Below are 72,089 nucleotides of genomic sequence, written 5' to 3'. Positions count from 1 at the left end.
TGTTTGTCCATATCAGAGGTGTTTTGCATTATCCTGTGAGCTTGAGGACTTGGCTGCTAGCTGACTAATTGCTCTATATAGCACCTACTCCAGATAAAACTTAAAGGGATTTATTTAATGCTCTTCTTGGCAGTGATGTATTAGATACTGCAGCCTAGATGGAGGATTTAGCTTTTGTTTTCCTAGCGTTTTCTACTAAATATACTCTGACAATGTGTCTGTTTTGATCAGGGACACTGTCAATTATTCCTCTCTCATCCTGACTTTCTCTATGATGACGGGTATAAAGACATTTGTTGGCTTTAACCTATCTCTGTTGGGCGAGATATCTTGGCTACTCTCAACAGGGCTGTGTCCAAGGCAGGCTGGCCCCCTGTGAACTCCCAGGCTGCTGAATCGGTCACACCTGGGCCTTTCACAGCCTCCCTCTGCCACACAAACAAGGCAATAATTTGCTTTCTTCAGATTTGCTCCCTGTAATACTCACCTACTTCCCCAAGTCCTCACACACTGTTCCTCATTCCACAGGATCCACTCATGGGTCTTGTTCATTCTTGGTCTCTGTTCATTCAAAATATTGCTTTTTCACTGGTTGACTGACACTCCGCTCTCCCTGGTTTTGGTCTTGTGTTCTCTGTGCCACCCTAGGCATGAACCTTGCAAAGGCTCCATGGAAACTGATGCATTGGCTTTCGAAAAAGGATTTTTTAAAATCTACCCCCACCCCCAGCAGAAGGAATTATTCTAAATTAAGATCAGCTGCCCAGCAGCTAGAAAGAGAAAGGCTATGAGACTGGACACATTGCAGCTCTTAGTGGTGTATAGGGAGTAACAGAAAAGTTGAACATAACATTTAAGTGCCATGGTGAAGCACTGTTGAAAATAAGGTGAGGGGTCAGTGCTGTGGCACAGCAGGTTAACGCCTTGGCATGAGGCACCGGCATCCCTTATGGGCGCTGGTTTGAGACCCAGCTGCTCCACTTGCGATCCAGCTCTCTGCTATGGCCTGGGAATGCAGTAGAAGATGGCCCAAGTGTTTGGGTCTCTGCACCCACGTGGGAGACCTGGAGGAAACTCCTGGCTCCTGGCTTTGGATCAGCACAGCTCTGGCTATTGCAGCCAATTGAGGATTGAACCATCGGATGGAAGATCTCTCTCTCTCTCTCTCTCTCTGCCTCTCCTCTCTCTGTGTAATTCTGACTTTCAAATAAATAAATAAATAAATAAATAAATAAATCTTAAAAAAAAATAAGGTGAAAGAGTGTGAAGTCACCCAAGAGAGTGCAGCCAGGAGAAGGAGAAGGAAAGAACACTTTGAGACAGAGTAGGCAACACAGGCTGCAAGTCCTGGGATTTAGCCTACAGAGGACAGGCACCTGAGACAGAACATGGGCGTTCCAGACCTGCTTTCTCACTCTTACTGTGATCCACAATCCCGTGTGCCTCAGTTTCCTCATCTGTCAAGGGGGGGGGCCCAGAACTCTTGGGCTTATAGGGTTACTGTGCATTGTGGAAGAGCTAAAATGTACACAGTATCATAGCACGAATGGCATGGAATGCATGCTGAATTCTTCCTGATGCTGCGATTTACTTCTCTTTGTGCTTGATAGGGCAGATAAAGTCTGTTTGAAACAATGCCTGAGTGAAGTCTTCATCCTCGTTCTGGAGGCCACCACCGCTCCTCCCCTGTGCCAGTGATGAGAGTTATGGGCATGACCTCCAGGAAGAAATAAGGCAGCTCCTGGCTGAGGACATTCCTGAGACTGAGCAGGAATGGAGAAAGTCAAAAGTGCCTCCCCCACCCCCACTCCAGCAGCCAGCCTCAGAATTCACTTGTGGGAAGACCCAGCTTCTGCAGAGCTGAATTAACAACATTGAGTGGAGATGGTCTCAGTTTATGGTCACAGGTCCTTTGGGAAGAAAAAGTGAGGAAATTGGTCTTAAAAATAGGTCAACATCTCACACACAAGGGAAGTTCTTGGGAAAGAAAATTAAAAGGTAAGTGTGTGGGAACAGACGCTCAGCCTAGTGGTTAAGATGCCTGTGTCCCAGATGGAAGTGTCTGGGTTCAGTTCCTGACTCCGGCTCCTGCCTCCAGCTTCCTGTCAATGCAGACCTTTCGAGGCAGCGGTGATGGCTTTAGTGACTGAATTCTGCCACCCAAGTAAGGACATGGATTGAAGTCCTGGCTCCCAGCTTTGTCCCCAAAGCACTTGAGGCTGTTGAGGGCATTTGCGGAGTGAACCAGTATATGGGAGCTCTCTCTCTCTTTCTCTTCACCCCACCCCCATTTCTCAAATAAATAAAAAAAAATTTTAAAGGCTGGCGCCTCAGCTCACTAGGCTAATCCTCCACCTGCAGCGCCAGCACCCCGGGTTCTAATCCTGGTCAGGGCGTTGGATTCTGTCCAGGTTGCTCCTCTTCCAGGCCAGCTCTCTGCTGTGGCCCGGGAGTGCAGTGGAGGATGGCCCAAGTGCTTGGGCTCTGCACCCGCATGGAAGACCAGGAGGAAGCACCTGGCTCCTGCTTCAGATCAGCGCAGTGTGCCGGCTGTAGCAGCCATTTGGGGGGTGAACCAACGGAAAAAGGAAGACCTTTCTCTCTGTCTCTCTCTCTGTCTAACTCTGTCTGTTCAAAAAAAAAAAAAAAAAAAAAGAAAGAAAATTTAAAAGGGATATGTTTTTTACGGTGCATCATTTTTTGAATTTCATGACTAGTTTTTCATGGACTTTTGGAAGTGCCATTGTATTCTTGGATTTGGGAGGAAAACTAAAAGGTGCCTGATGGGTGGACACCCAGCACCCGACCCCTTCTTGACTGGAGCAGGTGGCCCCTGATTCGGAATGTAGCACCTTACTGGACGCCTGTGCTGCCACATCCTACAGTGCCCAACCATCCTATGGAGGCCTCCACCTCTGCCTTCCCTTCCATGAACCCATCCTGCCTCTGCCCCTGTGACTCTGCCCTTGGCTGCATGGCAGTCTGCCAGATGTTTGCCTTTCTCTTAAACATGTCTGGGTCTCTTCGTTAGTTTCTGTTCAGGCACATTCAAGTTTTTCTAATTTAATTTTTCAGTCACATATTTGTTTATTTTGAGCTACTTGTAGATTCATATGAAGTTGTAAGAAATAATATGGATGGCATGGCACTGTGTCCTAGTACCTGTAGTGCTGGCATTTCATACGGGTGCCATTTTGAGTCTCGGCTGCTCCACTTCCAATCCTGCTCCCTGCTAATGTGCCTGGGAAAGCAGCACAAGATGATCCAAGTGCTTGGGCCCCTGCACCCACATGGGAGAGCTGGAAGAAGCTTCTGGCTCCTGGCTCCCATCTGGCCCAGCCCTAGCCATTGTGGTTATTTATTTGGGGAATAAACCAGCAAATGGAAGATTTCTCTCTCTCTGCCTCTGCCTCTCTCCCTCTCTGTAACTCTGCATTCAAATAAATAAATCAATCTTTAAAAAAATAAAAAAAGCGTAAAATGGAGAGATACCATGTGTCTTTTACACCATTTCCCAAGGTGGTAATAATACCACAGCCAAGGTATTGATACAAATATAGTGAGGCCAGAACAGTTCCTTCACCACAAGGATGCCTTATGTTACTCTTTTATATACTTCTCTCCTGCCCCCAATATGCTCCTTACCCGGCAAATGTTTTTTATTTTATAGTTTTGTCATTTCAAGAGCTCTTTATAAATGAACTCGGACAGTGTCTAATCTTTTGGGGTTTGCGTTTGTCACTTTGCATAATTCTCTGACACTTCTAAGTTCAGGTAAGTATCAGAAGGGTATTGCTTCTTATTGCTGAGTAGTATTTATTCTATAAAGTTGGTGCTTGTTTTTTTTACCCCTTAAAAGATATCTGGCCTGTTTTTTTTTTTTCTGGTTTGGGCATATTAATAATAAAACTGCTATGAACATATATGTACAGGTTTTTGTGCGAACCTAGTTTTTATTTCTCTGTGATAAATGTCCAAGAGTGTAGTGGCTAGGTTGTCTGGTAGTCACATGTTAAATTTTAAAAGAAACTGCCAATAATAATGTATTTTATTTCCCAACACTAGTGATCCAGTTCATCCACACCCTTGCCAGTATTTGTAGTGTTAGTTTTCTATTCTAGCCATTCTGATTAGTATGTAGTAATAACTTATTGTGGTTTTAATTGAGATAAGTTTCTAGTGGCTACTGATGTTAAACACCTTTTCATTTGCCATTTGTATATTTTCTTTTTTGAAATGTCTCTGGGTTTTTTGTCCATGTTCTAGTTGAATTTACTCCCTTATTTTTGCATCTTGAGAGTCCTTTCTGCATTTTAGAAATGAATTCTTTGTCAGATATGTGGTCTATAGATATTTCTTCCCATCCTGTACCTTGTATTTCATTCTCTTAGCAGTCTTTAGCTGAGCAAGAGTTTCTAATTTTGATTAAGTACAATATATCTCATTTTCCTTTCAGGAATTATGCTTTTGGTGATAAGTCTAAGAACTCTTTGCCTAGCCCTGGGTCAAAAAAATGTTCTAGTATGTTTTATCTAAATGTTTTATAGTCTTGTGTGTTATGTACAGTTCACTTTGATGTGAAAATTTACAAGATGTAAAAAACTTAGGGCAAGTTTCTATTCTTTTTTTCTCTTCCTTTTATTTTTATCTCTCTCTCTCTCTCTCTCTTTTTTTTTTTTTACCTAGGATAGCAAATTGTTCCAGAACCATTTTTTGAAAAAGCTGTCTTTCCTTCATTGAATTATTTGTGCACTTTTGTAAAAACTCATGTGGGTATATTTTTGTAGGTCTGTTTTCTGTCTTATTGATTTATGTGACTATCTTTCCATCAATACCAATGTAGTCTTGAGCATACAGCTCTCTTGCAATTGGATTGACTGTTTCCTCTCCATCACTTAAAAAAACATTATTTTAGGTAGTGTATGGTGTCTTCACTTTCCTGTATAAGTCCTAAAATAATCATATGTATTTCAAAGGTCTTACTAGGAATTTGATAGGAATTATCCAAGCCTGTATATCAACTTGGAGAGAATGGACATCTTGGCTAAGCTGAATCTTCTGATTCATGAACATAGTAGGTTTTACCATCTGTTTTAGATTCTTTCTTTTTTCTTTTTTTTTTTCTTTTTGACAGGCAGAGTGGACAGTGAGAGAGAGAGACAGAGAGAAAGGTCTTCCTTTTTGCTGTTGGTTCACCCTCCAATGGCCGCCGTGGCCGGTGTGCCGCACTGATCCGATGGCAGGAGCCAGGTGCTTCTCCTGGTCTCCCATGCGGGTGCAGGGCCCAAGCACTTGGGCCATCCTCCACTGCACTCCCTGGCCACAGCAGAGAGCTGGCCTGGAAGAGGGGCAACTGGGACAGAATCTGGCGCCCCGACTGGGACTAGAACCTGGTGTGCCGGCGCCGCAAGGCGGAGAATTAGCCTAGTGAGCCACGGCGCCGGCCTAGTTTTGGATTCTTTCATTTATACTGTGTGATTTCCAACATTCAAGTTCTGCGCATATTTTGCTAGATTTATACCCAACCCAAATAGAGTATTTTATTTTGTGATTGTAAATCGTATTTTTATTTTTAGTGCTTATGTATTCATTATATATATATATGTGACACATATAATTGTTTTTTGTAAGTTATGCTGCCTTGCTCAATTCATGCAACAGTTTTAGGAGTTTTTTGGTAGATTACTTGGAATTTTCTATATAGATAATTATGTCATTTGCAAATAGCGTTCTCTCTCCATTTTTGAACTGTATGCCTTTTATTTACTTTTCTTGCCCTACTTCACTATGGAACTATATTCACTATATTCAATGAGTACTGATGATGGAAAACCTTATCTTCTCCCCAGCCTTAGGTAAAAGGCATTCTGTCTGCCACTATTCAGTATATTAGCTATAGAAATTTTGGTATATGCTCTTTATCAAGTTCTCTATTTTTTTTTAAGATTTATTTTATTTATTTTAAAGAGAGAGAGAACATGGGAGACGGGGAGAGGGAGAGAGAGAGAGAGAGAGAGAGAGAGAGAGAGAGAATCTTCCATCTGCTGGTTCACTCCACAAATGCCCTAGATGGTAGGGGCTGGGCCCCAGAGCCAGAAGCCAGGAGCTCCATCTGGTCTCCCAGTTGGGTGCAGAGGCCCTAGTACTTGGGCCGTCTTCTGCTGCTTTCTCAGGCACATTAGCTGGGAGTCAAATCAGAAGTGGAACAGCTGGGACTCAAATGGGCACTCATGGGATGCTGGCATCTCAGGCAGTGGCTTAAACCACTGAACCACAACACCAGCCCCTATTTCTATTTTTTTAAAATATGTTTTTAGCACTGTGGATCATTGAAGCATGTTCATCATTGCTGCTTTAAAATATTTTTCAGATAATTCTGATATCCCTGCCATCTTGGTGTTGGCATTTATTCCTTGTCTGGTTTCATTTAGTTTACAGTATTCTAAGTTCATAGCATGATGAGTGATTTTAAAAGTTGAAACCTGGGGGCCGGTGCTGTGGTATAGCAGGTAAAGCCACCTCCTGCAGTGCTGTCATCCCATATGGGTACCCGTTCAAGCCCTGGCAGCTCCGTTTCTGATCCAGCTCTCTTCCATGGCCTGGGAAGGCAGTAGATGATGGCTCAAGTCCTTGGGCCCCTGCACCCATGTGGGAGACCAAAAGAAGCTCCTGGCTCCTGGCTTCTTCAGATTGGTGCAGCTCCAGCCTTACAGCCATCTGGGGAATGAACTAGTGGATGGAAGACCTCTCTCTCTGCTTCTGCCTCTGCCTCTCTGTAACTCTGCCTTTCAAATGAATAAATCTTTAAAAAAAAAAAGGTGAAGGCTGGACTCTAACTCTTATTTTAATCTTTTAAAGGGTCTGTTTAAAATTAAGCAGGAGAGGCTACTGCCTTGTTATTCTCTGGTGGAGGTAGAAATCTGGGTTTCCCATGGATTCTCTGTGGACATCTGAAGTAGGGGGGTCCCTGTTACTGCCAAGTGAGGTGGAAGACCATTTGTCCCTCACTTGGGGTACACAGTGGCAGTGGCTTTGTCACTTTCCTTGGCAGTGGCAAAAGTCCAGAATTTCTACTAGGCCTCTATCACAAGCCCACTGTGGAGGGAGAGGTGCCTGTTTATTCTGAGAGTGGCCACTATGGCAGGCGCGTTGCTGCCTGCGCGCTGCACTGATCCGAAGCCAGGAGCCAGGTGCTTCTCCTGGTCTCCCATGTGGGTACAGGGTCCAAGCACCTGGGCCATCCTCCACTGCCTTCCCGGGCCACAGCAGAGAGCTGGCCAGGAAGAGAAGCAACCGGGACAGAACCAGCGCCCCGACCGGGACTAGAACCCGGGGTGCAGGCGCCGCAGGCGGAGGATTAGCCTAGTGAGCAGCGGTGCCGGCCCCTTGATGAGTCTTGTACTGACAGGTGGGGATGAAAGTCCCAACTCCTACTCAGGCTTCTCTGAGGGATGCCGGGAAGCCTCATTACAGCTTTGAGGATGGAATTCTAGGCTCCCTGCTTAATTTTTGCTGGTGTAGGTGAGGTCAGGGTCATGGTGTTCCTGTGACTAAAATAGAGTGAGTATTGTCTAAAAGTTTTCTCTTTTGCTTGGCTTCCCATGTCCTGGCCCTTTGCCCAGATAGAGCAGTCTTTGTGTGTGTGTGTGTGTGTGTGTGTGTGCTCACACATGCCTGTTAATGTTTCTGGGTCATTAGCTTCTTTAGTACCAAGTCCATGGTAGATAAAGGTATTTTAAAAGTTCATGGAAGAAACAGAATTAAAATGTAAGTTGATTTTGGTACAACAAATTCTTGAAATCAATGCATAGATTTTGCATAAAATGCATCTTCTGCAAACTTTTTGAAGACTCCTTGTATGCTTACATTTCAAAATTTTTGCACCAAAGCGAACACCTTTTAATTCCATTTTTCACCAACTTTTTGAAGTATCCTTGTATGAAGCAAAACGAAAACCAGGGCTCTCACCATTGTTAATCATTCCTCAGTCCCCAGTTCTCGAGCTGACCTGCTTTCTTCTCTTCACTTTTTAAGTCTTCTCATTTTTGTTTCTTAGGTGCTGCTCTAGATTTTTTGTTGTACTTAATGGGACAGTAAGAAGAAAGGATGTCTATTTCATGTCTCAGAGCAGAAGTCTCCAATTCACTTTTGAACGGAGGCATCATTAGTGATCTGACCAGAACACATTCTATCTTCATTGGGTGCTCAGATGGAGTTGAATGCCCTTAACCTTATTTTAAAAAAACTTTCCTTTTATCTATATTATGAAATATATCTAAACAGTTCTACTTGGGTGGAGTCAAGTGAACAGAAAAATATAAGGCAGAAAGATGTTTATTAGATGTATTTGCTCACTTTTCTTGATTTCTGAAGTACTTAGTAAGTTGAAAGGTTCAGCCTTGGTCCCTTCTCTTATAAGGTTACAGGTGAGGCAGGACAGAGGGGACGGCCATGGTGGACAGTGAGGAAAATGATAGAGAAGCAGGACCATCACCCAACACTGGAATTAGTGTTAATATTTAAACATTATTTCTTCCATTCTTTTGGTTCATTTTCATGGTTACCTTCTACAATCAAATTTATATCCTGTGTTTCTGCTCAATATTATATCATAAATATTCTTGTATGTAATTTAACATTCTTTGTAAACCTTTTAAATTGCTATATAGTGTGTAAATTATTGAATTTAACCATTCCTATAATACTTAAGCCTGATTTCATCTTTTGACTTATAAATAACTCATCAGTAAACATCTTTTGGTCTAAATTTTTTTTCTTGCTTTTTGACTAAAAAGTCTTAACTATAATAAGAACGTATCTTTAGAATATATTCTTATAAGTGAGAACATTGGGTCAAAGGGACATGAATTTTACTCATCTGTAAAATGGTAATAAAAACACGCAGTCAAAAGCAGTAGAAGATGGCCCAAGTCCTTGGCCCCTGCCCCTACGTAGGAGGCCCAGAAGAAGCTCCTGGCTCCTGGCTTCAGATCGGCACAGCTCCAGCCATTGCAGCCAGTTGGGAAGTGAACCAGTGGATGCCTCTCTCCCTCTCTCACTCTCTCTTTCTCTCTCTGTGTGTATAACTCTGACTTTCAAATAATAAATAAATAAATCTTTGGGGGGAAAAAAAAGCACACAGTCTCATCCACAGCCCATGAAGTGTACATGCTTCATGAGAGAAGCACATTGAAAAAAACAACACTACATTTTCCTTTCTTGCAAATCCTCCTGTATGGATTTGAACCTTCACTCTACAAATTCTAAGAGGGAAGGGACTCCTTCTATTTTATCTGCCATTGTATTGCTGATGTCCAACAGCTAGTAGATATTTGCTAAATAGGTGAGTTGACCACCACAAAGATGAACACGACTGCTTGATTTGTGTAGCATTTCAATGGATATTGTGGGGGAATGAGGATAACCACGAGCAGATATGGACTGTGATGAGAAATGCTTTCTCTTGACCCCCTCATCTTATAATTCCCAATGCTGGGCTTTACCTGGTTCACCTGCTTTTCTTTCTGGGTCTTGCTCTGTGATGCCCCTGTTCTGTCTGTTGGCCCCAACACTTAGAGTCCCACTGGGCCCAGTTGGAGCTTTTCTTTCATCAGCCTGTTCCACAGGAGAGACTAAGTGCATGACCCTTTCCCTAACCCAGCCACACATACCACTTCCTTTAGGAGAGCCATTTTTGTCACTGTCAGAGTTGGACTAGAACTGTCAAAATATTCAAAACCACCTTGAGTCACAGTTCTATTTTCCCTGCATTGTTATGGAAATATCATTACTTTTTCATCAAAACTGAAAATAACAGCAAACAACAACCCTGAGACCGAGGTGAGGTTGGGCAAGAGTCAGCTATGTCCCAGAGATGGAAGCATCCAACTTTCCCAGACCAGAACTACTTCAGGGCTGAGGACAGCAGCACATTCGGGCACCCACCCTCCTCCCTGCCTCTCCCTCCCACCCAGTTCTCCACTCCCTTCTCCAACCCCCATTCCTGTGCCTCCTCCTCATCCCTACCCTCCACAAAACTCAGTTGGGTATTCCCATGGCCATAGCAGTAGGGCCATCCAACATGAGCCCAGATGGCTCCCTTTAGGATAGCGCTGTGATGCCTCATTACCCATGTTATGTACTATTATGTGCATCACATGCTAAGCAGTATCTACTGTGCTGGGGTGATGGATTGGGTAGTTGCTGTCTTTCTGAACAGTTACTCAGGCTTGCCATCTGGCGAATCTGATAGCCAGGTGGTGAACCTAAATAACCTCACTTTGATGGGGGTAGAAGGGACCCCATTTGGCTTTGTTTTTGCCATCTGCAGCCTTCTTCTCTTGGAGGGAGATGTCCTGAGTACCACACTCATGATATTTCTTAATCAAGGAGCTATTTGTTATCAGAAATACTACCACTTCACTTATGCAGAATTCTGCTCTTCAGTGGCTTCACCTATTTGAAATATACTCAGGAACCAGAGGCAAGCCAGAACACACTGTATGTGGCCAGGATGGCAAGGAAGCCCCTATAGGAAAGCTCACGTGCCTTCCTTATAGGAAAGCTTCCTTGAACTTTGAGAAAACATTCACTTTTATTTTACACTCAGGGATAACTGTAGGGCTCATTTTATTTCTTCTAATTAATTAATTTGAAAGGGAGAAAGAGAGAGAGAGAGAGAGAGAGAGAGAGAGAGAGAGAGAGAAATCCAGCTCTCTTCTGTGGCCTGGGAAAGCAGTAGAAGATGGCCAAAGTCCTTGGCCCCTGCACCCACATGAGAGACCTGGAGGACGCTCCTGGCTTCAGATTGGCCCAGCTCTAGCCATTGTGTCCATTTGGGGAGTGAGCCAGTGGATGGAAGACCTCTCTCTCTCGCCTACTCTCTCTGTGTCTCTCTGTAACTCTGCCTTTCAAATAAATAAATAAATAATAAAAAAAAACAAAAAAACTTTTATGAAAGACCTTTTTGTTATCATATCATAGGTTCATTGAAGAAAATTTGAAAAAACATATAAGCAAAAAGAAGAAAATAAAGCATGGCTGTTACCCCCACATCTAAGACACAACCAAAGCTAACATTTTGTTGACGGTCTTGCTCTCCCTTCATGTGTGTCAGCATATTTATAACCAGTTGTCTATCATCTGCCTGCCTGTCCACCTATGAACCAGAGGAGCTCTCCAGAGGAAGTTGTATCACATCACTTTGTAACTTGCATTTACCTCACTTAAAGCACAAGTAAGGTTCTTCTCATCGTAATGAGTACCCCTCCCTCAGCATCATTTTAGTGACTGCGTTGTATTCCATGATATGGGTAGTCATTCCATGATACGGGGTTGTAGTAATTTAGTGGGTATTTATGAAATCACATATTGCACAGCAATAAAATAAAAAATTTTGATCATTATAAGCCAGTAGGTTTTGCTGACTTCTGTGCTAACTGCCACCAGACAATGTCACTGCTGTGGTGACGGAGATGAAAGCTGCATTGCTGGGCCTTTGTGCTTGCCCGAGTTATACTGGTTGTTGGTGAAGGGCTCCAGAATATGCTGCCATACAATATTCCACCATGGTGTCAGGATTATTTTGAACTGAAGACAATTGAGAGTCAGTGGATAGGGAAGTTCTCTGTCCTCCTGTCTTCTGTCTGAAAGCTGAGCATAAACTCTGCTCCCCCCACCTCCTGATCGCTGGAAATGGAGAGCTGGCATGTGGGTGAGTCTGAATAAACGGACCTTACAAAAATGCCCTTTATGGCCGATGCCACGGCTCACCAGGCTAATCCTCTACCTGCGGCGCCAGCACCCCGGGGTTCTAGTCCCGGTCGGGGCGTCGGATTCTGTCTCGGTTGCTCCTCTTCCAGTCCAGCTCTCTGCTGTGGCCCGGGAAGGCAGTCAAGGATGGCCCAAGTGCTTGGGCCTTGCACCCGCATGGGAGACCAGGAGGAAGCACCTGGCTCCTGGCTTCAGTTCGCCACAGAGCTGGCTGTAGCGGCCATTTTGGGGGTGAACCAACAGAAAAGGAAGACCTTTCTCTCTGTCTCTCTCTCTCTCACTAACTATGCCTGTCAAAAAAAAATGCCCTTTATTTTCCATTAGTTTCCTCCATGTGTTTTGTACTTCTTAGGTCATTTACCCACAACTTATTCCCCCACCCAGAGTTCTAACTCCTTTCCTTTGTCTAGTCATGTTGCCACAGTTGATTGTTGCAATGGTATATAGGTCCCTGAGTCTAACCAAGTCATTGGAGTTTTTGCTGCTTTTCTGTGAAGCCTGTATTCATGTCAAATTAAAAAATTAATGAAATTGTATTCCTTTCCTCCTGTTAATCTATGTTTTGTCAATTTAATTCCCAGCAGCCCTCCCTTCCTCTTCCCCTTCTTTTCTGGACTTCAAATATGATTAAGTATTAAATGCCAACTGTTGGTTCTTTTAGGTGAGGATCATTGCTTTTTAAATTTGAATACAAGTCACTTGGGGATATTAAAATGTGAATTTTAACTCATTACATCTGGGTCTAAGAATCAGCATTTCTTCTTTTTAAGTTTTAATTATTAACTAATGAATTTGAAAGGCAGAGTGACAGAGAGAGGGTAAAACAGAGAGAGAAAGCGATCTTTCGTTTGCTGGCTCACTTCCTAAATGTCTGCGACAGGGGGAGCTGTGCCAGGCCAAAACCGGGGGAGCCAGGAATTCCATCATGGTCTCCCATGTGGATGGTAGGGTCTCAAGTACTCAGGCGATCATCTGTGGCCTCTCCAGCCCTTTCGCAGGAAGCTGTTTCAGAATTGGAGGGAGGACTCAATCACACTCAGTCCCAGATGCCCTAATATGGAATGTGGATTAATGCACTGTGCCGTGATGCCAACTCCAAGAGTCAGCTGCCAGGTGAGGCTGATGCCTCTGGCTTGAGACCCGTATTGAGTGCTGAGGGTTTACAGTGGGCATCAGAGTCACCTGGTGGGTTGATAAACCACAGATTGGTGGGATCTGGTATCAGGGTGTCTGGACTGGGGCCCTAGAATTTGCATTTAACAAGCGATGCTGATGCTGCTGGCTCAGGGGGAACGCTTGGAGAACCACTAGCTTCAAGGACAATCACTGGAGCCAGGAAGATTAGCTGTGTAGGTTCAGTCTCCCTTTGACACTGTGTAACCTTGGCAAGGTGCTTAACCTCTGCACCTTTGCACCATTGCTTCCTTCCCCGTGAATCAGGGACAGTAACACCACCTACACCACAGGGCTTTTGTGAGGCACTATATGTGCATCTCTATAATGCTACCACCATCTGCCACTTCTTTCAGTCATGCTGAGAATTCCCATTTACTGTTTTTCAGAAAAATCTTCTGTGGAGTGAGTATTCCTCTCCTCAGGCATACCAGAAGAGTTTCTTCTTTGACTTGTGCCCTCTAAGGCAAAAAGTCATCAGATCTGTTGTTCCAGCCCACCATTATTCCTCATTAAGTACAGGAATGCTGGGCGCCAGTGCCTTTAACCTGGATGCTCAGGGAATCATTATAAATAAGGAATGCAGCCAGTCCTAACGAGAACAACATCATCCTAGGTTGCAGCAGCGAGACTCCCTCAGCTTCCTGTGTGTGCATGTGTTTGAGAACTGCTCTCTGAAAGCTCAAAACCTGTCCTGGATGGGTCGGATTAGAAAGAGCCATGCCCAGGAGCCCTGGTGGCACTCAGGCTGAGTGCTTTAATCTCGTGCAAGGCTCAAAGTCCAGGGAGGAAGCAAGCAGACCCCTGCAGTCAGGCTTTTTGCCTGCCTAGGGAGGCTGGGGAGGGAGCTCAGCGGGCTGGGGAGCATTCCAGGCAGAACAGCCAGCCAAGCCCGGAAATGAGAGGCAGTGCGGTGTGTGCGCATACCCGGAGGGATGCAGCCTGGCTGATATGGGGACTAGGAGACAAGGCCAGGCTTTGGGTGGGGCAGGGTCACACAAGGCCAGGGTAGCTGCTGGGCTATTCCGACAGTTCACGGAGAGATGGCAGCTGTATCAGTTGGGGCACTTTTGATCTCAGTGAGTGGGGTCCTAGGTTGTGGATCAAAGCAGAGCAGAGCAGTTTTTCCATGAATCAGGCAGAGCCTACAAATGGACTATGGCAGAGGCAGAGCACAGCAAGCTCCGAGACCCTTGCTCCGATTTGATCTGTGGGTTCAATCCTTGCTCTCTGGTGGAAGGAAAAGCCAGCGAGACTATGATGGTGGTTATAGGTTTGGGCTAAGAGGGTGGGGCCTCCTCCCTCCTGGACACAGGCACGTGACTACTTGGAAACGTTTACTGAGTTCTGGAGGGTGACCACTACAGAAACAGCAATGAGATCAACACCTAACACCACTTTAGAAGTTGAGGAAGTGAATGACAGTGAATGACCAGATAAACAGTTTTTCCATATAACATGAAGAAGTGCTTCCCTAGCAGTATGGCTTTTCAACATCAAATAACACATTTAATGGGAATCACAATATAAGGAAATGTCACCTGCCATGATCTCACTGTTTTCTCTGCCTCCTCTTCTCTTCCAGCTTTTTTTCGATGCTCACAATTGTCCACAGTTTTCGAGATTATAAACAACATTTTGTGTGCCATATTATGTAATGAATAATTTCCATTCTGCCTTGTCATCTGCTTAACTATATTTATCAGTATGCCTTCCTTCAAATTAAGTATGCTATACTTTACCTAGCACATAATTAAGGGCTGATTTTAAGTTTGAGACTGTGGAGTGAGACAGAGTCTTAGGAAATCATTGAGTCCAAGGCAGATGAACTTAGCCTTCCTCAAGGTCACAGAGCTGGTTAATTTCAGACCAGGGGCTAGAAGTCATTCACTTTTTTTCCCAAACTATGTTTAAATTACTCACTTGATGTTAGATAGTGGTGCCTGGGTTTCATCTCACTTTAGATCTTCTCCCACCACATTGCATGACCTAATTAACATTTGTTAGATAGGAGCCATTTCTTATTTTTCTTAACAGAAAGCGTTTTCAGCTCACTGTCATGAAAATAGAGGTTGTGGAGCTGAAATGAGTAAGAGCAATTTAAAATGAGGCTGGTTTCGTGACTGGTAGATAAGTCAGCCTGGAAAGCCATTTATGTTTCCCAGGTTTGGCTCACTTTTTCAATGCCCTTTGCAAACTCCACAGGGATTTTAAGCTTTAAGTCTGGTTATAAGCTTATGCAAGCTGTTAGTCACCTTTTTAGATGAAAAGCACCACAGGCTTATGATTGAAAATGTTCCATGCTTCACTATGGATTCCTTTTGAGTAATTCTGCTATAGTATGATTTTGAGGGAGAAATGATTGAGCAGATACATTTCAAAACACATTTGCATTTGAAAACGGGGGTTTATCAGCTCAAAGAACTATTCTTGAAAGGTACACATGCAGGGCAAATTTAGAACAAGCAGAACAATTTAGATATGATAGCTATGAATTGCTCAAAAACTTAAAATAGTGGGGGCACTTGATCACACAGAATCCCAGACATGGATTGAATCATGAGTATCTGGTGTTTTACTTTGGCAAAAATATTGGAAAAGGATATCTTGTCACTGCTGTATTTCTATAGATCATTCCAAAACATTCTAGACATACATTAACACACTTGTAGACACACATTTGACCAGAAACAAACTAGTGAAGTGTCCTAACCTTTTGCTGTAATGAAGAGAATGGAATCTGGTGTCAGATTGTGTTCATTGGTACATTGGTTCTAACACTTAGGAGATACATGAACTTGGTGGGATCTCAGCTTCCTCATCTGCTGTAATGGTTTGGATAATAGCTTGGTTGTCCCCTAAAAGCCATGTATTGGACCAAAAGTCTTATGTTAATGGTTAATGGATTAAAGGTGGAAACTTGAGGCCGGCGCCGTGGCTCACTAGGCTAATTCTCCCCCTGTGGCGCTGGCACCCTGGGTTCTAGTCCTGGTTGGGATGCTAGATTCTGTCCCGGTTGCCCCTCTTCCAGTCCAGCTCTCTGCTGTGGCCCGGGAGTGCAGTGGAGGATGGCCCAGGTGCTTGGGCCCTGCACCCACATGGGAGATCAGGAGGAGGCACCTGGCTCCTGGCTTCGTGATCGGCGCAGCGTGCCAGCCATAGCAGCCATTTTGGGGGTGAACCAACGGAAGGAAGACTTTAATCTCTGTCTCTCTCTCTCTCATTGTCTAACTCTGCCTGGCAAAAAATTAAAAAAAAAAAAAAAAGAAAAAAGGTGGAAACTTGATATAATTATAGTGTCTAAGAGGTGGGCCCAGTCAGGGCCCAGGTCTTCAGGTTATTGGGTAGGTGAGTTCTCAGAAGGTAATTCTTGAGATAGTGTTGAGGTCGGCACCACGGCTCACTTGGCTAATCCTCCACCTCTGGTGCCGGCACCCCGGGTTCTAGTCCTGGTAGCTCCTCTTCTAGTCCAGCTCTCTGCTGTGGCCTGGGAAGGCAGTGGAGTCTCCATCTCTCTCTTTCTCATTGTCTAACTCTGCCTGTCAAAAAAAAAAAGTGTTGGTTATTGAAGCTAAGTTGGTTATTGAAGCTCAGGTGTTTTCTCTCTGTTGCCTGTTGGTCATTTGAACTTTCCCTCCATATGCATTGTTCTCCCTCATCAGACACCAAGCGAGTGGTGTACCTGACTAATGATGGACTGTGAACCTTCCCAACTGCAAGCTGAAAGAGACTTTCTTCCTGTCTAAGAAGCTCCTCTCGGGTTTTCATTGTGGTGATGAAGATCTGACTGATACATCTGCACAATGGTGAATTGTCGTGTTATATCACAGAACACAGCACCTCTGAAACGCTAGAGAACACCTGGGATCACCTGGCATCCTCGTAAAATGTAAGATCTCGTTCAGCAGCTTGTTCTGATGAGCTCTGAGTGGCACCTGCGGCAGCTGGTCTCCGGTCACCCTTGGAGAAGTGGGGATACAAACTGCTTGTTCCGTGAGAAACATTTAATCAACAATGTTAACTATTATTGTTGTTCCTCAGAATTCTCCTTCTCTCCCTTCTTAACTCACTGCCATCTCTTCTGTCCAACCAATCACCTTCCTTCTTTCTTTCTTTCTTTCTTTCTTTCTTTCTTTCTTTCTTTCTTTCTTTCTTTCTTTCTTTCTTTTTCTTTCTCTCTCTCTCTCTCTCTTCCTCACTTTCTCGCTTTCTTTCTCTCTCGCTTTCTCTTTCTGCTTTCTTTCTCTCTTTCTTTCTCTTTCTTTCTTTCTTTCTTTCTTTCTTTCAAGTTTATTTATTTATTTGAAAAGCAGAGTTACAGAGAGGCAGAGGTGGAGAGAGAGGTCTTCTATATGCTGTTTCACTCCCCAAATGGCCACAAGGGCCAGAGCTGGGCTGATCTGAAGCCAGGAGCCAGGAGCTTCTTTCAGGTCTCCATCACGGGTGCAGAGACCAAAGCACTTGGGCCATCTTCTACTGCTTTCCCAGGCCATAGCAGAGAGCTGGATGGGAAGCAGAGCAGCCAGGTCTTGAACCAGTGCCCATCTGGGATGCTGACACTGCAGGCGGTGGCTTTACCCTCTACACCACAGGGCTGGCCCCACCTTCTCTCTTTCCTTCTGCTTTGGAGAAGTCTTCGAGACCCTCTGTTCTAGTTACACTTTGTCAAGATCTTGATTGCCTGCATGTGCACATACAGCGTGTGTATGTGTGAGGGAGAAGGTGGAGATGCTGAGATGTCCACATTCAGATTTGGAAAGGGCAGTCCCCTCTTTACCATGCCACGGCACCGTGATTCACACTTCCCAGTGAAAAGGAACTCCATCTTTCCTGGGTTCAAAAGGCCTTTGAAGCAATGAGTCAATTTAGAGTTCAGGCTCCCCTGTGGGAGCTTTCAGACTCTGACCTCCCTCTTCTATTCCCCAGGCCTTGAAGCAAAGGATGTTTCTGCATCCTCGTGGCTTTAGGGAGAGCATCTTGGTCAGAGCTCTGTGCTTCTCTGTCGGCTGCCTCTGACCTCCAGCTGGAGTCTCTGATGCCCTGACCTCTGTCCTCGTGCATCTGCTACTGACACAGCCATGATGGCGTCACTCAGAATTTCCCCCCTTGTTGACTTCACTCCATCTCGGACATCAATGGCCTTATACTTGTAGATCCTCTGAGCACAAAACACATCTGCTGGGGCCAGTACCGTGGCATAGCGGGTAAAGCTGCAGCCTGCAGTGCTGGCATAACACATGGGCACTGGTTCAAGTCCTGGTGGCTCCACATCCAATCCAGCTCCCTGCTAATGGGCCTGGAAAAAGCAGCAGAAGATGGTTCAGGTACCTGGACCCCTGGACCCACATGGGAGATGCAGAAGTCCTGGCTCCTAGCTTTGGTCTGGCCCAGCTCTGGCTGTTGTGACCATTTAGGGAGTGAACCAGTGGATGGAAGATCTCTCTCTCTCTCTCTCTCTCTCTTTCACCCTCTCTTTCTCTCTGTAACCTGTCTTTCAAATAAATTTTAAAAATCTTTTTAAAAAAGGAAAAAGAAAGTGCTGCTCTCTTTTTTTTTTAGTTTTTTTTTTTTTTAAAGATTTTTAGTGAGAAAAATGTATAGGGGAGTGAGGGCTTTATCTAAGGGAGAAAGAAAAGTCTAGAAATTAAGTTGGGGTCCGTACCAAGTGGAGAGCAGGCCAGGAGCCACGTGCAGCAAGCATTTGGTTATGAGCAGCTACAAGCAGCTTATCATGGGTAGTGAAGAGAGCACAGGCAAACCAAAGGCCCCATGCCCCAAAGACGCAGGGCAACAAGGGGATCAAGGGCAAATGCTGCTCTTAATTCAAAAAAAAATTTTCTATCTGGTTACTTGACCTCTCATAGTGACCACCCCAGGTAGATCTCTTACCCTCAACTTTGCATTCTTCTATCTTCCCTCAGGTGCACATGGAAACTTCCAGACACTTCCAGATCACATGTGAGCAGAGACATTCATGGCACCTACTCTAGCTCGCTCCCTTCCCAAACATGCCACGTGGTCATTTCACCCATGTGGCTGCCTTGTGTTGGCAGAGGTAGCATGAGTTAGACCCCTGCTGGAATTACCAGTAGGAAGTGCTGTGGTTCCTTCTTGGGTTTTTCCTAAATCCTACCCAGATTTTCTGTGCATCCCCACTCCCTGCGCTGAGCTGAGGCTCAGAGGCAGGAGGGATCCCAGGAGCTGCTGCTTCCCAGATTCCTGCTTTTCGCATCCCCCACCTACTCCCAGGAAAGGCGTCTGCCTTCTTCTCTGTGGGAACCGCTTTATTATGCCTTTCTCTTCCTGTCTCCATGGTCTCATCATTCTAGGGAGATTTAACTGCCTCTTTCTTGAGGCAAGAATTCTCATGTTCTAACCATAATGATGCCAAATAAATGTGAACAAGGAAAATTTTTTTCTGTTTGAGGAGAAAAATTAGATGAAAATGTTTAAAAAATCTTATCAGGTAGATGTTGTGGTGCAGTGGGTTAAGCCACCCCCTTGGGATACCTCCATCCCATATCAGAGTGCCTGGTTCAAGTCCTGGCTACTGTGCTTCTGATTCAGTTTCCTGATAATGCTCTTTGGAGACAGTTGGTGATGACTCAAGCAGTGGATTCCCCCAACTCACGTGGGAGACCTGGATGGAGTTTCTGGCTTCTGGCTTTGGCCTGACCCAGCCCCGTCTGTTGTGGGCATTTGAGGAGTGAGCCAGCAAATGGAAGATCTCTCCTTTTACATTTCTTCCTGTTACTCTGCCTTTCAAATAAATAAATGAATTTTTAGAAAGTCCTTGTCATATAAGTATACTTCAAAAAGTTCATGGGAAGTAGAACTTAAAAATAAGTGTATTTTAGTGCAAAAAGTGTTGAAATCCTGCCAGTGCTGTGATGCAGTGTGTTAAGCTGCAGTGCCTACATCCCATATGGATCCTGGTTCAAGTCCTGGCTGCTCCACTTTCAATCCAGCTTCCCTCTTAATGCACCTTGGAAAGCAGTGGAAAATGGCTCAAATGCCTAAGTCCTTGCACTCATGTGAGAAACCTGGATGAAACTCCTGGCTTGGCCCAGCCCTGGCTGTTGCAGCCATTTGGGGAGTGAGCCCGTGGATGGAAGAGCTCTCTATCCTTCTCCCTTTCTCTCTCTCTCTAACTCTGTAACTCTTTTTTTTTTTTTTTTTTTTTTTTACAGGCAGAGTGGACAGTGAGAGAGAGAGACAGAGAGAAAGGTCTTCCTTTGCCGTTGGTTCACCCTCCAGTGGCCGCCGCGGCTGGCACGCTGTGGCCTGCGTACCGCGCTGATCCAAAGGCAGGAGCCAGGTGCTTCTCCTGGTCTCCCATGGGGTGCAGGGCCCAAGCACTTGGGCCATCCTCCACTGCACTCATGGACCATAGCAGAGAGCTGGCCTGGAAGAGGGGCAACCAGGACAGAATCCGGCGCCCCGACCGGGACTAGAACCCAGTGTGCCAACGCCGCTAGGCGGGGGATTAGCCTACTGAGCTGCGGAGCCGGCCTCTCTGTAACTCTTTCAAAAAAAATTCAAACTTAAATATTTAAAAAAAGTTTTGAAATCTAGGCATAGTTTTTCATAATAGGCATTTCCATGAACTTGAAGATGTCTTGTATACAGCTGTTGTGTATGCAACAAGAAAGAAGAATGGGCCTCTTTCGCTTCTTTCCTTTGTCCTTGGCAAATATTACCAATCTATCGTATTACATAGTCTTGGAAACCTTCTTAACATAGTGTTCCTGTCAGCCAGTAATAATTGACAAGAGCTGGCTTTGGAGACAGAAAGTGTCCATCCCTGGTGTGGAGTGAAGCCTGGGGAAAGTAAAGAGAAGCAGAATCCACAGCTCACATCTAAAGGCTGTGTAACTGGAAATCAGGTTTAAGTTTGAAACCATTACTCCATCTCTGCAAAGTGGTTATTCTGCCTCTGCTGTCAGCACTGTGACGAGGAGCTCACTGCTTGACAGGGAACATTTCTCTATCCCTAAATGCCTGAAATAACCAGGGCTGGGCTAGGTTGAAACCAGGAATCTGGAATTCCATCTAGGTCTCTCACATGAGTGGCAAGCCCCAAGCCCCAAGCACTTAGCACTTGAGCCATCATCTGCTGCCTCTCGGAATGCATTAATAGGAAGCTGGATTGGGAGCGGAGGTGCTGGGATTTGAAGTGTCACTCTTACATGGGATGTGGGAGTCATAAGGGGCAGTTTAACCAGCTGTGGCACAGTGCCCACCCCACCCATGTAACATGTTTAATTCCCATCCAGACTGTCAGCCCTTCAGATGTTTGAAGGCAGCCAGCATAGCTTCTATTGTGTGGGTTCAGTCTTCCAGTCTGTTTTTAATGGCAGAACCTTCAAGCACATTTTCACCTGCTTGGTAACTCGTCTAGATCCTTTTCCACATAATGAGCCACTAAGAGCCAGGGAGATAACTTTGATAGGGAGAACCACCGCCCTCACCCCCCCCCCCCCCCGCCCGCCCAGTGCCATTTTCTTTTGGAAAATTGGAAATAGAAGTTGCACATAAAGGTGCTGAATCTTGGGATTTGTCAGGAGCCCTGTTGCCTGAAGCCTGATGCTGTGTTCTGGGAGACCCCAGGTAGACCTGGTGTGCAACCCGTATTTCTCCCCCTCCCCACCATTTACAGAGGCACACTGGCTATTCCTGCAGCAGCCAGAGCATGCTTGTTTTACTACTTCTTTGTCCAAATTGCAGTCTTAACAGGAAGACTACAGGAGAAATTGTCTTCAGCTCAGTGAATTGAAATCTGTTGGTTCTGAGAGATCTGTGAAAGTATCTGATGAATTGAGAGAGTCCCTCCAAGACTTTATTCATTCTTTTTTCGTTTTTTCATCACAGGATGAGGTGATGCTGTTGGTTTGAGTGGCAAATCCAACAGAAACTTGCAGGTGTAGGTTAAGAAATCATCATTAAAAAGAATGATGATGATAAAAACAGCCCATAAGACCAAGCAGGCCGGCGCCGCGGCTCACTAGGCTAATCCTCCACCTAGCGGCGCCGGCACACCGGGTTCTAGTCCCGGTCGGGGCGCCGGATTCTGTCCCGGTTGCCCCTCTTCCAGGCCAGCCCTCTGCTGTGGCCAGGGAGTGCAGTGGAGGATGGCCCAGGTGCTTGGGCCCTGCACCCCATGGGAGACCAGGAAAAGCACCTGGCTCCTGGCTCCTGCCATCGGATCAGCGCGGTGCGCCGGCCGCAGCGCGCTGGCCGCGGCGGCCATTGGAGGGTGAACCAACGGCAAAGGAAGACCTTTCTCTCTGTCTCTCTCTCTCACTGTCCACTCTGCCTGTAAAAAAAAAAAAAAAAAAAAAAAAAAAAAAAAAAAGACCAAGCATATTCTATGTATCCCATCCTGTTCTGTCTGCTTTGCATGTATGAACAAGTTTAATATTCACACAAGTTCAGCCACTTGCCCAAGGCCATGGGCTGCTAAGTGGTGGGGCCAGTCTGAGCCAATGCACTCTGGCTCCAGGGCTCATGCTGTAGACACCACACTAATACCATGCATTAATGGTATTGTCTGAAATCACACTCACATTATGTTAAAAAGACATGAGTAAACAGATTGGTGACGTTATAAAACAAAACATTCCAACGTTATCATTAATCTCTCTCTCAAGTTACTTCATCTGTGCTCACATCAATCGGCAATGCTGTTTATGTAAATATAAATAATGCTGAAGATTACCTTTGTTCTTGTTTCCTTGCCCCAGAACACAGAATGTCAATTGTTTTAAAACAACCTCACTGATTCAACTTTGATACTGAGTTCCATTCTGCTAAGATCCCTGTGGTCCGGGTGTTTCTTTAGGGTTTTTGCCAGTGGGATTTGTGTTCTCAGACTTCTCACAGGTGCCATGCCTCCATGGCTTTTCCCATTCTAGGAATTTTTCTCCTAGCCTATTCTGGATTGTCACCAATTCTCCACACCCACCCAAGTTTGACCCACACTTAGAAGTTTCTACCAGCTCCATCTCCTCCTGGGTCCCCTATCTTTTTTTAATTTTTTTAAGATTTATTTTTATTTGAAAGGCAGAGTTACAGAGAGGCAGAGGCAGAAGCAGAGAGAGACAGAGAGACAGAGAAAGAGAGAGGAGAGGTCTTCTATCCACTGGTTCACTCCCCAGATGGCCACAATGGCTGGAGCTGCACCGATCCAAAGCCAGGAGCCAGGAGCTTCCTCTGGGTGTCCCACATGGGTGCAAGGGCCCAAGGACTTGGGCCATCTTCTACTGCTTTCCCAGGCCATAGCAGAGAGCTGGATGGGAAGTGGAGCAGCCAGATCTCAAACTGGCGCCCATATGGGATGCCAGCACTGCTGGCGGCAGCTTTCTCCACTATGCCACAGCTCCAGCCCCACCTAAGTATTTTAACAACTTTGAGCTATCCTTTGTCTTAATGTCAACACAATGTCTATGTTTCATCAATAAGAGTTGTTTTTTTGGGGGGGATTTACTATGTGGTTATAATGATTCTGCAGCAGAATTTCTCAGTCTCAGCACTGTTGCCACATTGGGTGGGAGAATCCTTTGTTATAGGGCTATACTGTGCATTGTAGAATATTCATCAGTATCTGGCTTCTACTTGATATCAGCAGCACCCAGCACAACTAGTCGTGATAATCAAAATGTACCCAGAACCTTGCCAAATATCCCCTTGGCCAGTGAAATTGCCTTGGTGGAGATACTCTGTTCTGGACATGTGAGAGAACTCAGGGAAAACTCCTATTTCTATTCCTAAAGATCTCAGAGTCTGCTTACTAGCCAACACTAATAGTCATGAATCAATACGATGACAATTAGATACAAAATCAACACAGCATCAGGCTCCTGACAAATCCCAAGAATCAGCACCTTTATGTGCGACTTCTATTTCCAATTTTCCAAAAGAAATCTAATTTTTAGCTAAACTTATGATTTTCTTTTTTTGGTGGGGAATGGTAGGTAGAAATGGAGGTGATCTCTGTTTAATTTAAAATGGTAGCTTCTTCCCCTCCCCCCACTGGAGAAGGAGAAGTATATGAATGAAGTGGTTAAGTAAGAAAAATTGTAGCTGCTGTGCCCTGTTTGTCCCAGATAAGTGCAGTACTTAAGAAGTTATTACTTTCAAGTATTGAAAAGTTCGTTAATGAGAGAAAAATCACCAGTATGTCTCAGTTCCACTAACTCTGGTGAACCACAAATCTTCTGTCCAATCCTACTTAGGCATTCCACTTGAATCCTGATAGTTTTGAGGAATTAACTGGTTCTTCAAATGAATCCATAACACATCGCTGCCCTGGACATATTAAATAACAGATTCGGGGAGCATAAGATTAAGAGACACAGTCTTTCAGTCCCTTCCCAAACAGTTTTATTGCTGAAATGATTCATGCATTGGGAGCCATTGGAATTGATCATTAGTGATTTATATTCCTCGCAGACAGTGCTTTTGAGGTTCTTTCCCTTAGTCGTTCAATCTCAGTTGTCTAATGAAAGCTGCCAGTTGTTCAATGAAAATTTTGTTCAATTTTCTGAGAAATTTGCAGTCCTAAAAACATTCTCGAGCCTGCAGGGAACTGAGAAGGGACTCTGCGTGCCAGTTTTAGCGAGTTGTACATGGCTGAATATATAATACAATGAAGCTAATGTGATGCACATTGGGATAATCAATAGCAATCCAGTGTGTGCTGAATGCAAGATTTAATATTAGCTTAGTGTTGCAACAAGATGAAGACACGAGTCTATTTAGGGAGGGCAGGACCAAGGGAGGAAGCCTTTCCTGGATTTAGCAACAGTATCACTCAGAATCAGATGCTGGAGCAGGTCTAAGCCCTTGGGGCAGAATTCACAACTGGATTCCAGCACTTTCACTCCTCTGGGGTCCATTGTCAGTTGTGAAGAGGAGCTGATGAAATGCAAAGAGTTGATTTCTGTCTTCCGAGTCACAGTACTGCTGGGATACAGGGGAGTTGAAGGACGCATGGCTTAAATCCACATGTTATAGGTGAGGAATTGCAGGTTGAGACTGGTGATATAGTAAAGATAATAATGACATCTGCGGGGCCGGCGCCATGGCTGACTTGGTTAATCCTCTGCAATCCTCCCACATGGGTGCCGGGTTCTAGTCCCTGTTGCTCCTCTTCCAGTCCAGCTCTCTGCTGCGGCCCAGGAGGGCAGTGGAGGATGGCCCAGGTGCTTGGGCCCCTGCACTCACATGGGAGACCAGGAAGAAGCACCTGGCTCCTGGCTTCGGATCGGCATAGCTCTGGCTGTGGCGGTCATTTAGGGAGTGAACCACCAGAAGGAAGACCTTTCTGTCTTTCTCTCTCACTATCTGTGACTCTACCTATCAAATAAAAAAAATATATAATAATGAAATCTGCATACATGGAATGTTAACTGTTGGCCAGATAACCCTGCTGAGTGCTGTACAGACATCACCTCAGTTTCTTCTGAGGAGGCAGACAGATGCTAGTTTATGACCCCATTGTTACAGATGAGGAAAACTGAGGATCAGAAAAGTTTAGCCATGTGCACCAAAGTCACACTGTACGTTAAGTACAGACAGTATTCAAGCCTAGGGCTCCTCCTTCAGTGGGCAAGTGCTCTCTTAACTTTGCCACTGGGCTTTCTCACCTTTTGTACCCCCGTTCCTTCAACACAAGGGCGCTGAGCACTTCTACTGGACTGGCAAGGCCCCAGGCTCTGAGAAAGCAGCTCCCTGTGTAGCAGAGCCGACAGCCCAGAGGAGGAGGCTAGACTAGGGGGTTAGAATGTAAGGATTAATGTTTCTCAGCCCCAGTCTTTCTCAAAAGCAGTGTTAGGAAGGGGCCCTGGACCAAGGGCTTGGGACAAGCATTGGTGACCATGAAGCCTCTTTGAACACAGTAGAGGGTCAAGGTGATCATGTCCTCTAGAACTGCTGTTCTTCCCAGTAGGAACCTGCTTGTGAACTCCAATGGGCTAAATGTCCCCATAAGGGAACTTCCGGTGAGTTCCCCAGGAGAGAGGCATTGGAACAACACTGCCCAGGAGTCCTGATCTGTTTGGCCTTGGGAGAGGTTAGCTGCCATGGACCCAGAAAGTCTGCGCATTCTTTCCATGTGTGCTCCGAGTGTCAGACTTTGAGGCCAGCTCTTCATCCAGGCCTTTCCTCAGGGTTGCATTTGCAACAGTCACCTTGAGGAAGGAAGAAACATCTTTCCTGAGTGAAGAGCAAGAGCGGTGACTCACCCCAGCACGGCCCTGGTCTCACACAACTCTCTGGTGAGCAGAGGGCAGCTAGGACCACCTGTGCTGTCCCCATGGTGCCTGCGAGGAGCGCATGGGAAGCTGGTGTGAAGAGCTCACCGACACCTTGGCTATTCACCTGCTGTAGTAAGGTCCTTTGTCTCAGATCCAGAAGTCTCATGTCTTCTGCCAGCATTCCTGAAACAGTTATAAACAAGTAGGCAAAAATGTTAGGCCCTTCACAACTTTCGACTGTACAAAGCTTTCATGTCCTGAAGTTGACAATATTTGTTCCACACTCCCAGCCTCATTGTTTCCTCCATGCACCCAAATAGGCTGCTGAGTGTCTGAGAGACCAAACTCTCCCTACTTCAGTATCTTGCTGAATGAGGAAATAGAACTGGTTTTGCTTTTCAGGTCTATCATTAGGAAAGCTGAAGTAGTCATTCCCAATTAGGCTATTCCCTAGTGGTTTAGAGCCTGGTGGGAATAAGAAAACATTTAGGCTCTTCCAGAAATCCCAACATGTATGGTGTGCCAGGTTCTATGCTAGGTTCTTGGGATGTCATACTGAAAAATGGAGACGTTAACTCTTCAGTTTAATGGTTGTATATGCATGTGTGTGCATGCGCATGACCTCGCCCCCCCCACATACATGCAGGTGTTCAAAAGATAGAGTGCTGAGACCTATGCAAGAAGACTGCTTGCTTGACTCCTAACATTTTTTCTTTCTAATTAACTCTCTAAAATCACATTGCTTACATTTAGGTGGTTCCTAAATTTGTCACAACAACATGTTTACAAACTATCTTGTTGTTCTGCAGTAGTTGAGCTTATCATTAAATGCTTATTTGAACCAAATTTATTCACAGAGAGTGACATATCTCCATGATTTTGGAGTAACATATACTCTGATGATATTTTATATAATAGCCCAATGAAGAAGAAAGAGTATTATACTAAGTTTTAAATGATAACATGAACATTTAAATTATTTTAAGGTAGATAATGCAAACAATAGACCTTCAAGAATAATCCTAAATGCTATTTTGATTATGTTTTCCAGCAAATATACTCAAAATATAGTAGAAACTTTGGAATCCACAAATTGAACTATGTGTCTTTTCACCCATGAAATGAGCCAAGCACTAGGAATATAAAGGTAAATAAGAATACACTTTTCAAATACTCCAGTCTCCCAAAATGAGAAATGTAGTTTGTGCATAAAGAGGACTAAGTTTTACAATTTGATTAGTACTTACTGCCTAATTATTAATGCAATAGTTCACAGTGTTACATCCAGTTTTGGAGAATATAAATTTTCTTTTTGACTGTTGAAAAGCACAAACAAGCTACTACATGTCCTGTAGAAACTGATGATCCCAAAACAACAGACATTCAAATATTCTTATTGTTTTTGCCATAATCTACATACATTTCTTAAATTAAATTTATTATTTGGGAGGGAAAGAGAGGAGAGAGAAAGAGAGCAAGAATGAGAGGGAGAGCAAGCGAGAGAATGAGTGAGCCCATCCATTGGTTCATTCCTCAAATACCTGCAATGGTTGGGGTTGGGCCAGGACAGCTGAGGAGCCAAGAACTCAGTACAGGTGTCCCATGTGTGGGAGGCAGAGACTGAATTACTTGGGCCATCACTGGATGCCCCCAAGGGTCTTTATTAGCCTGAAGCTGGAATCAGGTGTGACACCTCGGTATTGAACTCAGGCACTCTGAGGTACAAGGATCCTAACTGTTGCTTTAATCACTGGGTCAGACACCCATCCATGAAGTTCAATTTTCAACAGGAATACAACAAATTAGAAACATTTATTTGGTTTCTATTGCACACAGAACCTATGATAAATTCCAAGGGGAATATAAGACAAGGTCCATACTCTTAAAGAATTTGCAATCAAATGAGGACATTATCATTATGGATTTATCAGAGATCTCCATTTACAGTATAATGTCTCATTTATGGCTTTTTTGATGTTTTCATCAATATTATTTTTTGAATGTTTTCATCAATATTATTGGCTATAGTTTTTCAATTTTGATCCAAATTGTCAGTAAAGATAAAGGGTAACAAGGAAGCGGGAGAGGAGCTACATTAACTGACATCTACTCTGTGCTTGGCACAGAAGCCAGGAAGTAGGCATAATTTTCCTCCTCTCTTTTTAGCTGACTACATTAAAGCTCAAAAATGTCATAGCATTTCTCTAAATCTAGACAGAAAATGATAGAGCTGGGATTATAGATTCTTTTGACACAAACATCCTAGATTTTTCTCCTACACTATATTTAGCATCTTTCAAAAATGTGTGTGTGTGTCTAAGTGTGTGTTTTGTCAGAAGCTAGTAAATAAATAAACAAACAAGAGAGAACTTAGAAAGCAGTGAGTATTCTCATACTGGGCATTAAAAATAAGCTGAATAATCATTGACAGACTTAAGAAAGGACATTTATTTATTTATTTGAAAGACAGAGATATGGAAAGCTGTCATTGTCTGGTTCACATCTCAAATGCCCACCATGGCCAGCATTGAACCAGGGTAAAGCCAGGAGCCAGGAACTCAATGCAGATCTTCCATATGGGTACCTGGAGCCAATTATTTGAGCCAAAACCTGCTGCCTGCCTGCCAGGGTACACACTAGCAGGAAGCTAGAATCAGGAACAGAGCTGGCACTCTGATCAGGGATGCAGGTGACCCATCTCAGTGTCATTAGCACTAGGCTTGATGCCTGCACCTAAAGAAGGGGATGAAAGCATTGAGTGGGCCTTGAAAAGAATGACCTCAAACCTCCTTTCAACACTGGGATTCTGCTTCTATGGAAACAGGAATAGAATGCACATTTTTCTCCTCTTCATGAGATCTTCCATGACGTATACTCCACCATGAATGAAGACTGTGTAGACAATGAGAAAAACAAGACCTCTGAGCCTCATCTCTCTAGAGTTTCTCATGACAGACAGCCATTCACCCTGCTGAAGATTTCACTTGGGTTCATGCGTGTTTCCCATTCATTTGTTCCGTGGAGGGAGGTCTCTGCCAGTCAACTATGTGAGCTTTGAAGGAAAAAAAATCTCCTTGGGGCGGACAGTGTGGCACAGAAGGTTAATATGCCACTTGGGATGGCTATATCCCCTGTCAGCATGCCAATGAAGACGCAATGAGAAGGTAGCCATGGCAAGCTAGGAAGAAAGCCCTCATCAAGAACCAAATCTGCCAGAACATTTTCAGTAGACCTCAGTCCCCAGAACTGTAAGAAATATAAGGGAACTTCCAAAAGTTTGTGGAAAATGGAATTAAAAGATAAATTTATTTTGGTGTAAAAACATTTAAATCCATACTTTTTTTTTAAACAATATGCATTTTCCATGAACTTTCTGAGGACTCCTCATAAGTGCTTCTGGTTTAAGTCATTTAGTGGCATTTTGCTAAAGCAGCCTGGGCAATGGAGTGGAGTTTGGGCAGAGTACCACTTGCTTCCACGTCCCTTTTATTTTGAAATCTCAGAAGTATCCCAGTGTCTTCATGGGGCTTGAGCACACATGTGGTCATCATAGCATCGCGTGCATGATGGGAATTTAGGCCCAGGTGCATGATGAGGAATGGGTGTGACAAGGCTGCAGTTGGAGTGGCATGGAAGGGGATGGGGCTTGTGTGGCTTGGGGCTGCAGCACAGTCTCTCAACTCCTCTTTGCTCACTAGCAACCACCTGCTCACATCAGTAGGATTATTCCAAAGAAACAAAGATTCCCATCATTGAGTGTTTATGTTTTAAAGAAGGGATTCAGATAACTAACATGATACATAAATCCAAATCTGTTATATATTAGATGGGAATAAATACTAAGGAGAAAAATAAAGGTGGAATGGGAAAGGTAAGTTTTAAGCAGGGAACTCAGGAAGGGATGCATTGAGGTGTGTTAGGAAGAACATCTGAAGGGGAGTGTACTGGTTTCTTATTGCTGCTATGACAAATGACCACAAACTTAGTGACTTCAAACAATACAGATTTATCGTTTTACAGTTTTGGAGGTCAGAAGTGCCAAACTGGTCTCATTGGGCTAAAATCAAGGTGTTGGCAAGGATGTATGTCTTCTGAAGGCCTGCACGGAGAGTCAATGTCTTGTCTTTTCTTGCTTATGTAAGCTGCTACCTTCCATGGCTCCTGGCCCCTTTCTCCAGCACCAAAGCTAGCATCCACTAGGCTGAGTCCTCCTTACATTTTCCTTTCTTCAGTTCTCTCTCCTTTACCTCCCTCTGTTACTTATAAGGATCCTTGTGATTACATTGGGCCCACTTGGAGAATCCAGGACGTAGGAGACCAGAAATATACCATCTCAAAATATGACTACAGGAGACCAGAATACGCCACCTAAAATTATGCGTATTTCGCATAATGATTCTTTGAAAAACACTAAAGAGTAGAAGTTACTCTTTTTTAAGAGAAATTTACATTTCTAAAGGAAACCTCCTTTTGTAAGAATGTCCCCTGTCTGTATCAGGGAGGGAGGATGGTTCTAAATCACTGGAGACTTGTTGGTGGACAAGGTCCTACCAAAACAGCACAACACACCTTGCTCTTGTTTTCCATACATTTCTGGACCACATCCTATCCTTAGCCTATTCCAACAGCTTTCCTTTTTTGTTTCCGTTCAATATAGTATTTAAACCTGAACTAAAAGACACTTTTTGGAGGTTTACTCAGTTTATGCTGGGTCTCCCCTATGTAGATAGAAAGTGTATGTGCTAGTACATTTCTATGTGCTCTTCTCTTGTTCATCTGGTTCTGTTTTTTTTTGGGGGGGGGGTGGGGTGGGGTTACAGAGGTTGGTGACAAGTAAGAACTCAGGAAAGTTAGTGGCAGGATAAACTTCTCAAGTTTAGTTAATTAAAATCTATGTTAGGGCTATTGTATCAAAGTACTGTAGACTAGGGAGCTTCAATGGCAGAACTTTATTATCTCACAATTCTGGAGGCTTAAAGTCTAAGATCACGGGGCCAGCAGGGCTGTTTTCTTTGGAGGCCTCTCCTGATCTTACAGATGTCCGTATTTTCCCCATGTCTTTATAAGATCTCTGTGTATGTATGTGTCCTCTTCTCCTTCTCTCTCTCTCTCTCTCTCTCTCTCTCTCTCTCTCTCTCTCAGGAGCCAGGTGCTTCTCCTGGTCTCCCATAGGGTGCAGGGCCCAAGCACTTGGCCCATCCTCCACTGCACTCCCTGGCCACAGCAGAGAGCTGGCCTGGAAGAGGGGCAACCGGGACAGAATCCGGCGTCCCGACTGGGACTAGAACCCGGTGTGCCGGCGCTGCAAGGCGGAGGATTAGCCTAGTGAGCCGCGGCACTGGCTCTCTTTTTTTTTAAAGATGGAATATAGTGTTGGAAGAATTGGGGAGGGGGGGAGACAGAGATCTTACATCCATTGGTTTGCCTCCCAAATGGCTGTAATTGCTGGGGCTGGGCCAAGTCAAAGCCAGGAACCTGGAACTCCATCCAATCTCCCACATGGGTGACAGAGGAGTAAGCACTTGGGCCATCTTCCACTGCTCTCCAGACACACTAGCAGGGAGCTAGATTGGGAATGGAGCATCTAGGACTCAAACCAGCACCCGTATGGAGTCACAGGAGGCAGCTTAACTTGCTGTGCCACAGTGCCAGCCTATGCTCTCCTCTTCTTACAAGGCTCCAGTCATATGTTTTAGGGCCCATCACACTTACTCCATTTTACCCTTTAATGGCATTATTTCCAAATGGAGTTGCCTTCTTAGGGAATGGGGTTAGGACTTCAGCATATGGACATTAGAGAGAATATAGTTCAGCCCCTATAAGCATTATGTCCTCATACCCCAGAGGGAGCCAGGCTGATATCTAGGGGGTTTTCCAGCCAAAGGAATGGCTACAGCAGGGATCCAGAGGTGGAGGTGTGCTCACAGGGGTAACAGGGAGACAGCTGAGGCTGCAGCTGGGTGTGCAAGACGAGCACAGGACAAGACCAGGGACCTGCAGGCTACTCTGCAGACTCTGGTTTTTCCTCTGAGGAGCAATGTGATCTGACTCTGTTTAAACAGGGTCTACCTGGCTGCTCCCTTCAGGATGGATTAGGGAGGCTGGGCAATTACAGTAATCCAGGAGAGAGAGGATAATGACTTGGACATGGGGCAACAGCAAGACATAGTTGGATTTTGAATGCCTTTGGGAGGTCACTGGGGTGTTCTCTTGTCTTGGAGTGAAGAGAGTCATAGGTGTCTAACGGCTTTGTGTCCTATGCAATCAGAGGAATGAGCTGACGTTTACTGAGATGGGGAGATGGTGGGAAATAAGTAGCTCCCTAGAGATCATGTGTAAGAGGCCTGGTTAGAAATACAAGTACAAATGCAAAAGACTGGTTTTCTTTATGGATTTAAAGTCAGCATGCAAGAACAGGGATTTAGCCTGGCACTCTGCGTTGGAGTACCGTGTTTGATTCCCAGCTCCGGCTCTGGGCTTCAGTTTCCCGCTACTGCACATCCTGGGAGGAACCAAGGATGGCTGTAGTCCTTGGGTTCCTGCCACCATCATGGGAGACCTGACTTGAATTCCCAGCTCCTGCCTTTGGCCAGGCTCAGTCCCAGCTATTGTGGGCACTTGGGGAATGAATCAGTGGTGGGTGCTTTTTGTCTCTCTACTTCACAAAGAAATAAAAAACACAAAAAAGTTAAAGCCAACTTTCAAATCTTTTTTGCACATGATTCTTGTAAGAAAATAAGAACAAACACTTTCAGTTGTTCATTGGTCTTTACTTAACTGAATGGGCCCAGATTAAAATGAGTCCCATTTACAAACTTAATTACATTTCCTTAAGCATCTCCAGCTATATTTATAAATTAATACATTTACTTTTTAAATGTTTCACATGCCTGGCAGGGTAAACTTAATGCCATTAATAAGTAAAATCCTCTTAAGCATTTCAATTGTTCTTGTAGCCGATAAATGCGCAGTTTTAGTAAGTCAAGTTCCCTTAAACATGCCACAGCTATTTATAAACTTAAACTTCTCATATACTTTCCAGCTAGAAATTAAAATAAGCAAATTCAGGTTCTGTTAAACAAGATGCTTTATGTGTTTATGTGTGTGTGTGTGTGGTATGTGTGTGATTGTCAAATGGGGAAAAGACATTTGCTTTCGAGGCCTAACTTATGGGGATGTTTTGAAAACAAAAGAAATAGAACTTTGGCAATAAAAACAAGCAGTGAAAATTTAAGGTGCTATTTTCCTTCCAAGAGAAAGCTGACCTTTGTCAAGGACACACTTGAACTGCGTCTTGAAAGGTTACGAGGATTTTCTTCTCCTTCCATAAATACCTGCTTATTTGAAAAAGAGCAGATGATTTAACTGAGGTGTAACTATTAGAGACCTTCTATGCCTTGTCTTCCAGAGGTAAAAACTTACATTGTAAAACAGAATCTCTCTTCTTTAAAAAAGTTATTTATTTATTTTAGAGGCAAAGATAGGGACAGAGAAAGAGAGCTCTCATCTGGTACTGTCTGCAACAGCCCCAGAGCCAAGAGCCAGTAAGTAACTCAGTTCAGGTCTCCTGTGGGGATGGTAGGAACTCAATCCTTTGAGCCATCCCCAGCTGCATCTCAGGGTGTGTACTAGTGGGCAGCTGGAGCCTGAAGCCAGAGCTGGAGCCAGGAATTAAACCCAAGTACTTCAATATGGAATATGCACATCCCATCCAGTGTCTTAACCACTAGACCAAATTCACTTACCCTCCAAGTATCTCTTTAATTGTTAAATTCATAAGTATGTTGGGGGTCAGTAGGCTTTCTGGCAGGACAGGCAGGTGGGCATAGCCTAAGACACCTTGCATTTACTGGACACTTGAATGAAATCACAGCCACCCATTTTGACATCCCTGGTGCCAGCTTTTCTCCCATGATCCACAGGAATATAAGCATAACGTAAAAAATTAGTAAGGATAGCAGGAGTAGTAATTAATAGTATACATGTCTAGAGCGGGACTGTAGGGTATGGGTGCTCTGCAGAGCCCCCAGTATGCTCACCTATTCAACCCCGGGGAGGAAGAACAAAGGTATGCATCCCGGATGCTGAGAAGGTCCTGTTGGAGACAACCTCAGGGAGCTTCCTTCAGACAGCCTTGCCCTGAGACAAGAGTTTCACACCCTCTGCCTCCCTCCCCTAGTGGTCTGGGTAGTGTTGGCTTAGCTCCGAGCATCTTCTAGGCCATTGTTTTTATATTAGGTTCATTTAGGCTTACTCTCTGGCATTTAGGAATCTTTGTTTTAAACCTTAGCTATTTGTTGCCATTCTATTATACTAATTGACTTCTAAAAACAGACTTTATGTTTTAGAACTGTTTAGGTTCACAAGAAAGTTGAGAAAGTACAGAGCCTTCCCATGTATCCCCTCCCCACCTCCATCACCCCCACCACACACAGCCTCCTCCACTGTCAGAATCCAGCCGGAGTGGTGCATTTGTGAGAACTGGTGAACCTACAGTGGCGCATCATTGTCTCTCCAAGTCCGTACGTGCACTGGGGCTCACCCTTGGTCTTCTTTGTGCTGCAGGTTGTGACAGATGCCTCCAGTATAGCTTCAAACAGAGTAGGTGACTGCCCAACCCCTGACAACCACGGGTCCTTTGTAGTAGTCAACTTGCCCTCCATTTAGGCATTTTGGACGTTTTGTGACAAGACTTTTTTCTGGTGGCTGATACCTCTGCTTTTTCTCCACCAAAACATATTGTTTTGCAGTCAGGGACAAACAAGAACCAGTGAGGTTGTCCCTCTATGACCTGAGACAAAGAAAAGCGAGCCTATCATTCTGTTAACCACTGGAGGGGAATCCTGGTGGGAACACTTTGCAATTTCAGATACTAAAAATGAATGGTGTTCTGTAGTAACTGCTAACAAACACGGCAAGATGTTTATGATCCCCTGGGGCCAAATAAGTAAACATTCTTCCAACTTAAGCTGCAGGAGATTGTCAATTTCACAAAGAGATGCTTTTTCCATGTCTGGGAGATGACTGTTTGAAACAGGAAATAGAGGGTGTAGTGAAAGCAATCCTGGGTTAACTGCCTAGGGCAAGGGTACATGCCCCAGGCACCATGTGTGGTGGGCAGGTGCCCAGGTTGGAACCCCAGGAGAATGTATGGCACTGTGACATACCCTTGTGGGAGCATGATGCAGCCCCACTTTTGAGACGGGAAAAGGTCAGTGTTGGACTCCTTTGCTGTGTTAGTCGATTTTGATGGAAAGGCTTATTTTGCCTTGCAGTTTGGAGGTTACAGTTCAGGTTTAGGGAGCCCCATAGTCTAGCATCTGATGGAGGCTGGCAATGGTGGAGTGGGTGCGCAGGGACAGTCACATGGTGAGCCAGGAAACAGAGAACAGCTAGTCAAAACTTGACCTCATCTCCCTCTTGCAAGAACCACCTTCGAGGGCACGCCCCCAGTGACCTAAAGACTTCCCACCTGACCTGCCTCTCAGGTGACATAATTAGACCAACTCTCCACCCTGAATCCACCAACCAATGAGATATCAGAGCTTAAACATCTGCAAGAGTGTTGGGGAGGCAAACCCTAATTAGTCTGTAACATTGACCTTCTTGAGAGCAGAGAGGGAAGAGACAGCCTTGGTTCATAGAGTTGGCTTTTAAAGGTTCTGCACTTGCTGGATGCTTTGAATTCTAGGTGGTTAAGGTGGATTAGAAGATGGTCTGGGGGCTGGCACTGTGGCATAGCAGGTGAAGCTGCCGCCTGCAGTACCAGTATCCCATATGGGCGCCCATTCGAGTCCCAGCTGCTCCACTTCTGATTCAGCTGTCTGCTATGGCCTGGGAAAGCAGTAGAAGATTGCTCAAGTCCTTGGCCCCCTGCACCCCCATGGGAGATCTGGAAGAAGCTCCTGGCTCCTAGCTTTGGATTGGCACAGCTCTTGCCATTGTGGCCAATTGGGGACTGAACCGGCAGATGGAAAACCTCTCTTTCTCTGCCTTTCCTTCTCTCTGTGTCACTCTGCCTTTCAAATAAATAAATTAAAATTTTTAAAAAATGAAGGTTGTCTGTGTGAAATCAACTCAATTCACAAATCAAATGAAGCCAAGTGGGTGGGCAGAAAGGGGCACTGTTAGGATTGAATTGTGTCCACCTGGAACAAGACATATTGGAACCCAAACCACCAGTTCCTCAGAACGTGCCTTAATTAAGAGCCTCTACAAGGCAAAGAGTGCCAAGGATTGCCAGGCAAAAACCAGAAGCCAGGGGAGAAGCATGAGACAGATTCTCCTGCACAGTGCTCGGTGGACCCCAACCCAGCTGACTCCTCCAAACTTCTGTGGTTCATTTATTCCTATCTAACTCCCGGCCTATTCTGGGCCCTGTATCACTGCGACTGACAACAGAGTTCTCCCTTGATATGTTCAGACCTGCAGAGCCAGTGGAGAGGACTGGAGCTCTTAGGGCCATCCCAATTGATATCTCTGTTGTGCTGGTTGTGAATATTACTGGCACATTCACAAAATGGCAGGGACCAGCTGTACTTCTAGAACATTCTCAGGTAGACGAGTGTCATCAGAGAGTCAGTTTAAAATGCAGATTCCTAGGTTATTCTGCAAATCCTGATTCAGCCAGTCTGGCCGAGGGAAGGGGTAGGGACTAAAGAATCTACCCAGAGCTGGTTCTGATTTTACCAGTCCGAGAACTGCATTTTTTGAGTAATGAATTCTGCATCTTTGAAGTGATGACGTCACAAGGCTCTCGGGTATTTTGCAGTTGGAAAATTCTGGAATTCTTTTCAGCAGTAAGAAATAGAAGCACAAGGAGCTTGTGTTTGATACCTGAGCTTGACTATAAATGTGCTTCAGGAAGTTGTGGGTGTCCGGACCAGGTGTTCACCTGGTCTCCAGGTATGTGTGTGTCCCCGGGCCAGATGTTCAGCTGTTCTCCAGGTGTGTGTGAGAAGCAGGAAAGAGGTGATGAACCAGCAAGGACCAAGCTACTACCACAGTCTCCTTTCATCTGCCTCCCTCATCCCCTGCTTATCAAAGGGATGTTAATGTAGGGGATGTGCATAGTTTTCAGATTCTAGCTCCCTGGGTGGGTGCTTTCTTTTATGTCATGAAATAACATGAAAAAAGGAAACCTTTGGCTTTGTGTTGGCCTCCTGCGGTGGAAAGTCCCAGAGATGTGAAGTCTCACATGGCGTTCTCCCTGGCATGATGAGAGATGAAAGACAGATCGTATGGGAGGTGCTGGCCCCTCCTTGGAAGGACATTTGCTACTAAATGTGATTAAAGCCCAGTTGCTAACCACAAAAGGCCTCTACACCACCTGGGCTGACCACAGGCTAAATGATGCCGTACAGAGCAGGCTTGTGGAGGCTTCATGGAGCTGGAAGGTTTTGGTTTCCTGTAATAAGGAAGTGTAGGATCTCCGTGAGTAACATCACTGACAACAGCCACCACCCTGGGGCTGACATCTGTGGGACAGACCTCCAACTCACTCTGGCTAAGTTAACAAGCTTGCCTCTTTGCTTTGTGAATGTTCTCAAAGCAAAAGAGCTGTGCTTGGGCAACTGGCAGAGGCTTTGTGCGGGGAGATAAAGAGAGTATTGGGACAAGGGCAATGACCCTGGCCCTGATTCCTGGTACTTAAAGAGAGCCCCCAGAACCTCAGTGGTGACCCATTTTTGGAGGGAAAGTTCAGAATGTCATCCAGAATTTGGTTCTGCCCTCCTGTCCCAGTTTCCATCAGAATTCCCTACTTGCACGGTCTGGCTGCTGCACCTGAGACTCATGTCCTTCGACCTTCTCAGAGGCCCAGGAGGGTGCTTTCTCCTCCCCTTGCTGATCTGAGTTCCAGAGAACTCAGGAGCCTTAACACTTGTAGTCACTGCCAAAGACACTCTCCCGTCTTTCCTGAGAATAGAGGTCAAGATGGCCCAGCTCTGGGCCTTCCAGCTGTTCAGACAGCCACCATTTGTTCTTGTAAAGTATGAAAAGTGATATGGATACCAATAATAATGCCAAAATGGATGCCAACGTGAATACCAACACTAGTGTGAATACAGATGCTAATGTTAAAGTGAATACAGATGAAAAAAATACCGAGATAAATACAAATACTAGTATAGTTTGAACAGTCCTAATATGAAAGCCCCAAATCTGAAGTTCTCCAAAAATCTAGAAATTTCTGAGTTCCAATGTTGTAGGCATGTGTTTACTTTTTTTTTTTTTTAAAGATTTATTTATTTATTTGAAAGGCAGAGTTACAGAGAGGCAGAGGCAGAAAGAGAGGTCTTCCATCCACTATTTACTCCCCAATTGGCTGCAATAGCTGGAGCTGAGCTGATCCAATGCCAGGAGCCAGGAGCTTCTTCTGGGTCTCCCACGTGGGTTCAGGAGCCCAAGCACTTGGGCATCTTCCACTGCTTTCCCAGGCCATAGCAGAGAGCTGGATCAGAAGTGGAGCAGCCGGGACTCAAACTGGCACCCAAATGGGATGCTGGCACTGCAGACGGTGGCTTTACTTGCTATGCCCCTGTTTACTGGTTTTCATTCCATGTAATTGCCCCTGTGTGAGATAAGAATTCAAAGCAAAAGCATGAGTAAGGTGCATAAATGAGAGCAGGATTTATTTAAAGAGAGGGAGTGAGTCTACATTCAGGCATGAGTGCTGGTAATCCCACAAGTAGAAATGCTTACTCTCAGAGGGTCAAAAAGCTTCCCACGAGGAGACAGTATGGGAGAAGGCAAGATAAGAGGGGACAAAAAGTGACGCTTCTATATCCAGCACTCCCTTTTATGGGGTAGGAGGCTCTGCCCTAGTTGAATATAGAAATGGGGTGGAGTTTGGGTGGGGTTTAATGTGCATAAAGTTTTCTGGGGGCTTCCTGGTGGCAGTTAGCTTACTTGTGTTCATCATGGCATCTCATTCTCCCTAGTCTCAGAGGAGATGCAGGTGCATCACAGGAAAATGGTTGTACTGGATTTGCATGCAAGAGGGTAAAGTTACAGTGCAGGGCTTCAGGATAGAAATTGTGGGGAAATCTTCCAGCTCATGTCTCCCTGATTCCCTGTTTGTTCCCACAAGACGACAATTTCATACCTGACCCGCTGTGATGGGTTGTAGCTAAACTAAACCTGCTGTAGGTAAACTAAAAATATTTTATGACGTTATCTTTAGCTAGGCCTATAAGATATATGTGAAATATCAACGAATTTTGTGTTTAGACTTGGGCCCATCCCTAAGGTATCTCATTATGTATATGCCAATATTCTAAAATATGAAAAAAATATAAGTTGAAATGCTTCTGATCCCAATACTTCTGAGAGATACTCAATGTGACGAGCAATGCTAACAGCAGTTCTACTGTTACTACTGCTAATACCATCGCTAGCATTCCCACTCGTCCTCGGGGCTGTGTTGGGATCAGACGAGCCACTGTGTGCTGAAGCGCTATAACAGTGGGGTCTGCTCTCCCTCTCAGGACCCTCTCCTTTGGTTTTCTGGTGTAAATCCTGGTAGGAGCTGTGAATTCTTCAGAATGGAAGTGGAGCTTTGGGGCTAGAAAGGGAGCAGACACATCAAGATGGTTCTAAAAAGTGTGCACTGGGGGCCAGCGCTGTGGCTCAGTGGGTTAACTCCCTGGCCTGAAGCACTGGCATCCCATATGGGTGCTGGTTCAAGACCCGGCTGCTCTACTTCACATCCAGCTCTCAACTATGGCCTGGGAGAACAGTAGAGGATGGCCCAAGTCCTTGGGCCCCTACACCCACATGGGAGACCGGGAAGAAGCTCCTGGCTTCATACTGGCGCAGTTCCGGCTGTTGCGGCCAACTGGGGAGTGAACCAGTGGATGGAAGACCTCTCTTTCTTTCTGCCTCTCCTCTCTCTCTGTAACTCTGACTTTCAAATAAATCTTTTTTTTTTTTTTTTGACAGGCAGAGTGGACAGTGAGAGAGAGAGAGACAGAGAGAAAGGTCTTCCTTTTGCCGTTGGTTCACCCTCCAATGGCTGCCGCGGCCGGTGCACTGCGGCTGGTGCACCGCGCTGATCCAATGGCAGGAGCCAGGTGCTTCTCCTGGTCTCCCATGGGGTGCAGGGCCCAAGCACTTGGGCCATCCTCCACTGCACTCCCTGGCCACAGCAGAGAGCTGGCCTGGAAGAGGGGCAACCGGGACAGAATCCGGCTCCCCGACCGGGACTAGAACCAGGTGTGCCGGTGCCACAAGGCGGAGGATTAGCCTAGTGAGCCGCGCGCCGGCCTAAATCTTTTTTTAAAAAAGAAGTGTGCACTATACATTCTGACTCCTACAGGAAGGGGAAAAAATCCTCTATTGCCTGATGCTGGGGAACCCTCAGGATCCCTGATCCCCACTCCCATCTGTGAGGAGGGGTTGCTGGGCCTAGAAGTGTGGTTTTTCCCGGCTACCCCTGCTTCTGCAGAGGAGGGCAGCTCCAACCTTCAGATCCGGTACAAGTCCCTCACCACAGACCTAGCTGCTCAGGCCCCTCACTGCCATAGCCATGTGCCCTGTCTGCCCTTGGCAGGTGCCAGCTTCCAGACTAGGAAAAACAGTGCCTTAGGGGAGCAGGGAGAAGCAGCAGCAGAGGGAAAGGCAATGGGGCAGATCAGTGATTGAATTTGTTCTGCTGTATAATGAGGATGGACAGTGCACTTATGCCCAGTCATAATTTTGGGAATTTTGGGGTGTGGTTTTACTTTGGCTGAAGAGGAGGCTGGCTTGGCACTGTGGCCTGGAACTGTGCATGGGAGCCAGGATGGGCAGGGTTGACCTCCCTGCTCCCACTTTAACTTTCTCTCCTGGGATAGAAGTGAAGAAGTCTTCCCATCAGCAACCCCCAACCCCCAAGATTTGGGTCCTGCTGTAGCCACTTAGCTTCTCTGAGCATTAGCTTCCTTATCTGCAAATGGAGCAAACAACACCTGCTTGTCTTCCTCACCTAGTGAGGGTATGGAGTCAGGGGGAAGAGAGAGATGAAAGTCCAAGTAAGCAGAAGGCCCCTAAGAAAACGAGAGCTTGTACCGTCACTGTCATCGTTCCTGTTTTCCACCTGGCAAGGCTTTCTCCTCAATGGACTTGTCAATTCAGCTGGCACTGACGCATTCCACCCTCCAGTCCCTCTAAAAATACTGCTTCTGCATCTCCTGGGGGCAGGAGGAGAGCAGGTGAGGCTCCACATACCCCTGACTGAGGCTGGGGGCTCTTGGAACACAAAGGAGTTGTAGGTAGGTTGTCCTGGGAATGGCCCAAGTTCTCTTTCAACCGTGGCTGGGCGTAGTGAAAAAATAAGCCTGGGCTGGCGCCACAGCTCACTAGGCTAATCCCCCGCCTTGCGGCGCCGGCACACCGGGTTCTAGTCCCGGTCGGGGCGCCGGGTTCTGTCCCGGCTGCCCCTCTTCCAGGCCAGCTCTCTGCTGTGGCCAGGAGTGCAGTGGAGGATGGCCCAAGTGCTTGGGCCCTGCACCCCATGGGAGACCAGGAGAAGTTCCTGGCTCCTGCCTTTGGATCAGCGCGGTGCGCCGGCCACAGCGCGCCAGCCGCGGCGGCCATTGGAGGGTGAACCAACGGTAAAGGAAGACCTTTCTCTCTCTGTCTCTCTCTCTCACTGTCCACTCTGACTGTCAAAAAAAAAAAAAAAAAAAAAAAAAAACAAAAAAAAACAAAAAACAAAAAACAAAAAACAAAACAAAACAAAAAAAACTAATAAAGAATACATCCTTGGTAGACATCAACATTTGTTTAAAGAGGAGGGGGCTGGAAGAATCTTTCATTTAGATGCAGAAGTATATAATCAATTCTATTTCAATATTTCTTTTGAATGCTTTCCCAGCCATGATCTTTGTTGTGTTTTCATGGTTGCTCTTGGCTCTGTTTCAGAACTGAGGAAAGAAAGGTTCGAGGTATAAACAGGCTGAACAGGTCAGGCGGCTAAGCAGGGGAAGCAAAGGTCAAATACATAACTCCGACCCAGGGCCATCATATCACATTGTCCTGAAGTGACCCAGGCTTCATGCTGTTGTTCAGGGGATCCATCAACTTTTGACTGGTGGAAGGAGTACCTTGTGCCGGAAGCCAGCAAGACCGCTCTCTCTCTCTACCTACCACAGCTTACTCTGGGGGTGAGCAGCAAACAGCTTAAACCAGCAAGTAATACAAGGGTACTTCAAAAAGTTAATAGAAAATGGAACTAGAGTTTACATAAAATTTTGCATGGCTTTTTCCTATTATATTTTTCACAAACTTTTTGAAATCCCTGTCAATATTTTTTGCTCCAAAATAAATTTATGTTTTAGTTCCATTTTCATGAACTTAAAACAAAATTGAAAAATTTATTTGAGAGAGAGAGAGAGAGAGAGAGAGAGAGTGCTCCCATCCACTTGCCCACTCCCTAAATGCTCAAAACATAGACTCAGGCCGGCGCCGCGGCTCACTAGGCTAATCCTCCGCCTCACGGCGCTGGCACACCAGGTTCTAGTCCCAGTTGGGGCGCCGGATTCTGTCCCGGTTGCCCCTCTTCCAGGCCAGCTCTCTGCTGTGGCCAGGGAGTGCAGTGGAGGATGGCCCAAGTGCTTGGGCCCTGCACCCCATGGGAGACCAGGAGAAGCACCTGGCTCCTGCCATCGGATCAGCGCGGTGCGCTGGCCTCAGCGCGCCGGCCGCAGCGGCTATTGGAGGGTGAACCAACGGCAAAGGAAGACCTTTCTCTCTGTCTCTCTCTCTCACTGTCCACTCTGCCTGTCAAAACAAAAACAAAAACCAAAAACAAAAAACAAAAAACAAAAAAAACATAGCCTCGGCTGGGCTGGGGCCAAAATTGGGAGTTGGAATCTTAACTCAGATCTCCCACAAGGGAGGCAGGAACCCAGTTTCTTGAGCCATCATTGCTGGCTCTCAGCCTCTGCACTAGGAGAAACCTAGGATTGGCAGCTGGAGGTGGGCACCAAACCCAGCCACTCTAATAATGGGATATGGACAACCTAATCTGTCTAAGAACTTTTTGAAATGTTCTTGTGTAAGTGGTCCCTGCCTTGAAGACAGTGTGCTCTTTAAGCTCGCAGAGTGGAGTGGGCTGCTGTGAAATGAAACTACAGGAAAAAACATGGAGGCCAATTGCAGGGACTTGGTATCAAGGAAACCTTATATAAAATCTTAGAAACCCTTTCTAAACCCTAGACTGGGTTTAGTAAATCAGTATGCATCATATGCAGGGCTCCAGTGGCATTGGGGGTGTTTACCAGACTATAATTTACCAACTTATCTTCCCACCTGTGTTGTTCATCACTTCCCTCCCACTCACTGACTTAGAATTTTGTGGAGGATTTGTTTCACCCTCTTATGTTTATAGTTAATCAATTACTGTTCATCTTTCTCACAGATCATTTGCTTTTTGAGAGCAGGATCTTGTCAAGCATATCCACATCCCTCTAAGTGCTTAAAATAGTCACTTGTAGATGTCAGGTGTAATGGATGTTTGGTTCGCTGAATAACTGAGTAACTCAAGCCACTGACCACATCCACCAACGCTTATTGTATGTTTGAATGTTTTCACTGCAGTATTGCTCCTCATGTGTAAGAAATGATTTTCAAGTGAAGCTTCAAAAATGAACCAAAATAAATCATGAATCTTTAAATGATTACATCTTTCAGTTTCACCTTGAGAATATATATAAGGAAATTAACTATAAATTTAAACAGCTACTTTAGGAATGGGACATATATTGCAGAATTACTTGTAAAAATGAGAAATTGGAGATGACCCACATGTCTAACACTTCTGAAAAGATTAAATCAAATTATAATTTATCTATCTCATAAACCTGTAAAACAATCATTTAAATGATGTTTATTAAAGCTTTTAATGACCTGGGTAAATGCTTAGGATACAACAGTTAAGTGGGAAAAATCCATGATAGCAAAACCATGTATGAATTCTGATATAAGATTGTCTGAATTGTGAAAATTGAGCAGGGAAGACTTGCAAGAAAAAAATAAAAAAATTTCAAAGTGATTAACTCTAAGAGGAGAAATGTTGAGTGCTTGCTATTTTCTTCTTTATATGCATATATAAAAATATTTAGAACTAAAACTAAAATAACCCTCCATTTCATCATTTCAAAATGATGAAAATCACCATAAAAAAGCCATAAAAGCAATGTACTTCCCAAGATGTATTACCAATGAATAAGAAAAAGACAAATGAAACAAAAAGAGAAATGGTCAAAAGTACATGAACAGGCAATAAAACAGACACTTGAAAATGTTCTCATCCCTTAGTCCTTGGGAAAATGCCAATTAATAGAATGAGGCAATAGCCAGTTTTTCATCTAATGATTGGCAAAAATTAAGAAGAGTTCTGGTGAATCATCTACTTCTCTCAATATGAGTGTGAATAACACTCTTTAGAAGGATGTCATTATCATCTAATAAATGTGGGGGGATAAATATATGAGTTCTTCATCTATGAAGGCATTAGATCTGGAAATCATCAGCCCAAAGAACTTTATTTCATGAGTTCTGTGAGAAACTCTGAATGAATTCTGAGTGGGATTGCCTTCCTCTGACAGTGTGTGTCTCATCTCTGTATTCTCTAAAAGGCAGATTCTGAGACAGAGATCATCAGTCTGTGGGGAGTTTGTTAAGGATCATCCTTGGGAAGGAAGCAAGATTGGGCAGAAGGAAACTCAGCTGCAGGGTAGTTCCAAGGAAGCTTCATAAGTGACCGGTGAACAGTTCTAAAGATGGGATGACCCTGCAAAGTGGTCCCGGATTGAGACAAGAGAGTCAGGTATTTACAGTCCAGTTTCAGTCAAGACTGGGACATGACCTTGGGCAAGTGACTCTGTATTTGGTTGAGATCCTTTATTCCTGAAGAAAGATTTAGGGGATGTCTCACAGTGTCCACCACAAAATATGTGCTTAAACGGCTTTTCAAACTTCTGGACAGGTTGGGGCTCTGCAGTTGTACTTACGTGGGAAGAAGCCTGTGAATCTGATGTTGGAAGGCTGAGGTGAAGAGATGACCCTTTTTCTTATTTTTTCCTGATGCATCTTCTTTAGAAAACAGCAAAAGTCATCATAAGAAGAGAGTACTGGTGAAATGTGGGAAGACTGGCATTTTCATATTTTGCTTTGGGTGGGTGGATGGATTTCTCATTTTGGAAAGTAATTTGATAATATCTATTTTAAAAAAGAACGCATCCCCATTGCAAAGCAATTTCATTTTGATATGAGTTTCCTTCAGAAATGAAAGATAGATTCATGGTGTGGGGTATATCTTTATAGATGTTTAATGTCTGTGAGTAGTGGCTTTTGCAACAAAAGTCAAACAAATAAGCCAAAGCACATCAGAAAATAATTAGAATATTCATTAAATTGGAAACAATGGAATAAAATGTGCACATTCACACTTTACATGATGATACAGTCACTTAAAAGAGCTAGACTGTATGCAGTGACTTGGAAGAGTGTTCATGATACATCATTAAATGTAAAAAGTGAAATATAAACTGATGTGTGTATACAATCCTGTTTTTAGGAAAACAAACAAATCTGCCTCCCATGTGTATATTATTTATTTGTTTAAAAGGCAGAGTGACAGAAAGAGAGAAGGAGAGAGGGGGAAAGAGGGAGAGAGAGGAGGGGGGGAGGAGAGAGGGGGAGAAAGGGGGAAAGAGAGAGAGAGAGAGAGAGAGAGAGAGAGAAATGTGCTTCAATCTACTGGTTCACTGCCTGACTGCCACAACAACCAGTTCTGGGCCTAGGCTGAAGCCAGGAGCCAGGAATTCCATGCTGGTCTCCCATATGGTGGCAGTAGTTCAAGTTCTTGGTCCATCTGCTACTTCCTTCCCAGGTGCATTGGTATGAATCTGGTTTGAAACAGAACAGCCAGGTCTGGAACCAGCACTCTGATATGGGATGCTGTAGAAGCAAGTGGCTGCTCCGCAGTGCTGGCCCCTCCCGTATGCATTTAAGGAAGGATATACTCAAATATCAGTATTTGTTTCATTTGTTATAATAAGCATGGATTACTTTGTCAAAAAATTGATAAGGAAAAAACTAAAACAACTTGCTTCGTCCACCACAATGAAGGAATACATCAACCCAGTCTCTGGCCCTGGAGTTCCTGGGAAGTCTGTTGAATTTGGCTATGAGAGTCCTGGGGCTTTCAGAGCAGTGGCCAAGCTGGACATGGGGGTTGTGAGCTGCTATTATGCTTTTGGTGTCTGCTCACCTTTAATGAGAAGATTCCTATCCCTCTGAAAAATCCCAATTCTTCACCATTAGGAAGCCACTCTTGACTGTAGCCGTACTACTTTTCCGCAGAACCAAACTGATAAAAAAAAAGTTAAAGATAATGTTTGGCATTATGTCACCCTTGAATGATCTCCATTCTGCTTTAGCTTCTGCTTTAGCACATGCTATTCTATCCTCTATCATGTAGCAAAACTGATCTGAAGACGACCCAGCCAACCCCCTTGCCCCATCCTGGCGTCCCTCATCTCACTTGTATTTAGAGCCTCCAAAAGACCTAAGGCCTTGGCTTCATTTAAAGAATACATGACAGAGAGTTTCACCATCATGCCTTCAAATAAGTAACGGGAACATTCTCTCCAGCACTGTGGAGTTCACCTACGGAAGCTCTACCTTTGATTTCTTCAAGAATTCTGGCTTTTTCTTGGCCATATCTGCCACTTGTGAGCAAAAAGAGTCATATTATCCTCCAGGGCATATGGGATATGATACAGAAAGCAGCCGTCTCTCTGGTTCTTTCCCTCGGGATACTTGCATCATCTCTGTCTTCTGCTATCACCTGCGGAGATCTGAGACCGGGACCTGCTCAGCACTGTGCAAAGCAGCAGCAGCTCCTGCAGTGTTTCCCAACTCTGCGCTGGCTCCATTGTTTCACTGCAGACACAGCTCGGGGAGAGATGGATGGAGATACTCAGTAGAGAGCAGCAGATAATATGAAGCACCCAAGAGGGAGAACTTGCAGTAGAGAATGGAGATGCAGACAGTGTAGGAGGCCTGGCTAGGCACCGGCAAGTGTGGTGCATAACGGCAGAGGGCCCGGGTTTGAGTCTTGGCTTCATTTCTGATTCCAGCTTCCTGCCAATTTCATATCCTGGGAGGTGGCAGGGGATGGCTGAAGTAGTTGAGTTCCTGCTACCCACATAGGAGATGTGGATTGAGTCCTGGTCTCCTGTCTTTGGGCTGGGCCAGTCCCAGCTGTCGTGAGCATTTGGGGAGTAAACAATGGAAGATCACTCTCTGTCTACCTGTCCCTATCTCTCTGCCTTTCAGTAAGTAAAAGAAAGAAAGAAGGAGAGAGAGAAACAAAGAACTGGGCAAGAGAAGAGGCATGTTTAAGTAACAGGGGGCGACCATAGCAAGAGTAGCTTCGCAGTCACTTGTGTGCAGTCCTGTGTCCCCCGCAGCTCCTTGCCTGCCCTCTGCTTGCCTGTATGCACTGCAGGAAGGGCTTCTGCTCTCCAGCTTGGAGGACCCTGTCACCTTGACTGAATTATTGAGGCGTACCTTTATACGCATGGAGCATTATTTCTGGACATGTGTACATGTGTGTTGACAAAGAGATTGGCATTTGAAGCAGCAGATTGAGTGATGATGATTTATCCTCACCCTATGTTAGTGGCACCATCCAGTTGGCTGAAGGCTTGGGTAGGATAAAAAGACAGAGGAAAGGTGATTGATTCTCTCTCTCTCTCTCTCTCTCTCCCTCCTTCCCTCCCTCTCTCTCAGGAGCTGGAATATGCTTCTCCTGCCCTCAGACACAGAATTCAGTGCCTCTAGCCTTTGGACCCTGTTCCCAGGCCTTTGGCTCCAAGCTGAGAATCCCATCAGCTTCCCTGGTTCTGGGACCTACAGACTTGGGCTAAGTTATGCTGCCAGCTCCTCTAGTTCTCCAGCTTGCAGTTGACCTATCATGGGACTTCTCAACCTCCAGAACTGTCCAAGCCCATATCCTTAACCAATCTCCTCTTGTCTAGAGAACCCTGACGTAAACCCACTGACTCTCCCCACTCGACTTTATATTGCTCTTGTCACTAACCCTGTGCAGAGGGCACAGCTTCCATGTGTCCCTCCTTTAAACCCCACTGCTGAGGGCCAGTCTACTCTCTCTGACGCTCAGCTTTGGCTCCTGAGATCCCCTTCTATGCCTGAGACCCTTAATCCTTTAACTGTCTGATGTCCTACTTGAGTATTTTCCCGCATGCATTCATTTATTTGCTCACAGGCGGCCCCCTTCTTTTTGTTCCAAGTCTTCATGATGCCAGCAGACAGAATGAAAAAATCCCAGCTCTTGCCTGATCTGTTCCGTGCCCCCTCTGTTCTCAAAAACAAGCCCTTTTTCCTCTTTCCTGATTTGTCAGCGTCAATCTATTTTGTAATTTTTTCAGAATATTGGAGAGAGGGGCCAGGGATCTGCAGCTTCTTTCTGTGGGGGAAACTTTTCAGAACAGGCGTATACTCAAGAAAGAGAACCCTGCCTGTCCTTCATACCCATCCCCTACCACTTTGGACAGTGAATATCTTGAACGTGGAAGGCTGTATGAGCCCTCCGAGACCTAGAGACATTACACAGAAGAGGGATGCCCTTATATTGACCATCATGGACCTATCAGAGCAAATTGAAGGCTGAATTTGACCAGAGTCACTTAGGGAAAAACTAATGAGGAGGAATAATAGAAGTCCCTTTTGTCAGGTGACATTAAGGATCCAGCAAAACGCCTGCAGCCTTATTTTTTACATTTTTCTTTTGTACTTTTGCCTTACTCTGTATTCTAATCTCCTGACCTTATATAAATACAAACCCCTAGCTTTTGCTTATGCTGGGAGTTTTACTGTCTGTAAGTCTGGAAGCTGTTCAATTATGAAAAGCCTTTATGGAGGTTACACTCAAATGATTCTTGGAAACCTCTGCTGTTAACAGCAGGAGGAGAAAGCAGATAAAATGAAGCCATGGCTCACACGAAGGACTGGAGATTCTGAAACTTGGGAGAGAGGACGATGATTCTGAGTGTGTGTGAATACCACAGCATCCTGTTCGGATCCATCATCTGTTTACTTAAGCACTCATTCATTCAATAAGCATAATTTGGACTCTGTTATTGACCACTTACAGCAGATAAAACTTCTCCTTACCCAGAGATAGGAAATTCTTTAAGAAACATGAGTGGTTTCATTCTTATGTCAAAATTAGGAAAAATAGGCAGAGGCTGATTGATTTTTATATTCATTTCTTTTTTTTTAAATTATTTTCATTTTATTTGAAAGGCAGAGAGATAGACAAAGAGAGAGCTTGTATCTTCTGGTTCACTTCCCAAATGCTTGCAACAGCCAAGGTTGGGCCGGGCTGGTCAAGAGCCAGGAACTCAATCCAGGCCTCCTACATGGGAAGCAGGGGCTAATCATTTGAGCCATCACCACCACCTCCCAGTGTACACATTAGCAGGAAGCTAGAATCAGAACAGGGACTGCAACCATGCTGTCTGATATGGGATGCAGGTGTCCCAAGTAGTGTCTTAAACTGCCTTAATTTAATGATCCTATGTCCTTTGCCAATACTAATTGATTGAATTGTGGAAGAGTTTTACAAAAACTTACTCTACAGTTAGGCACAATTCAAGATTTTCTTAAAATAAATGCTTGCCAAATACTCAATATTAAAAACACAAATAGGGGTATGATTTGCCTTCTCATTGACATAGCACTGCCTAGGAATAAGTTGAATTTGAAATACCAGGTAAAGGAAAACATTTGTGACTTAGCTAGGCAGAAACCATAGTGTATGTTGAAATCAAATCTTCTCATAATCAAAATCAAAGATAACATGAATCAATTGTAAAAGATTTTAACTGTAATTGACAGTATTATTTAAATTGGCTGTAAAACTGTAAGAAAAATTTGAAAGACACTTGGTTGTTATTGGTAAATTTAGAGTTACCAATTTAGTGAAAGTGGCCAAGATAGTCTTTTTTTTTTTTTTTTTTTTTTAAGATTTATTCATGTATTTGAAAGGCAGAGTTACGGAGAGACAGAGGCAGGGATGGATCCTGCCTCTGCTGGTTCACTCTCCAGATGGCTTCAATGGCCGGAGCTGTGCCCATCTGAAGTAAGGAGCCAGAAGCTTCCTCCAGGTCTTCCCATGTGTGTGCAGGAGCCCAAGGACTTGGGTCATCTTCCACTGCTTTCCCAGGCCATAACAGAGAGCTGAATTGGAAGTGGAGCAGCCAGGACTTGAACCGGCACTGATATGGGATACTGGCACTGCAGGCAGTAGCTTCACCTGCTACTCCACAGTGCCGGCCCCCAGGATAGTCCTTTGGATTCATGCCAGAGACTGAGCTGACTCAAGAGTTAGTGAATTTACCTAACTTGGCCAAAAGTTGTTTTGAAATTGATAACTTTTTTTCCAAAGTCAAATCAATTCTTATGAAAAATGATAAATTATTTTGGCCAACATGTGTGGAAATATTGAAAGAAAGCTATTATATATTGCATTTAATAACTGGGAAAATTTTAAGTGGGTTTGGAACACCTTGGTTGTGTGAATCTACTTTATTGACAGTGAATTTCATGAAATTTAACCATATAATATTCAGTATATCTGGTGAAAATTTAGTGTTCAAATGGAGACTTGCTGTAAGGGTAAAATACATACTGGATTTTGAAGATTTAGTATGAAAAAAATTATAGAACATATAACTAATGAATTTCTTATGTTGATTATATGTTGAAATAATAATTTGGTTATAAAAAAGATATGATTAAAAGTGATACCTCATTTCTCTTTATGTTTTTAATGTGGATACTAAACCATTTAAAATTATGTGTGTGGCTCTCATTGTCCTTTTTCTTTTATGCTTATAAGATATTTGTGCATGAAACTTCTCCAAGAAAGCAGGGATCACCTTTGTTCTTTAATTTTTTTTTCTCCTTTGATGGTGTTAGACTTGTGCTTATTACAGAGGAGTTATTCAATAAATGTTTGCTAAATGACCAGAAATGTTTGAGATGTTTAATATTTTGGTGAGGGCTTCATGGATATTTATCTATCGTAAACATCTTCCACACAAGTTGATGTCTGAGTGTGTGCATGTATATATTTATCTGTTCCCTAAGAATAAATTCCGATTTCATTGTCTAAAAGAGCATGGGCCATTTTACTGCCATTAAATGTTGCCAAGTTAATCTCAGAAAAGACCAAAGCAATTTACAATGTCATCACCATAGTAAATTGGTTCAGGATATCAGCCTCCCAATGCCAGCGTTTAAAGGAGTGTGGAGTGATTAGCAGTGCAGCACTAGGCAAGTCACTTAGCTTTCTGAGACTCAAGTTTTTTAAATTCTAAAATAGAGATAATAATATAAGACTGAAAGCAAAGTGAGTGAGCACACAGGCAGGCATTGCAGAACACTGGTCTCATCCAAAGTGGGCTTTAACTGTATAATTCCGGTTCAAAGAACTGGAGAACCATAGTGCTTTCTTACTGTACTCAGGAACATGGTTGATGGTCGCTGCTGAGTCTCGAGTGACTGGGGTGGGAAATGGCTACCTGGGGATGTAGGCAGAAGAAATCAATGTCACATAGTGGAGCGCGCTGCTGGATCTGCTTGAGTCAGACATGCCTGGGAGAAGGAAATAGCCCCATAGCTTAACATTTTTAAAAAATTTGTTTGAGAGAGGTTGGGAGCTCCCATCTGATGGTTCACTCCCCAAATGCTACAACAGAGAAGGCTGGGCCAGGGAACTCATACCAGGTCTTCCACCTAGGTGGCAGGAACCCAATTACTTATGCCATCAATGCTACCTCCCAGGGTCTACACGGTGGGAAGCTGGAGTCACAGCCAGAGCTGGGGATTGAACTCAGGCACTCCGGTGTGGGATGTGGGCATCTTAACTGCTAGACTAAGTAAATGTCTGCCTCTAGCCTCACAGTTTTGAACACTTAATTCTAAAGCTACAAATATGTATTTAAAATAATTATAGGAGCTGATGCCTCTCTTGCTCCAAAGAACTCAGTCCCTGGAATTGTTTTTTTCAGAATGATCACTTTGACATTTTCTAGCAAACAAGAAAAAAGTCCTGAATAGAAATTCTTTAGGAGATGATCTGATAGATTCCACGATGAAGTTGGGGGAAGGTGTGGATCTATAACGAATTTATGGGAACATTAGGAGATAGCTGCTCCATATGCAAGTGTTATTTCTGGACTCAGGAGTACCTAGATTTACAGTGTTCAGTGTGGTAGCCACTGGTCCCTGGTGGCTGTTGAGCACTTGACATTTAGCCTGTGTGAACAACACCAACAAAAGGAGTAAAATATCTCACCAACAATGCTTAAATAAGTTGAAATGATAATATTTTGCACATATTAGGTTAAATAAAACATGTTAAAGTTAATTATATTTGTTTCACTTTCCTTTTCCAAATCTGGCTACTAGAAAATTAGTATTTTTCTGTGTGGCTCTCATCATATTTCTATTGAACGGTACTGGTCCAGACCCCTCAACTGCCTTTACTTCTTCCTCACAGCTGTCTTCTGTGAGCACGAGGTATTTCTGAATTTCTGAATATGCGTTGGCAGAGGAGGAATGGAATTCAGAGCCAGGTAGCAAAGCAGCTGAGGTGTTCCCCTCAGACAAGGACCCATGAAGTGGGTTAGAAACTGCTAGGCTAAAACCAGAACCTTACCTCAGTTAGCACCAGCAGGTCCCAGAGATTCCCATCATGTTTTTGTTTAAATGGACCATTAATGAGGCCAAAAGTCTGACACCGACCACTGAGAAAAACAGTTTCTTTTGGAGTTTTCCATCCAGAAAGAAAAAGATATAATGAACTCATAGTCTTGACCTTCCATAAAGAAGAAAAACAAAACTGTTTAGATTGGAAGCCACATCTGTTAGGGTCTCCCAAGAAGCAGGTGCCAACAGGTTTTTTTTTTTTTTTTTTTTTTTTTGCAGAAAATGCCTGTGATGGATAAAGGCAGTGCCCATAGGGACACCGTGGACAGGATTCAGACTATTGAGCAGATCAGCTGAGGGGAAGGGAGAATTGGGCATAGAGTTTCACGCTGCTGAGGGTATCAGCCGGGTCAGCAGGTGTCCTTGAACTCCAAGGGGACTTGTTGGAGGCAGCCTGTGTCCAGCAGGAATGGGCCAGTGCTTGGACGCCACCGCCGTGCTCCACTGTGGCGTAGGAGCAGCACCAGGGAAATGTGGCCTGGACAGGGACAGGGAATTGGGACCACAGGACCCTAATGGGGGCTATCAGGTGACACTGCTCCCATGGGCAGGTCCTCCCACAGGACAGTGTGGTGGTATACTGTCGTGTTGTGTGGAACTACTGATCCTCAGTATCGTATATGATTTGAATTTTTGGTTACAGTTCCAAGCCTGGGTGTTCTTGTGCAGAGCCTTGTATGCTTCAGAGAGGAAACTGAACCCTTCCTCACACCCATGTACTGACCGGAGTCACGACATCAGTCCATGGGTCTCGGCTTCATTGGTTCTGTCTGCGAGCCTTTTCCTTGGCTATTCTGTGCAGGGATCCCTCAAACCACACCAGACCCTGCTTGAATGTCCCCTCCCAGGCCGTCCCCCCACAGCAGCTGCTCCGACAGCTTTTGCCCCTCACTTGTGGTGGTTCCCATCAGCGCCTGACGGACACCATGAGCTGAAGGTTCGCCTCCCCACTGGAACACAGGTCCGTCTCTCTTTTTTTTTTTTTTTTTTTTTTTTTGACAGGCAGAGTGGACAGTGAGAGAGAGAGACAGAGAGAAAGGTCTTCCTTTGCTGTTGGTTCACCCTCCAATGGCCGCCGCGGCCGGCGCACCGCGCTGATCCCATGGCAGGAGCCAGGAGCCAGGTGCTTTTCCTGGTCTCCCATGGGGTGCAGGGCCCAAGCACCTGGGCCATCCTCCACTGCACTCCCTGGCCACAGCAGAGGGCTGGCCTGGAAGAGGGGCAACCGGGACAGAATCCGGCGCCCCGACCGGTACTAGAACCTGGTGTGCCGGCGCCGCTAGGCGGAGGATTAGCCTAGTGAGCCGTGGCGCCGGCCACAGGTCCGTCTCATTCTCTGTGAAATCCCCTATGGTACTAACTAGCACCTGATGAGTAACTGATCCTTTGTTTTTTAGACTGGATGAATTTTTTTGTTTCTAAAAGGAATGAAATGGCAACTGAGAAATTTAGAAGACATATGGATACTTTGTATGAATGTTCTGAAAAGCAAAAGAAAGGACAGGGCGAGTTGAAGTGATTGAAGCTTCCTCTCAGCCAGACCTTTCAACTAGGATGGCTGGCAAGAAGCACACGGCCTGGGCACATCTTTCTGTCTTATTCAATTTCTCTAGGGGATATGGGTGTTCTTTTTTTGTTTTGTTTTTATTTTTATTTATTTATTTATTTTTTGCACCATGGTAATTGGATAGGAAGATAAAATTAAGTGGGAGCCTTGTCTAGCCAACTACATACTCAGTCTTTGGAGGGCTGTTGGCTCTGTTTTGTCCCTGTAAGTTACAAGCAGAGACACAAGTTGTGGTCTAGAGGATGGAAAACACTTGTTCTGCATCAGGCATAAGAGCAAAACTAGCCACACCAAGCGGCTGATGCCTTGCAGGATCACCTCCACTGCCCGGGTCTGTCCAGCCATGGAAGAGGCTTTCAGTGAGAGAGGGAAGTCATCCATCTTTCTCAGTGTTTAAACGGAGGGCAGTGACAAGCTAAGCGAATTGTAGAGAGGATTCCTGGATTAAGTCGAGAAGGTTCAGACTTAAAGAACTCTGGCCCCTATTTCACTTACCAATTCCATGAATTTGAGTCTCCGCTGAGCTAATGAGTTGTTTACTCAGAAGGTCAAGAGAAGAAAAGAAATGAGGTCACTGAGCAGCCAGATGGATGCAATCAAGTCTTCTAAGGGCACCTGGCTGCTGTCGAAGCCAAGTAGTGGCGTGCGCATCATCTTTAGCTGGCACCTTCCTGCAGAGTGACGGATCATTCTTGGGAGAGGGGATTCTTAACTCTGATCCCCAAGGGCTCCACAGGCCGAGAGGAGGCAGAGCCCATCAGAGAGCAACCAAGGGCAAAGCTGACGTTCCAGCAAAGTTTGCTCCCCTCAAGGTTAGCCCCTCCTGGCCCTATTCCTGGAGGACAGAGTCAGCCCCGTTCCTTCAGGAGATCAAATTTAATCCCTGTAATATCGTGGCATGCACTGAGCATAGTGGTCAAAGGCTGAGACCCAAGTTCTAGCCCCAGCTCCTACCTCTAACTCATTTTGTGGCCCTGGTCAAGTTGCTTAGAGCTCAAATTGTTGTCCATAGAATAAGATGGAGATAGATGATATCTCAGGTTCTTGTACCTGCCCAGCAGTGCTAATGTTTTGTGAATAGGTGACTCACGAGGAGGGCTGGGTTATGATATCTCCCTTCTAGAACTCTCTCTGAAAGGCAGCTTAGCATTTGGCATTGGGGGTGGTGAACAAAACAGAATCAGCCTTGAGATGTGATGGGGCCCCTGCGGCTGCCTGCCCTGTGTCCGTCACAGGGTTTGGCGGTGTCCTGTTCAGCCGTGAGAGCGCAGCTGCCTCCTGGAAGAGGGCAGAAGGCGGGGTGACGGGACAGCGGATATTGACAGCAGGCTCCCCTGCCTCCCACCCGCCCACTGGCCTCAGAGTGGTGAGTCAGGCTTTGTCATCTGAAGGCCTGGAGCAGGCCCCACACAGCTTCTTCAGTTTGTCAACACCCGAGATAAAATAAGTCAGCAGAGGTCCATTTTTAGCAAGAGTGTAAAATGAAGTCACTAGGAGGAGCAATAGAAGATGCCAATTCGGGACATGGAAGGGAGGCGAGGGCTTGTGGAGGGATGGGGTTGTCTTGCTGCTGAGCCGGTGAGCCAATCCCTGGAAGGCTTCCTGCTTTGCAGCCTGCAGCCTCTGCAGCTGCAGCGGGGAGCTCGGGGGAGGCCCAGGGCGGGGCAGGGGAACCGCACCACTTCCCGCGCTGCTCCGCTCCCAGAGTGACCTCCAGCAGCGGAGGGATGAGCTTCGCTCTGCCTCCAGCAGACGGCTCCTGGAAGCTGTAATGGCGCGAGGAGGTAGAAGGAGACGCTGCAGCCTCTCACCCCGTGGCTTTCCCATCTCTCGTTCCGTTTTATTTCAGGAGCCTAATGAACAGGGAGAGGAGTATTTGCGGTCTGCAGGCTCAGCCTTCGGCCCTCCTGTCCGCTCCTCTAGGCTGGACTCATGCATGCTGAGGGTGCTTTCCCTTCCAGCCCTCTGCAGTTCGTTGCTGGATTTGAAAATAACATTCCAGCAGAGCTGAGCACATGGGAAATCGCTGATATTTGAAAGATGAAAAAGCACCATTTCAGTAAAAAGACCAAAAAAAAAAAAAAAATAAAGAAGGCTGTTCTATGACTTTTGTAAGCTGCAGAATCCTAGTTAAGTGTTATTTAAACACATGCCTCTATTTTCTCATCCGTAAAGTGGAGGAAACAATATTCCTGCCTCAAGGTCTTTGGGAGGATAAAGGTCAGGGCTCACTCAGCACTGGGCCATCAGTAAACTGGCAACAGAGGAGCTAAGCAGAAAGTGAAAGCAGGTGGGGCCCAGGCGCCTCAGGGAGACAGCAGGGCTGGGGATGGTTGGAAGCCTGGGTGCTCCGTCTGTCCTCTTCTGCCCTCCTGAAGGGATGAGGCGAGTGCTCAGAGCAAACACCTTGAAACGTGTCCCTGGCTTGACGCGTGTCCCTGGGCAGACCAAGTGGGACCTCGTGTGGCCCCTCTGGATTTGGCGGGTGTTAACACGTCCCTTCCTTTCCTGGCCTTGCCTACGACCCCTATCTGGAGGGAAGACAGCTCAGAAAAAGCACTAGGATCCAGAGAGGGGAACACCACCTTGTTCCTTGATTTACCCATTCATTCCCTCATTCAGTCATTCACCCAGCCAAGGCTTTGTACCCCGCTGTGCCTGGCAGTGTGCCCAGGGATAGCAGGTCGGGACACCTTAGAGCCTGGGCTTTCTCCATCTCCATCTGAGAGGAGGGTGTCAGCTTTCTGGGGTGGGGGTGGGGGTACATTCTTCTCTACTGCCTTTCACCATCCCTCCCTGCTCCTCCCCATCAGGTTAGAGCCCTTGTGGTTTTAACTTGGTATCTATGGGCTTCTTCCTCTAGGGGCTGACAGTTGAAACCCAGGAGAAGTTGAAAGTGCTGAAGGCCAACATACTGCGAGAAGAGAAATTTACAAAATTTTGAGAAATAAAATTTGGGGACACAGGGTAAAGGCCCCAGAAGGGCCAGACCCTGGTAGTTGAGGGTGTTAGGCTGAGGTTGCTGGGAGGAGGGATAGCCTGGAACTAGCACGCTGAAGCCAAAAGGTCTTTGATTCTATGAACAGGGAGTGGTCCAAGGAGGTGATCAGTTTCAGTCTACAAATAAGGCAGTGTCCAGTGGCCTATAGTTCTCATTACTGGGTGGTTCCAGAAGCCCAGGCTGAGTGGTGGTGTCAGGTTACAAGCTCCTATCTCTGCCCAAATTCAAGCCCTGGCAAAGAGGGCGGGGCCTGCCCCAAACAAGGCAGTTTTCTAGTCCCAAAGTGGTGGAGTTTCCAAGCACAAAGAGGCCAGGCCTGCAAGCATGAATCTGGTGGTTTTAGCTCTGGGGACTGACAGAGACTGGAAACCAAGCTGGGGCTGGCATTCTCAGGGATCTGTGAATACAAGGATGTGGACCTAATGTAGAATCGATGAGCTGGGTTGCTGGTTGCAGCTGAAGAGAGGACTATGACGGCTTTAAGAGTATTGCAAGCCAGCTATGGTGTGTAGCCCCATCAGACAATATTTCCCAGTTGATAGATGTCTGCGTCTGAATCATCTGGTCCTTGTCACCACCCCAGGCATGAGAAAGGTGGATCACATTTTCTCCATTTCATGGATGAGGACACTAAGTCACAGTTGGCTAGGAATTTATTCTTGAAGGCAGCTATTGACCAGGAGCCAGGAGAGGCATACCAGGGCCAGGCTTGGGCTGCATTCCCTCTAGGCTCTCTTCCTTTAAAATAATTTTTTCATTTTCTTTTTTTTTTATTTTGCAAGAGGAGGACAGTAGTTGAGTGCGGATTTCTGGAGTAAATCCCAGCCCTGCCACTTGCTGGCATGTGTGGGCTCCGGCAAGTTGCTGAATCTCCGAGCACCTCTGTGTCCTCAGATATGGAACGGGATAGTAGAGCCAACCTCTTCTGTTTTTGCTTGTGACTGCCCAGGAATTCCTCACGCATAAACTCTAGGTTCTCTCTTCTAAAAACAGCCTCCACACCTGCTTTGCAGTCCCACTTGCTACTGAAGAACACCTTTACTTGCATATCTCTCAGGCTGGCAAGACTCTAGCTTGCTCCAGACCTGCCTTTCTAGCTGCCAACTCTGCTTTTACACTCGGATTTCACAAACACCTTGAACTCAGTAAGAGTTGAAATGAAATCTCAGCCTTTCCCCTCTCCTCAGAAGAGCGTCTTTAGTGACTTCTTAGAACACACCAGCTCAGTAAGCAGACCCCTCAGCCACTCAGGTGTTAATGTCAAAATCATTTCACACTTCAGTTGCCAGGTTCTATGGATTTTAACTCCTAAATATTGCTCCAATCATCTCATAACTTTCTATACTTTATGCTCTTTTTTTTAAATTTGTGAGCCAGAAATAGAGATAGGTATGTATACAGGTAGGAAATAGATAGATAGATAGAGCTATTACATCTGCTGGTTCACTCCCCAAATGACCAAGATAGAAGATAGATAGACTGAGAGAAACATAGGTAGATAGATATCCCACCTGTCTGGTTACTCTCTAATGCCTAGCATGGCTATGGTTGGGCAGAGGCCAAAGCTGAAGCCTAGAACTAGAAATTCAGTCCAGGTTTGACACATGAATAGCAGGAACTCAACTACTTGACCATCACTTCTGCCTCCTGTCATGGCAGTGGCTGGCTTGCTTCTTTTGTTTTTCACTGACAGAGTAATTAATTATGGTTTAGAGAGATGAAAGTAGGGGTAGTACAGCAAATATTGTTAAAGTGTGTTCCAAGGTAGGAATAGACCCATTGAGAGGGCACATGGCACCCTTTCTTCATGTTTTGGGACTTCTATCCCTAAAATATAGGGGACATTGATTGATGATGTGGTCATGACGCTCATGCTTGCAGTTTGTGATGGAAGTCTAGGAGTTGCATACCTTTGGGGTATTGACTAGACTTTTCTGGTTTGGCTGAGCTCCCATTTTATCAGGATACTTTAACCACGAGTTAAACCACATAGTGAGCAGTCTTGGGTGGGTCCCAGCAGAGAGCAGGTCTTGTAGGCCTTCCCTAATTGAGTATGTTTAATTTAATTATCTGCCTGACACCTCCAAGGGGTGTATTAATAGAAACCTGGAAGTGGGAAGGAGAGATGGGATTCAAACCCATTTACTCCAACGGGGGATGCAGGTGTCCCAACTAGTGTCATAACTGCTAGGTCATCTGCTGTTTTCTTTTTTCCTTCAATTTTTCTTTTCTCGTTTATTTATTTTTTATTTATAAAAATGGAACATATTTCATGTATACAGTTTTAAGAGCATAGTGATTCTCCATCACTCCCACCTTCCCTCCTTTTCTTCTTTTTCTTTTAATTTTTACAATGACATACTTTCAGTTTTCTTTATAACCACAAGCTTAATCCTCCACTAAATAAAGAATTCAAAAGTAGTAAGTAGAAAAACCACTGTTTCTCAAGAGTATAGACAATGGCTATAAGCAATAGTCAGATCTCAAAATGGCAATTTTGCTCATATATATTACTTTTTTTGGTACTCTGTATATCAGTTACCAAAAATCAGAGAAGTTCATATTTTTGGGACTGGCTTCCTCTGCTGTTTTCCAGGCCCCTCACTTCGTTGTGTTTTTTTTTTTTTGTTTGTTTTTGTTTTTTTTTTTTAAGATTTATTTATCTATTTGAAAGTCAGAGTTACACAGAGAGCAAAGGAGAGTCAGAGAGAGGTCTTCCATCTGCTGGTTCACTCCTGATCTCCACTGCTGGGGTTTAATGGTGTTATTTAATTCACATAACATAGCATCTACTGTATTAACCATTCTAAAGTAGATAGTTGGCACCAGTATATTCAGTGTTCAGTATGTTCACACTGTTGTGCAACCAGTCTCCAGAGCTTTTCATTCTGTGCAATTGAGACTCTGTACCCATTATATGACGTCACATTCCACCCCACCTCCAGTCCCTGACAATCACTTTTCTATTCTCTGTCTCTATAAATTTGACTATTCTGGGTACTTATATGGTGGAACCATATAATATTGTGTTTTTCTGTAACATATTTTTTCCATTTACTATTATATCCTCAAAGTTCACTCATATCATAGCATGTGTCAGGATTTTGCTGATGGTTAGGGCTGAATAATTTCCTGTTATACATGAATATCCCATTTTGTTTATCTATTCATCCATCAACAGACAATTAGTTTGCTTCTATCTTTTGGCAATTACAAATAATGTCACTACCAGTATGGTGTACACATATCTTTTTGAGATCCTACTTCCCAGAGTTAAATTGCTGGATCATATGGTAACACTATTTTTAGTCTTAGGAGGAGCTGCCATACTGTTTTCCATAGCAATTACATCATTATACACTCCTACCAACGGTGTGCATGAATTCCAGTTACTCCACATCCTCTCTCCAACATTTGTTATTTCCAGTTGTTTTGTTAGTAGCCATTCTCCTGGGAGTAAAGTGATATTTCATTGTGGTTTTGATTTGCATTTTCTTAGTGATTAGTGATGTTGAGTAACTTTTCATTTGCTTCTTGACCATTTGTGTGTTTTGGGGGAAATGTTGATTCAAGTCTTTTTGTTCATTTTAAAATCAGAATTTTGTTGTTGAGTTGTGGGTGTTCTTTATGTATACTAGATATTAACCCCATATCAGATGTGTGATTTGCAATTAATTTCTCCTATTCTGTGGATTGTCTTTTACTCTGATGATTGTGTCCTTTGATGTACTCCAATGACTTCTTTCTCACTCTAAGATAAAGATCAAAATCCTACATAATAGTTTACACCTCTAGATTTATGAAACACTCTTTTGATGAATAGGCTGAAACCACTGACCTTTAGTTCCTCTGAGATACTGAGTATCTTATCTTTTCTGTTCATTTTTCCCTTCACCTAGAACACTTATAATTAGTTATTAGTGGATTGAGTCAACGATTGCTTCTTTTGCTAAATAGCAGATTATCTGTGCAGGAACTATTCCTGGCACCAACTTACCAACTGTTACAGAAGGCACAGTGCCTAGGGCCACCATACTCTTAGGGGTCCATGACAATGTTTCAGCTTCAACTTATCTTTATTTATTTATTTTTGACAGGCAGAGTGAGACAGTGAGAGAGAGATAGGGAGAAAGGTCTTCCTTCCATTTGTTCACCCCCAAAATGGCTGCTACGGCTGGCGCGCTGCGCTGATCTGAAGCCAGGAGCCAGTTGCTTCCTCCTGGTCTCCCATGCGGGTGCAGGGCGCAAGCACTTGGGCCATCCTCCACTGCCTTCCCGGGCCACAGCAGAGAGCTGGACTGGAAGAGGAGCAACTGGGACAGAACCAGCGCCCAACCAGGACTAGAACCCGGTGTGCCGGTGCCACAGGCGGAGGATTAGCCTAGTGAGCCTCAGTGCCGGCCCAATTTCTCTTTAAATCAATTAGAAATCATTATAATGGAAATAGCTATATGGTGATAAATTGAGCTTTGACTATATTTTTCTATATATTAACAAAGTTACAAAGTAAATATAAGGGTGTTTTTTAATGGAGGAAAGGACCCAAAAAAGGCAAAAGTGCTTTAGGCCCTTAAAAGTTATGCAACCCAAAATGGGATGTCTTGTTCATGCCTGTATCCCCATTTGGCCAACTGAAGGTCTCCCAAGTTCTAGACACTCAACCAACATGTGTCAGATGAACAGAGGAAGGAAAATGGCAAGAGGCAGGTATTTGCAACAAAGGCACAGAATCCTCTTGATACAGATTTCTTTCTTTTTTTTTTTTTAATTTTTTTTTTTTTTTTGACAGGCAGAGTGGACAGTGAGAGAGAGAGACAGAGAGAAAGGTCTTCCTTTTGCCGTTGGTTCACCCTGCAATGGCCGCTGCGGCTGGTGCGCTGTGGCCGGTGCACCACACTGATCCGAAGGCAGGAGCCAGGTGCTTCTCCTGGTCTCCCATGCAGGTACAAGGCCCGAGGACTTGGGCCATCCTCCACTGCACTCCCGGGCCACAGCAGAGAGCTGGCCTGGAAGAGGGGCAACTGGGACAGAATCTGGCGCCCCGACCGGGACTAGAACCTGGGGTGCCGGCGCTGCAGGCAGAGGATTAGCCTAGTGAGCCGCGGTGCCGGCGGGGAAGTTTTGGAAATTTTATAAAGAATTCTATAGAGAAGAAAGACCTAGTTTTCACACATGAATTCAATCTAAGTTGTCCATGGTCCCTTTTTTGCTTTACAGATTTATTTTTATTTCTTTGAAAGGCAGATAGATAGATGGATGGATGGATGGATAGATAGATAGAATACGAGAATGAATCCTCCATCTGCTGCCTCACTCCCCAAATGGCTGCAGTGGCTGGGGCTGGACCAGGCCAAAGCCAGAAGTCAAGAACTCCATCTGTGTGTCCCACGTGTGTGGCAGGGGCCCAAGTCCTTGTGCCATCTTCTGCTGTCTTCTTAGGAGCATTAAGAGGGAGGTAGAGGGGCCGGGGTTATGGTGTAGCTGGTAAAGCCACCACCTGCAGTGCCGCCATCCTATATGGGCGCTGGTTCAAGTCCTGACTGCTCCACTGCTGATCCAACTCTCTGCTATGGCCTGGGAAAGCAGTGGAAGATGGCCCAAGTCTTTGGGCCCCTGCACCCACGTGGGAGAACCCAGAAGAAGCTCCTGGCTTCTGACTTTGGACGGGCGCAGCTTCAGCCATTGCGGCCAATTGGGGTGAACCAGCGGATGGAAGACCCCCTCCCCCCCCCCGCCTATCCTTCTCTCTCTGTGTAACTCTGACTTTCAAATTAATAAATAAATCTTAATAAAAAAGAAAGGGGAGGTGGATGGGAAACAGAGCAGCCAAGACTTGAACCAGTGCTCTGATATAGGATGCAGCTGTCACAAGCAGTGGCTCAGCCCATGGTGCCCCAGTTCGGGCGTCTGCCCATATTTCTTAAAAACGGAGCCTGCACACTTAGAGAAGGCCTGGGACCACAGCAGCATTTTCTCCTGCTTTTTTAACTTTTTCTGTCAGTGCTGTGTTAGCCAAGGTTCTACAGAGGCAAATCAACAGGAGACACATACAGATATATGAAAGAGGACTTATTAGGGGAATTGGCTCATACCCTGAGATACCAGTAACCTGGCTGAGTCCTAGCCAAAAGATCAGACAGCCAGGAAAGCTGAAGGTGTAACTCTCAGATCAAGGCCAAAAGCCTGTGTATAAGTCTTGAAGTCTGAATGCCAGCCAGCCTGGATTGCTAATGTCTAAGGAAAGAGAGGAGCATGTCCCAGCTGTCCCTCGCTTTGGCTTTGGTTCTGGAGGTTTACAGTGTGAGATCTGGCGGGCCCCATTGCTTCAACCTGTGATGATGCTGTTCCTGCTCCCGGAGTCCTAATGTAGTGCAGAATGTCACATGGCAAGAGATAGGAAGCACACGCTTACTTGTCTGTCTGTATAAATCTGTGGTGTCTCTCTCTCCTTATAAAGCTACAAAGATTCAGTCTTGGGCCCTCCACTCTACCCAATTCAATCTAATCACACCCAAAGGCTCATCTGTAAACACCATGATTAGATTATATTTCTACCCTCTTAGTATCATTAACCTAAGACTTGGGGGTTAATAATGGGGCTAAATCACATGCAAAATATAACAAGTATCTTTAAAAACTTTTGCTTTATTTAAAGGTAAAATTGTCACTATAGAAATTGTGCAACTTACGTTTTGACAAATGGATAAACCCCTGAAACCTTGAAGGTAAAGAATATCTACATCACCCCATTATCCTCGGTTATCCTTCCATTCTGCCTGTCCCACACCTCCTTTCCACGGGCACCCACTGATCTGGTCTGGTTCTGTCACTAGATTCTAGATTAGTTTGAGCTGATTAGAGTCTTTTTTTTTAAGATTTTATTTTTATTTATTTGAGAGGCAGAGTTATAGTCAATGAGAGGGAGAAAGAGAGATCTTCCACTTCTTGGTTCACTCCCTAAATGGCCAGAGCTAAGCCGATCTGAAGCCAGGAGCCAGGTGCTTCTTCCGGGTCTCCCACGTGGGTACAATGGTGATCCTCCACTGCTTTCCTGGGGCCACAGCAGAGAGCTGGACTGGAAGAGGAGCATCTGGGAAATGAACTGGCGCCGATATAGGATGGCAGCTCTGCAGGCGGAGGTTTAGCCTACTACACCACAGCGCCAGCCCCTAGGTTAGCGTTTTGTATAAATGGATTATATAGTATGTTCCTTTTCAATCTGGTTTGTTTCATCTAGCACACTTACTTTAGATTGATCCAAGTTCTTCCATGAATGTATACTATTTTAGTTACTGAGTAGTATTTTTTTGTATTGATGTGCCACATTTGTTTATGATGAACTCTGGGCTTCCAGTTTTTGGCTACTAGAAGTAAAATTTACGTGAACATTCATGTACAATTCTGTAGGGCTCAGTATCTCCGTTTCTCCTGGGAAGACATCTAGGAGTAGAATAGCTGGATTACATGATATCTTGAAGTTTTTAAGGAACTGCCAAACTGTTTTCCAAAGTAGTTGTGCCATTTAGCACCCTATCAGGAGTGTTGGAAAATTCCAGTTTCTCCAGTTTCTGCCATGGTTTGACTAGTGTTTATTATTTTAACCTTTCTAATAAATTTTTATACATTCTAGATATAAGTATTTTGTTAGATGAGTGCCTCCAGTTTTTGAGTTCTCTTCTCTTTCTCCTAACAGCAATTTCTAAAGCACAGAAGTTTTAAATTTTGATGAATTATAAAATAATATTATTTTATATAATATATATTATTATATAAAATAATATTATTTTTATTTACAATGTTTTTGGCATCCTTTGCCCTAATTCCACATGAAAACAAGTTTCTTCTGTTTTCTTCTACACATTTAATTACTTCAGGTTTTACACGTATATCTGATCCATTTTGATTTAATTTTTATATACAGTGTGAAGTAGGACTCAAATTTATATTTGTTTCTTCAAAAGAACCACCTTGGATTTTGATTGGGATTGTTTTTAATTTATCAATTTGGGGAGAATTCGTATCTTAACAATAGTGAGCCTTCTGCATATGAACCATATTCCTGAGCCATGAACAAGACCATTTACTTAAGTCTTTAATTTCCCTCAGCAATATTTTATAGCTCTTATTGTGTAGGTCTTTCATTCAAAATTTTTCAAATTTAGTTTTTTTCAAAAAAGAAAATTCAGTGTAATCAAAATTTATTTTATTTACTTGAGAATCAGAGGGAGAGAAAGAGAGAGAAAGAAAGAGAAAGGAGAGAGAGAGAGAAAGAGAGAGAGAGAGAAAGAGATCCTATCTGCTGATTCATTCACCAAAAACACAACAGCTGGGGCTGGGCCAAGTGAAAGCAGACAGCTAGGAACTCAATTCAGGTCTCCCATTGATTGGCAGAGACCCAACTACTTGAACCATTACTGCTGCCTCTGAGTCTGCATTAGCAGAAATCTGTAATTGAGAGCAGAACTGGACCTTGAACTTAGGCACTCAGATGGGGGTTGCAAGTTTCCCAATAGGCATCTTAACCACTAGCCCAAATGTCTGCCCTATTTAATTTTTGATGCTACTGTAAATCCTGTTTTTTCCTTAAATTTCAATTTTACATTAAGGCTAATATATAGGGACACAATTAAAAATATATTTTAAAAATTTATTTTGAATGATAGATAGAAAGGCAGAGACAAAGAGAGAGGAAGAAAGAGAGAATCTTCCATCTGCTAGTTCACTTTCCAAGTGCCAGCAACAACTGGAGCTGGCCCAGTCTGAAGCCAGGAATCTGAACTCAGTTCAGGTCTCCCATGTGGTTGGCAGGAACTGAAGTTCTTGGGCTGTCACGTGCTGCCTCCAGGGTACACACATCAGCAGGAAATTGGAATCAGAAGGGAAGTTTGGGTTCCCATCCTGGCTCTACAACTTGGGACACACGCAACCCAAGCAGTGTTCCGACCACTGTACTAAATACCCACTCTTGGTTTTGTTTAGTTTTTATAATATTGGGCTTGTAATCCTTCAGCCTTGCCATACTCACTAGATCTAGGAGCCTTAGTAGAAACCTGTGTTACCTTTTTCTTTTCTTTTCTTTTCTTTTTTTTTTTTAGATTATTTATTTGAAAGTCAGAGTTACACAGAGAGAGGAGAGGCAGAGAGAGAGTCTTCTATTCGCTGGAACACTCCCCAGTTGGCTGCAATGGCTGGAGCTGAGCTGATCCGAAGCCAGGAGCCAGGAGCTTCTTCCAGGTCTCTCACGTGGCTGCAGGGGCCCAAGGACTTGGGCCATCTTCTACTGCTTTCCCAGGCCATAGCAGAGAGCTGAATCGGAAGTGGAGCAACTTAGGTCTCAAACCGGTGCCCATATGGGATGCTGGCACCTCAGACCAAGGCTTTAACTTGCTGTGCCACAGCGCCGCTCCTCCTCCCCTTGTTAACTTTCTATGCTTGTGTTTTCTTCTACATGAAAGCCCATTGTGTTGTCCTCTACTGAATTATCTTTATTGGGAGGTTGATCTAAACTACCTATTGTACCATTAATTGAACCTGAAAATTCCAGTGCACTTTTCTTGTCTTGGCCTATGCTCTGTGTTGAATGGAGCTCCCAGTTTATCTTGCACCCACGTGTGATAGCCACAGTGATCTTCCAGCTCTGTCCTGGCAATCTTGGCACCGTGGTGCCTAGACAGCTTAGTGCCATTTGCAGAAGGGTATATTTCCCTGTGCAACCTGTCCTCCAGACTCTGCATGGGAGGGGCTCCAAAGTGTGTGGGAAATGCACATTATCTTTTAATTCCATTTTATCGTAAATGTGGACAGCACCTTGTAAATATCAGATGTTACCAATCTTATTTTTTCTCTTTAGCCAACATAACACATCAGTGTCTAGGGTGGTGAAGTTTTGTTTCCCATATGCCAAGTCCACAAAATCAGAGCACCCTCATTTGAAAGTGGTTCAGCTTTGGTAGAAATCTATCATGAGACTCTTCCTCTTTTCCCTTCTCTTTCTTCTCTCTTTCCACACCCACCCCAACTCCTTCCTACAATGTTTCTCTGACTTACTGTGTTCTTTCACATCTTTTCACTCTTGGTGCTAAAAGATTTAGAGCCAACCCTTAGGAACGACGTAGAACTTCTTGGCATGCGTTTTTGTATAGGCCCCATTCCTGGCTCTGTTTTCTCACTCTCATTTTCCCTTTGCCTTATCTTTCTTGCTTGCTGTTGATTTATATTCTTTTGATTTATTTTATACATTTTTGTGAGTCAACCTAAATTCTTTCTGGAAAAGGGCATAAATTAATTAAGATTACTACTGAGATAGTGTTGCCTGAGTATGGATTTTGGCAGCAAATTTGGTGAGAAGGTATTTTTCTTTTGTAGGGTGTACTACCCTTGTCTGATTTTTCTGCTCACAATTGGAGAAATAACAGTAAGATATTTGTTAGCTCCTCACAACAATATAATTTGTTACCCTCTCAGAAATATTTTCCTGAGGTTGGTGTTTGGTTCAGCGGTTAAGTTGCTGCTTGGGATGTCTACCTGCCATATCTGAGTGCCTGCGTTTGAGTTTGCTTCCAATTCCAGTTTCCTGTTAATGAGAACCCTGGGAGGCAGCATATGATGGTTCAAGTAATTGGGTCTCTGATACCTGTGTGGGAGACCTACATTGAATTCTAGGTTCCTAGCTTTGGCTTGGCCAAGCCTTTGCTGTTGCAGGCATTGGGGGAGAGAGCCAGTCTGTAAGAGATCTCTCTCTCTCCGACTCTCTCTGTTTTTCTGCCTTTCCAGTGAATTTTTAAAAATTTAGCAATTGTTTTCTGTTTTGAAATGTTCTTGCCATCCAAGTTTGAAACCTCCAGCTTCAAACTAGTTATGTATATGTAAGTAGTCATCTCTTCTCTGTATTAGACCTTTAAAAAAGTTTCTACATCCTCTCTTCCTGTTCATTTACATGAGCATGTCCAAATTTCCATCACCTCAAGTGTGAGCCATTCTTGATCATTATGAGATCTCTCTATGTATATCTAATTTGGAAGTCATCTCATGCACAGATGTCAGTTTGTTCATTGAACATCAGTCTTTCCACGATAATGCCTTTCTTTAAAATATTGTCAGCTCACTATTATTCATGATGAATATAGTTACTATTAAATGTAACAGTAATAATAATGCTTTGATAAAGGATTTCCTCATTATAGATCCTCATTTGATACTTATGTTGAGGATCTATATCCTCAGGTGTAGGAATATATATTACATCTAATATGTGTATTCCTCTCTGTATATTTATTCACTATATATCGTCATCTCATTCTTAAATGGCCCCTTGTGGTAACTATGTATTATTAGTATCATTATGACTATCAAGTATCATAGTTGCTGTGCACCGCTGCCTGGATCCTCCTTCAGGACTGATTGGTTTTCCCCCAGCTCTTGGCATGGTTGTTTGTGGACAGCTGTTAGTGGTTCTTCATTTCTTGGCATGACTCTAGGTCATGCCCTTCCCCCAAGGAAACTGCATCCAATGACTGATGGACGTGAGTGCAAAACCTGGCCCTCTACCCCTGATTCAGTCCATTTTGAATGACCACACCAGCTCCAGAGCTCCCTGTGAGGTCAGCTGAGATCCTATCGCCTGCCTTGCAGTCCAACTTTCCCCTCTGCTTAGTCCTGCTTCCTTCCCTTCCCCTACAAGTGTTTATTCAGAAAACATGCCATAATAAAATTTTCTGCACTCTAATCTATGAATCTATCTCAGAGTCTTCTTCCTAGAAAGCTCAACCTACAGCACCCAGATTTTAAAGAAGGAACTGAGTCTCAGGGAAATTAAGTGACTTCCCCATCATGAGCTAGAAATGGCATGACCAAAATTGGAAGTCCTAGTCCTTCCACTCATGAGCAATATGATTTTGTTCACATTATTTACACACATATTCTCAGCTCTTTCATCTCTACAATGGGGACGGTAGGATCTGACTTATGGGACTATTATGAGTTATTCCATGAAGAAACACAGATCAAAGCACCAAGCACAGTGTAGACACCTTGTAATCAAGGTCTTCATCTGATAAGCAGCAGGATTTTCCTTTGAAGTCTGGTCTGTGACTATGCCAGAACTGCGCAATAGAAATAGAATTTCAAATTTTTAAGTAGCCAAGTAAAGAAAAGTAACAAGTAACAGGTGAGATTGAGGGGCTAACTCTGTGGCAAAGTGGTTTAAGGCATGGCCTGCAGTGCCAGCATCTAATACGGATGTTAGTTCATATCCTGGCTGCTCCACTTCTGATCCAGCTCCCTGTAGATGTACCTAGGAAAGCAGTGGAAGGTGGCCCAAGTTCCTAGGCCCCTGCCACCCGCGTGGGAGACCTGAAAGAAACTCTTGGCTCCTGGCTTTGGTTGGCCCAGCCCTGGCTGTTGTGATTATTTGGGAAATGAACCAGCGGATGGAAGACCTCTCTCTCTCTCTCTCTCTCTCTCTCTCTCTGCCTTTCCTCTCTCTGTGTAACTCTGCCTTTCAAATAAAGAAAAAAGTGAAATTGATTTTAATATTATATTCTCTTTAACTCAATATCATCATGTCAACCTGCAAAAAATATAAATATTATTTGATATTCCTTTTTTCTGTACTGTTACGGTTTGGATGTAATTTAAGAGTGCCCCTGAAAGGTTCGTGTACTGGGACCTTGCTCCCCAGTGTGGTAGTGTTGGAAAGTGGTACGGAATTTTTCAGAGGTGGGGTTTGTGGAAGGTAATTAAGTCCTCCAGGTGCTGCCCTTGGAATTAACATAGAGATGGTTTTTGTAAAACAATAAACTTAACTGCTGAATTGTTCTCTGGCTTCCTGTCTGAACAGATGATGTCTTTCCTCTCACATCACTCCCACCATGATGCCATCCTCTATGAGGTGACATAGCCAGGGGGGACCTTGCTAGAGTTGGCACCATGCTGTTTGGAATTTCAGCTTTGAAACTTGCAAGCTAAATAAACCTCTTTTCTTGATAAGTTACCCAGCCTTGAGTCTTTTGTTATTGTAATGAAAAGCAGACTAATAACACAAGCTAAGTCTTTGAAATCTGGATGTGTTTTACACTCACAGAACATCTTGGTTGAGACTAGGCACATGTCAAATGTTGAATAGCTACTTCTGCCTAGTGACTATGCAGTGAATAGTTCATTTCTTGAGTCTGTGTCCCATCCAGCCACCCACCACACTGTCCCTGTTCCCAAGTCTGTATAGGAAGAGTTCTGCCCATTTGACGGCCTCCTTACATAAGCAGCTATGTGACCTCCCTTCTCCCCACTACAGCCTGTTTCCCCAGCTCCTCTTTCTTTGGCTTCATCTATCTTCAGATTTCAGGCCCTAGTTCACTTGCTTGGTCCTGCCCAGAATACCATACCCTGAGTAACTAGGTATGGTAGTATTGACAAAGAAAACAAAGGAATTGACTCTGAATGGATACGTGGTAAATGCAAGTTTCAAAAATCCCACACAATTGAAAGCCAAGCACAAATAAATATTTAGCACAAATGTGATTGAGAAGGAGTTCATGAGTTTCCATTTTGCTAAGAAATACACTAAAACATCAAGATAGCAAAAGTGGTAGGGGGCATGAGTACACAGTTCACAGATAAGGAACTGAAAAATGTCTTACGAGCATGTAGGAAGATGTCCGGCTTTACCAGTGATCACAGAAATATAAGTCACAACAAAACGCATCATCTCCACCACTCCTGCATTATGCAAGATTAAGATGATGACACCACTCAAGGCAGGCCAGGGTGTGGCGAGAAAACTGCACCTGTGCTGCCAAAGGCAGCGTGTTCAGGAAAGCGATTTGGCAACAGGCATTGCAAAGCCTTAAAATATTCATACTCTTTACCCAGTAATTCCTCTTCCAGGAATCTTCTAGTGAAGTAATCAGAAATGCAGATAAAGCTGTATGGGCTAGACGTCAGTCATGGGGTTATTTATTATCGCCAAAGAATCCTAAATGCCCACTACTATAGAAATGGTATATGAATTGGGGACACTCAGAGAGTAGGATGCCAGGCAGCTATTCATAGGTGATGTTGATTCAGATATTTTAATGATATGGGGAGATTTTTCCCCCATATACACTTAAAGATTGAAAAGGAAATAAAATTGTATTTTCAGTATCATCTCAGCTATATAGACTTTGTAAGTAAAAAGAGTTATATGACACTGAAAGAAGTGTTAGGCGATCACCTTTACTTGGTGCAATGGTTACTGTCTTCTTTACACATTTTAAGGTAAAATTTACTTACTAAAATGCACACATCTTAACTGTACACTTTTTTTTTTTGACAGGCATAGTTAGACAGTGAGAGAGAGAGAGACAGAGAGAAAGATCTACCTTCCGTTGGTTCAACCCCCAAATAGCCGCTACGGCCGGCGCGCTGCGGCAATCCGAAGCCAGGAGCCAGGCGCTTCCTCCTGGTCTCCCATGCGGGTGCAGGGCCCAAGCACTTGGGCCATCCTCCACTGCACTCCCGGGCCACAGTAGAGAGCTGGACTGGAAGAGGA

Source organism: Oryctolagus cuniculus, chromosome 12 (genome assembly GCF_051225735.1).
Source record: "Oryctolagus cuniculus isolate XC-2025 breed Fujian yellow rabbit chromosome 12, ASM5122573v1, whole genome shotgun sequence".
Classification (NCBI taxonomy): Eukaryota; Metazoa; Chordata; class Mammalia; order Lagomorpha; family Leporidae; genus Oryctolagus; species Oryctolagus cuniculus.
This window is presented reverse-complemented; position numbering follows the sequence as displayed.